The sequence below is a fragment of the Aphelocoma coerulescens genome, chromosome 7 (assembly GCF_041296385.1).
Source record: "Aphelocoma coerulescens isolate FSJ_1873_10779 chromosome 7, UR_Acoe_1.0, whole genome shotgun sequence".
Taxonomy (NCBI): Eukaryota; Metazoa; Chordata; class Aves; order Passeriformes; family Corvidae; genus Aphelocoma; species Aphelocoma coerulescens.
This window is the reverse complement of record NC_091021.1, coordinates 33,691,894-33,743,348: the sequence shown is the minus strand read 5'-3', so window position 1 is coordinate 33,743,348 and position 51,455 is coordinate 33,691,894. Positions and strand designations below refer to the sequence as shown.

Here is a 51,455-nt window from a genome sequence, read left to right as displayed (position 1 = left end):
GTGCTCTCCCCCAGTGCCTGTCAATTCCAGGCATATTGGACACCACTCCATGCAAAATAAAGGGATGGAGGAGAATGCCTTGACAATATCTGTTGTGGAACACCATATGGCTGCCTTGGACTCTGGTTCATACTGGGGTTCCAGAAACTTTGCTAAATAGATTTTAATTATTTACTGTTTCTTCTTTGGGTAATAGTAGATTTTTTTTTTGAGAGAGAGAAATTATCTAGGATGGATTATTTCTTTTAAAACAAGCCTCACAACCAACTTGTGCACATTTTTGCTAGTATGGTCTCAGAAAATATGCAATTTCCTCATCACAAGTGTTTTAAAAATTACCAAGTTAGTTCTACAAGTCCATTATTTTCTTTACCATTTTGCAGTTAAGCGTCTGTTCACGGTATGGCAAGCGCACCATAACATGAACTAACACTTCTTCAGGAGGCTGCTGGTACTGGTACTTCTGAAAGGGTTTCAAAACTGAAAAAGAGCCCTTAGCTGCTTTAATTACAGCAAAATTCCCAGTTTAGGCAGAGATGAATGACTTTGCAGGTGGCAGAGCAATTCTAAGCAATTTTTCATAGACATTGAAACTGTTCCTGCTGGCAGGTGCTGTGTGCCAGCAGCTGCCATTCGGGAATGGCTGTCAGCCATGGCACCGCTTGGCAAATGTTGTCTTCAACCATCCTACAACGGTGCCAGTGAGGAGCCAAGTGTCCAGACTGTGGCCTGATCCTCACCTAGCTTAACTTACACCCTTACCACCTGCGCCAGTTCTTCAGAGGCCGGAGATGCTGCATGGCGTGGGTCTCCTCAGCGAGCAGCTGTTTACGTGCCTCCTGCACACAGTGTGGGAATTGCCTCCCTCGGGAATTCCGCAGCAGTGCCCTTGCCACACCAGAATAGTTTTAACTCCAGCTACCATAGCTGATTTCTTCCTGGGGAAAGCAGTGCCTTGTGGAATCTGCACTGCAGCTACTGTGCTGAAGATGCCCACAGCTGACATCTCCACGCCTATTATGCTGGTGTCCCCAGTATAAGAAGGGCATGTAACTGTTGGAGCAAGTCTAGAGGAGGGCCACGAAGTTGATGAAAGGAGTAGTGCACCTCACCTGCAAAGACAGGCTGAGAAAGTTGGGGCTGTTCAGCCTGGAGAAGAAAAGGTTGTGTGAAGACCTCATAGCAACCTTTCAGTATCTGAGGGGGCTACAGAGAAGGTGGAGATGAACTCCTTGTCAAGAACTGTAGTGACAGGACAAGGAATGGAGACAAGCTGAAAAAGGGGAGATTTAAATGAGATATTAGGAAGATATTTATTGTGAGTGTGGTGAGACACTGGAACAGGTTGCTCAGGGAGATTGTGGATTCCCCGTCCCTGACAGCGTTCAAGACCAGGTTGGGTGTAAGTCCCTGAGCAATATGGTCTAGTGGGGGGTGTCCCTCACATGGCAGGTGGGTTGAGACTAGATGATCTTTAGGGTCCCTTACAATCCCTTAGCATTCTATGCCTCTGTTTCTCAGTGGGAGACATTGTGCTGCTCTGGCACAGCTCTAAGCCCTCAGCAGCACTGAGCAGCCCGCTGAGCAGCCCGCTGAGCAGCCCACCAGCCGCTCCCGTTCGCTGTCGCTGAGCGCGCAGTTCAGGGCAGGGCGCTGGTACCCACCCTCAGCCCCTCCCGCCCCTCGCCTTTGGCGCGAAAACGGCCGCGGGGGGCGGGGCTCTGCGGCACGGCTGCCGCCGATTGGCCAGCGCGGTGGGCGCGCGGCCCACGTGGTGCGCGGCGTGGCGCGAACCGCTGCTGGGCCGGGCCGGGACGGCGGCAGCGACCGGGATGGATTTGGCTGTGACGGCGGCGGGGGGCGCGGGCGCAGCGTCGCAGCACCAGCAGATCCGCGATGAAGTGGCCGAGAAGTGCCAGAAGTTGTTCCTGGACTTCCTAGAGGAGTGAGTGCCGGGGGCCGAGCCTGGCGGCGGGCGGGCAGGGCCGGCAGCGGGTGGTGGGCCGGCAGCGCCTCACGGAGGGGCCGCCATTTGGTGAGATCCTGTCAGGGCCTGGAGCTCTCTCCCCTTGGCGTTCGGTCAGAAAAGCTCTGCTGTGGTCTGAGGCTCTGCCGGGAGGAACCTGTAGGAAGGCAGCACGGTTTTCTCTTGGTAGGTAAAACCCTTCTTGGAGAGTTTCCGCGGGAACGTTGCCCAGAGAAGTTGGGATGTCCCATCCCTAGCAGTGTCCAAGGCCAGGTTGGATGAGGCTTTGGGCAACCTGGCCTAGTGGAAGGTGTCCCTGCCCATGGCAGGAGGTTGAAACGAGATGATCTTAAAATGCCTTCTAAACCAAACCATTCTATGATTATTGCTTTTTTAGGTGCGTTTGGTCCCTTTTAACAATGTTGTGTCACAGCTGTGTTGAAAACCTTTTCCACAGCTTGGGTGTTACACATTAATACATCTGGCTCACTGCTTTTTGCTTCCTGAGGGGCCCATCCGCATCAAATAAGGAAACCATTAGCATCACCCGGAGGAAACAAAACCTTGTTTGCTGGTGCAGAGCCATTGTTAAACCTTAAATAAAATTTTGTCTGGCACTGGGACAACTCTCCTGCTGTATGAAATGTAAACCTGGTGTGTCTGTGCTGGGGTGTGGATAGAGCAGATGTAGCAAGGGGGTAGAAGAAGAAATATTGTTGTAAAAGAGCTTTGCAAGGGGCTGTGGGATGCCTGAATGTGAGTGATCTTTTTCTCTGTCTTCTCTCCTGAATTCAGAAGTATTTAGTTGCTGCCTGGTGACTGTGAAACGTTTTCCTGAATCACTTCTAGGTTCCAGAACAGCGATGGGGAGGTCAAGTACTTGCGAGATGCTGAAGAACTGATCCGGCCAGAGCGGAACACACTGATCGTCAGCTTTGCAGATTTGGAGCAGTTCAATCAGCAACTCTCTACCACTATTCAGGAGGAGTTTTACAGGTAAAATGTAGAGTGGGGTTTTTTCAGGTAAAGCTGAGCTCTGCTGGAGTCTCAGGCTTATAATGTCTTGCTTGTTATGTAAAAAATGAGAGGCATATCTTCTTTCTGCATCCTGAAAACACTTATATGTAAGATTATTTTTTTTTAACTGGCTAAAACCATTTCTCAGTGGATTCCTCTCTGGAAACCATGAGTTAACCAGCTAATTGCATTTATTGTCATAAAGAAGTAAGTGGTCAGTATGAGAATACAGAATAAACTCTAAAATTTCATGCTCTGAAAATGCTTTCTTGAGTTGGTCACATTTTGAAGATACATTTCTTAATATAAGTATAAAGGTGTCATAAAATGAGAGTTTTAAAAGTCTATTATCAAACAATAGTGCAAATAACATTATTGTGTAGTGATCTTACCTTTAGCATATTTAGAGTGGCTTTTTTTGGGTTATGAGACATAGCATTAAAAGCCAGAACCTGGAAATCTGATAGAAGCCTTTGATGTAATCTAAAGCAGAGAAGGCATTTTGATAGCTTCTGTAAAATTTGAACTTTTTTCCTGGATTTCAGGGTTTATCCATACCTCTGTCGAGCAACAAAGACTTTTGCCAGAGACCATGGAAATGTTCCTGCAAACAAGGACTTTTATGTTGCATTCCAGGACCTGCCTACCAGACACAAGTAAGACGATTATTAATTCCAGAAACTTGTTCTGTTTTACTACTGGGCAAAAACATGTTAAAGCACGCTGAAAATGTTTTGGTTGTGTAGTGTGAAATGTGCAGCTGGCCAGTACACTGTGACCAAGTTTCCTGATCTTGTGCAGGATATTTTTTGAAATGCTTTTTCATTTGTGCATCACACTCAGATACTTAGATTCATCATATTTCACAAACAAATGTAACTTCTCTAGTTTAAAAACAACAAAAAAAGTAGTATGTGTTGCTTTTGAAGTACCAGTGATGTAACTTTTGCATTGGTTTGACCTTTAGTAATAATCTAAAAGTTTATGTAAAATCATACAATGATAATATATTGCAGTAAGTTTGTTTCTTTTGTTTGTTACAGCAGTTCCTTAGTCAAAGACAGAATGAAAATATATTGTATCTTAGTACCCTGGGCCTAGAATTTTTAATGCAGTAATTTAATCCTTGTGAATTTCTGTTTTAAACAGAATTCGAGAACTGACTTCAGCAAAAATTGGCTCCCTGCTGCGCATCAGTGGGCAGGTGGTTCGTACCCACCCTGTCCATCCAGAGCTGGTCAGTGGAACCTTCCTGTGCCTCGACTGCCAGACAGTGATCAAAGATGTGGAACAGCAATTCAAATACACCCAGCCAAACATCTGCAGGAACCCAGTCTGTGCCAACAGAAGGAGATTCCTGCTGGACACAAACAAATCAATATTTGTTGATTTCCAAAAGGTACAAGGGTGATGACCATCAATGATGTTCCTATGGTGGTTGGAAGGTGTTGTTTGTACTGCTACACATTGAAGACAGTTATTTTTTGTTCTGTCAACATCAAGAAAAGACCTCAAGAAAAGGCAGAATTTCTGCAAAAGGTTTCTTCCTGTCTCTGGAAGACTTATGTTTAAGAATGGGAAATTATTAATAGTATCAAACCAGTTTTGTTGTGCGACATTAATTGTCTTAAGTAATCCACTGACGCCCCACATATTCAAGCCAGAGTTAGTCTCATGTTGCCAGTACATCATGTGTAGTTGTTTTATACAAGAACAAAAAGAGGTGTCTATTGGTATCTGCAACATTTTACTCTTCCGGGTTGACTTACTCTCCCAAATCCTCAGCACTTTACATCCCACAATTGTCTTTTATGTGAGCCATAATAACTGAAATTCGCTTTTCAGAATTGTCATTGTGGCCCTCGTACATTCTCTTTAAGTTGCACCAAGACTCCTTAGATGCTGATTAGGGAAGGGATTTTTTGGTTGTTTGTCATATTGTAAGAGGGATTGGCATAGATGGCAGCAATCAGATGCTATTTAACACATCTTTTGAAGTAGTTTCAGCTCTGGTGACATTTGCTCAGTGTTGAACCTTCTCTCCCTGCCAGGTGCGCATTCAGGAGACGCAGGGTGAGCTGCCGCGCGGCAGCATTCCGCGGAGCGTGGAGGTGATCCTGCGTGCAGAGGCCGTGGAATCTGCTCAGGCAGGTGACAAATGTGACTTCACCGGCTCACTGATTGTCGTGCCTGATGTGTCCCAGCTCTCTACACCAGGTTTGTTGCTACACACGACCTTGATGAGATGTCCTTCCCGCTCGTGCTGGGAGCTGCTGTCCTGACTCCTGTTTCACTGGCAGGGTTGCGCGCAGAAACCAGCTCCCGGCTGACAGGGACAGAGGGCTATGAAACCGAAGGTATCCGGGGACTGCGCGCCCTCGGAGTCCGGGAGCTCTCCTATAAGCTCGTCTTTCTGGCTTGTTACGTTGCACCAACAAATCCACGGGTGAGTCTGGAGAGAAAGATTTAAAGGTGTTGGTGATTTCTGTTCTGTGTGGTTCTCCCTCCAGTTAGGGAGCAGGAGTGGGTAAAGCTTTGAATGTCTGTGTGTGCAACCTTCCTGTGTGTGTTTGACTGTCTTTGTATTTTCATTGAATTTACATAGCAAGATTCTTTTCTTGTCTTTGTCGCTCATAGCATTTTCCACAGATGTGATTATTCGCCAATGTTACAATTTGTTCTAAACAGCTAACTGGCCCTTGTATTTCCATTCAGCTTACATTCATTTCTGCAGCATTTCCTTTCCTCCCAGGAAATCCCATTGCTGTGTTTTGTCACAGGCAAAACAGGGATCCTTTTTGTTCCCTCTAGTTTATCAAGTGACATTGTGGGATGTTACTGCAACACAATGAGTAATACTGACTGTGTCTGGGTTTTGGCATGGTGTGGCACTGTAGTCTATCATTCTGCTAACAGCTTCACTATCACATAGGATAAAAAGAGTATCTGTTATCTTCTGGGAGTAGAAATTTCTGGCCCCTATTTCAGAGCCGCAAAAGACCTTGGAAGTTCCAGTCAATGTAAGAATGCTTACAAAGACAATTTTAGTCAAAGGCAGTCATATTGGTTTTACTGTTTTTAATCTCTGTACAAGCCACTCACTCACTCACTTGGGATTTTCTCACTAACTGAAGTTACACCACTGGTTTTGCCTGCTAGGAAATTTGCTATTGTTTTTTAAAGGTATAAGGTGATGAGCTTACTTAGCCTAAGGGCAGCTTTTTAGAATGTGTTCCTCCCATCCAGCTTACAGAGCAAGTTTTTGTAACCTGTCTGCAGTGCTCACATTCGTTAGTGACCCTGTTATTACTTTTATTACTATTTTACTTCCTTTGTTTAGTTTGGTGGAAAAGAGCTCCGAGATGAAGAACAGACTGCAGAAAGCATTAAAAACCAAATGTCTGTGAAAGAGTGGGAAAAGGTTTTTGAAATGAGCCAAGATAAGAACCTTTACCATAATCTGTGCACCAGCCTCTTCCCCACTATCCATGGTAAGAATCCGTTTGTGGCCTCAGAGAGGGAAGATTTCACTTGTGAAAATATTAATTCCTTTTGCCGTCTCTGTAGTGTCATTTTGGGAAAGGTTGAAAGCCCTGTGCCAACTACTATAAACTCTCCTCAGCACTGGTTGTGCTAAAAAAAGAGAATGTTTCCTGTTTGTGGTGTTTAATCATTCAGGCCTCCAAGCCCAGTCAAAAGGGTTGGGTTTGATGTCGGGTGTTCTGCTACTGAACTCTACAGGTTTTGGTGGATGTTTAGCAAATAGGTGAATTCTGAGCAGATGTGCCCAAGTCCTCAAAAATTCTAGTAGGGTGAAGTTTTTTTAATAGGAAAAATGTAGTTTTCTTTGGATGTTTAGTTTAATGTCTTTTCTGGGGCAGGTAACGATGAAGTAAAACGTGGGGTCCTGCTGATGCTCTTTGGAGGAGTTCCCAAGACCACTTCAGAAGGCACTTCTTTGCGTGGGGACATCAATGTTTGTGTTGTTGGTGATCCAAGTACAGCCAAGAGTCAGTTTCTAAAGTAAGATTAAAACCCAGTATTTAAATATTGTCCAATGTGACTAGAGCTATAAATGTGCACTCTGCCTTTTTCCGTATTAAACAGAGGAAAAGGAAGTAAAATATTTGAGAATAATTCCCAGAGCTTGTGTGGATATGGTTGAAGTATTTGAACAGGGCTGAAGCAAACTCAACATAGGAATTTCCAAATACTTTCAAAATACATTGATATTAAAAATACAAATTAATTGCTCATTTTAAAATATCAGAGATAGATAAAATACTGTGGTTTTTATTACTCCTTTCCACAGGCATGTGGATGAGTTCAGTCCCCGTGCTGTGTACACCAGTGGCAAAGCCTCCAGTGCCGCGGGTCTGACGGCGGCTGTGGTGAAAGATGAGGAGTCCCACGAATTTGTCATTGAAGCTGGAGCGCTGATGCTGGCAGATAACGTGAGTCTGGGAAGGGGAGAGGTTCCTGCATCACAAGTATGGGTTGGATTAATGACAGAGAGTCCTAAATTGTCTTAATGATCTTTACTTGTTCCAAATTGAATCTGGGTCACTTATTTTTGTTCTTCTGCTGCAGGGGGTTTGTTGCATTGATGAATTTGACAAGATGGATGTGCGGGATCAAGTAGCCATTCATGAGGCGATGGAACAGCAGACAATATCCATTACTAAAGCTGGAGTGAAGGTAGCTTGCACTACACCTCTGTGTAGTCTGTAGCATCACCTGACTGTTTGTTACATGTACTGATGTAGCCTCACCTGGCAGATTTTCATGTCACCTTTGCAGCTGCCTCACTGTGGCAGGACAGAAATCACTTGTTGCAAAGTTTTTGTGGCACATACCCAAAAAATGCCAGAAATGTTACTGAGAGTTAAAAAGAGATAGTAGTGGACAGGAAACAGAAAATGGGAAAAACCTAACCTTGAAGCAACCCCAAAAAAGGTTACAGAATTGTGTGTGTTTGTAGAAGTGTGTACGCTGCTAAAAACAGGATATTGTGAAAAGCAGTTTTAAGGGCTTGTTTCAGTATTGTTGGCAAGAGTGTGACAATGTTAAAATATTGATCATCAGATTGTGTCTTGGAGCAGAGACCTGGTTAGAAAGGGCTTGTTAGTGGAATTTGGGTGCTTTTGAGGAGCAATTGTTGTAATACCTCCATTGAAGTCTATCTAAAAGATGTTATGCTGACCTATTTGGATTGCAATGAGTTGGTTTAGGAAGTGGTCACAGTTATAATTTTTTTTTTATTTCTTTTTTTTCCTTTGTCAGGCTACTCTGAATGCCAGGACCTCCATTTTGGCTGCAGCAAACCCAGTTGGTGGCCGCTATGACAGATCCAAGTCACTGAAACAGAATATCAACCTGTCAGCTCCCATCATGTCCCGCTTTGATCTCTTCTTCATCCTTGTAGATGAATGTAATGAGGTAACTTTAAGGAATTATAGAATAGTTTGTGTCAGAAAAGATGCCTGGAGGTCTCTAGTCTAACCTCATGCTCAGACAGATTTGCAACAGTTTGCCAAGACTTGGCCTGGTGAGTTTTGCATTTCTCCAAGGACGAAGATTCTGCAGTCTCTCCAGGCCCCTGCAATGCTTGACAACTCTCATATGTTCAAATAATAATAACTTCTATATCTAATCAGAATTTCTCATGGTCCAGTTCATGTAGGGTTGCCTCTTATCCGAGAACTGTTTGGCTCCATCACATCTATGCTGGCCAATGAAGCAGTTGCTTTCCTTTCAAGCTGAACAGACCTGGCCCTTCCAGCCTTTCATACATCATGTTCTCCTGCCCTCTGACCATCTTGGTGGCCCTCTGCAATTATAAGTGAAGCAAATCTCATGAGAGTGTCTTGCTTCTGCTTTTTTGCACTGTCTGTGCAGCTAAAAGCTGGCAGTACAAATTTGAACATGCTCTGTTGAATACAAGGACACTGCCTTTTCATCCTGCAGTGGTTTGACCTGCAAACTTAACACCATTAATCATTTTTACAAATGGCTGGTCACTAAGGCTGAGACTGCTGCCACCTGTCTATGTGGCATTTGCCTTGGGAACGCATGAGATCCAGAGATTATTGTTGGTTCAGCCACTGTTCTGCTCAGAGTGATTATCTAATTGAGAAGGGGCTGGTGAGAGAGGAGAGCAGGCTGAAAAGGAAGAAAGCAGTTCCCACGCTACAAAGTGCTGCTTTCTGCCCGTTCTGTGTCTAACTTGTAACCCAGGAGAGTTCCAAGAGGTCATAAATCCTAAAACTGCCTTTTATCCCTGCTCTGCTGTGTTTCCTTGTATTAAAAACCCCCAGGGCATTCTCCTGGGCCTTCTGGAAAGACTAGCTCTGCCATGAGGATCACAAGTGAGCAAGGGGAATGGGAAGGAAGAATAGAACTGTTGTTTTGCTCTTTGGCTGGTGCTGTGCAAGTGATCTGACAGAGCCCCAATATCCCAGGTGATAGATTACGCCATCGCCAGGCGCATCGTGGATCTGCATTCCAGAGTGGAGGAGTCTGTCGATCGCGTCTATTCCTTGGATGATATCCGAAGGTATCTGCTGTTTGCACGACAGTTTAAACCAAAGGTAACTTTAAGTACACTGTGGAACAGTTGTTCTGTCTGAGGAGGTCCAAAGGAACAGTCACTCTGCCGTAGGCTTTTCTCCAGCAGGTGTCAAAACACTTGGGGTAGTGTTCTCTCAAGGAAGGAGCCATAAACTCATGTTACTACCTAGAAACAGGGCGTATTTTGGAGCCTGGTGCTCTTAAACTCCAGAAACACAGAAGCTGAGACTGTTGTAATCAGTGGCAGTTCTTAACCTTTGTCTAGAACAGCTGAGGGGCCATTTCATAGCTTTGTCATACCTCATGGGCGTGAGTTATTTGACATGGCTGCTGCAGTTTTTTGTATTTTTTAGACTTACTACTTCATCAGTTTTTGTGTCTTTTTTTTGAAAGGCTATTGTGCCTCAATATTTCATTGCTTTTTGGTAAAATACAGAACATGGGAAACTGGTCTTACTACAGATTTTGTTGGGGTCTATCCAAGTAGCAGCTTGGATGGGCTGTGTGTTGGATTTTTCTGAAGTCTATAAACAGAGCAATCTAGTAGGGACAGACATGGATTATGCCTGGAAACAAGCCAGTGGAACAGAAAAATAGAAATTGTTTAAAAATCTGCCGTAAAATAATTAATGCAGCTATGTACTTATTGTAATATCATTATCATTGGTAAGTGTGATCATTATTACAACATAATTTCAACATAATGTGATTGTCATTATACTTATGTAGAGTACGTGTTACTCCACATAAGCATAGAATATTTCAGATAAAAGCAGTAACCAGTACAGAAAAGGCTGGGACCTGCCAATCTAATGCAAGAAGAGAAAACTTTAATACTCTGACCACTGAAACTACTGTCACACTTTTTGCTGCCACACAGATATCCAAGGAGTCTGAGGACTTCATAGTGGAGCAGTACAAGCGGCTGCGGCAGCGCGATGGCTCTGGAGTGACCAAGTCATCCTGGAGGATCACAGTGAGGCAGCTGGAGAGCATGATCCGCCTGTCTGAGGCCATGGCCAGGATGCACTGCTGTGATGAGGTATCAGGGGCTTGATGGAAGTTTGTGTAAATGTTTATGGAAATGTGTGGGAGTTCTGCATTTGCTATTTGACTGTGGTATTGGACATAGTCTTAGGGGTGAGGAGGAGAGCTTGGGTCATGGCTGTACTCTGAATTTGTATGCCAGAAGCACTGTTTTTAAGAGATGACTTGTAAAACTGAGGTCATCTGGTCCAAACTGAGAACTTGCATAATTTTATATCACAGTTGTGTCAGCACTCTCAGCTTCCTACCTATCAAATCATGATAGTCACCTACTACTGTTAGCCAGGGCTGTCAGCAGTCTCTTTCCTGATCTTTCATAGTTTGTAATCTCTTGGCTCTCTTCCATTTGCAGTCTAAAAAGCCAAAGTTCATCAAAGTATCTGGACCACCCCAGGAGTATCTGTGTGTATGAGCTCCTACTCATATGAGCCACTGCTGAAAAGCACATTGTGTTCTGGCTGTTGACTGTAGTGTGATTACTGCCTGTCTAGTTCCTGCTTTAAAACCCAGCAGGCCTTTTGAAATGTTGATTAGAGGCTATGTGACATGTTCAGGGATGGAACCTTGCTCACTGGCTGTGTAAGGACACTCTTTGGGTTCTTTTAAATTAAATTTAGCTTATAAAGAAACAGATAGCTTTTAGCTTATGGCTCAGCTACAGATGATTTTTCCAGTTTTTGCTTTTCAGTTCTGGAGGAGAGTATCATTAATTACATCTCTCTCTCTTTCATATTGTCTCTGTTCAGACCCAGTTTCTTGCTCCACTGATCTTTCTCCCAAATGTTCTTGACTTAGTAAAAATTTTATCGACTCCACATGATTGCTAAACCCTGAAAGATTAATCAGCCTGCTTTTCCCTCCATAACCTTGCATGACCTTGGAATGCTTGTAGTGGGATATAATTTAACTTGCCCAGTCTTTACTGGTTAAGATTCATCAGGTGAGATGTGTAGAAAAGCCCTTTATAAGGGTTAGAGATGAGTTTCTGGAGCTGATGGAAAACTAGAAGAGCCCCTGTGCCTATTTAACTGTGCCTAAGTATTTTCAAATCTTCCTCAGGTTCACCCAAAACATGTGAAGGAAGCTTTCAGGCTTTTAAATAAGTCCATCATTAGAGTTGAGACTCCTGACATCAATTTAGACCAAGATGATGAACAGCAAATGGAGGATCAAGAGAACCAAGATGGAGTCAATGGTAAACTATTTATTTTTTCAAAGGGGAAAGTCCCTCCAGCCTTTACAGCTTACCTTGTTTGAGTTTGTGCTTCTCTTCTGTTTCTCACCTGTCTCATCTAATGAGCTCTAGAAATCTTGGCTCCTGTTCTTAACTCTCTTGCTTCTTCAGCCTCCTTCACCAGCTCACCTGGTTGGTCAATGCAAGGCTTTTCAGTGGCTCAGAGTATTAAATAGCTAAAAGATGTTGCAGCTTTAAACCTGGGCATGTGTCCAAACAGGTGAGGCAGAAGCTCCAGCTGGGGTCAATGGTCTTGTGAATGGGATCAATGGCCATTCTGAGGATGTGAACAAGGATGCTGCACCCAAAGCTTCTCTCAAGCTGGGCTTCTCTGAGTACCGACGAATTTCTAATCTCCTGGTGCTGCACCTCAGGAAAGCAGAGGAAGGTAAGAATTTGTTTATTAAAAAGAAGGTAGACCCCAAGTTCAGGGAGCAATTGTTACTGCATCTCTTGCTGTTGTACATGGGATTTTCACTTCTGTGAGACAGCAGACTTGTGAGGTCAGGTGTGGACCTGTGCTCATGTGACAATACTACATCTGGTGGTGCAAGTATGACTTCTTGGAGTTTCTAGTTCTGTTATCTAAATCATTTATCAAAACCCATTAAGCTAGGGAGCAAGTCAACAGAGCAGAGCCAGAAGAGGATTTGTAGCACACAATAGTGTAACCAAGCTACAAGAGTCTGCAGCAGTGAAAACTGGAGCAGGAGCTTTAATGCATGCCAGCAACCACATCCTGTCTTAAGCAAATGGCTGGATTAGTTCTTCACAAGCTAAAATACTTAGTTGCAATGAGGCTACTCCTGCAATGAAAGGCAGCAGTTGTCTCTTAGCAGATACTAAAGCTACAAAGCCTTTGGAAGGGTGTGGGGATGACAGTGTCTGTTCAAATGCTGACTACATGTAGAAGGATGACTCCTCTGGCTTTGTGTGACAGTGATTTTTCTTTAGCCCTTAGAGGAAGGTATGTGAGTCCTTGCCACTGGTTTTCTTGAAGCTGAAAGCTGATGGGATTTGCAAGCCACTTGGGTGCATAGAACTGAAAGCTTCCATTCTCAATCTAATTATCTCCAATTAAACCATGACCCAACACCCTCCTGTGAAAAATATGGTGCTTTAAGGAAAAAAAACCCTAAAGTCTGATGTTTCCTAAATATTTTAAAAAGCATGTTTCTCTCTTCAGCATTGTAAATGTTAATGTATAAATCCTTTTCTTGTTTGGTTTAAGTGCTATTTTACTGCTGCTGAGTTTATGCAAATTATTTTCTCTGCAGAAGAGGACGATGCAGCACTAAAGAGGAGTGATCTTATTAATTGGTATCTAAAGGAAATTGAATCTGAAATTGAATCTGAAGAAGAACTAATAAATAAAAAGAAGATCATAGAGAGGGTCATTCACCGACTTACACATTATGTATGTATGGAGATGTGTGGATAGTGAAAAAGGGTTTTAACTTACATAGGGCAATGTTTCATTTTTAATGGAATATATTCCTGTTTGGAGAAATCGGTTTTGTTCTTCCATGATATTGACTGATGCAGTATAAATGCCTTCTTTGTGTTACTGTAATTACAGAAAAAACACTGAAATAAATTAGAGATGTGTATAAGTAAAAGGTCAAAGTTCTATACTATGTCACTGTAGAAGTGTGATATTTTTCTGTATTTCTATAATGTTAGTTATACATTAGGATACAGAAATACAATTAACACTTGTATTCAATGGTTAGCCTTGAGTCAGAGGGGTATGAGGGCGTTTTGGAGGAAAAACTATGACAAAATAAACTACTTTACACTTTTAAAGACACAAACCCGCTGGATTGGAAAGCACGAGGCTGGAAAGTTCCCAGAAAGGATACAACATAGAAGAGATTTCCTCTGAATGCTGTTGTTAAGAATCTGTTAGAGGGAGTTCAAAATTGAAAGGGTTAAGTTATTAATAAGAGGTCCTACCAATATAAAAATGCCTTTCAAAGAGTAGAAACAAACCTCTCTGCCCTTGTTTTAACACAAATCTTTGTCTGTTGCAGGACCACATTCTGATTGAACTGTCCCAGTCAGGACTGAGAGGATCCAGTGAAGAGGAGACTTTTGATGATGATCCATACCTGGTTGTCAACCCAAACTATCTGCTGGAAGACTGAGGGCTGAGAATGGGATTGTAGAACTGACTGGTTACAAGTTGGAAAATGGATTCTTTTCTTGCAGGGGTTGCTGTATGGCTAATTCCTTAACTTCCTATGAACATTCCAGAGAGTGATCAGTAATGTGTGATTTCTCATTTACACTGAATATACCTGGAAAACTTTTGAAGACATGACACACAGATATTAGTTTCACTGTTAACTCTGAATTTCAGTGCCATCATCTGGATGCAGAGGAGAATCATCCAATAGCTTTTTTCACCATCAGGCTATGTAGATGTTTCTGTTTGAAATAAGATTAATTTTAATTGTTCTTCTGTTGCATTTAATAGACATTTTATGCTATAGCTTTTTACTTTTTTTCTTCTTAACATAAAAGCTCACTAAACATAAATAAAAGCTCATTAATATTTGGAGATGTTTGGGGGTGGATTTGTTGTTACTCACATGTGAGATTGCTGTTTTCTATGCCTGTAATTTGAGGCTGAAAAAAATAGTGATCTAAATGTTTAATGTCTTAAGGAAAATCAAATTTCCTGGATGACAGATGCTCTTTTTCAAGAAGTTTTTTTAACTTTCAGTAATAGACAATGAGAAACTGATTGCTTCTCTTTCTTTTTTAGATGGGCTAAAGATGTGCAGGCTCCTGTTGCATATGTAAAGTAGAAAATTGCAAATAGCCAAGCCCAAAGCAAAGCTTTAAGTCAGCAGGGCAGAAACCCCAACCTTGATGAAGGTCTTGACTTGTAAGTGAATTGAAAACTGCCACTATTTTGGAGGGATTTTTAAGACTGTATTTGTAAACCTGTTTGTAGATTTTTCTATATGAGAACTTGGCTTAGATTTCTGTTCTCGATTTTTTACTGTCAACTCTGGGATTATTAAATAATCTGTTAAGAATTGAAAATACCTGAATATTTGTCTTGTTGACTTGACACCAGTGCCTAAGAAACATTTGTAATAGCATGAAAGATAGCAAAGTTACGTATTTTAATTAGAAATAGTGTGAAATAACTGTTTCTGACGGAGGCTCAGAAATGGAGCTGGTTTGTAAGACAGTATTCTTTTTCCTGTTAGTCTCTCCCAGCTTTGGAGAGGTGCACCTTGGTCTTATTAAGCATATCATTAAAGATAACACTTGTACTTAAGGAGCGGAGGGAATCATAAATATTTGCCATCAGCACTACCCCGTCACTGGGCACTAACTCCAACTGCAGCTCCTTCTTCACTCATTTCTTTCCTAAACCACATTTTGGCAAATACTGCATTTCATTATTTCATTTTAAAAAGCCACCCAGCTGCAACAACATTTTCATGTTATTCTATATTGTTCCTTTTCTTTCAAAATTAGGATAGGAAGATATTTGGCCTTCATTATGTGTTTCCCCCTCCCCTCCTCTGAATCTTTGTTTGAAAATAAATACACTTCATGTCGGAGAAAGTATTTTTTTCTGCTTCTTTCCCCAGTTCTGTAGGCTGGGAGGGGTTTTCTCTGAGTTAATGCAGCTGTACTGAAAAGTAAGCACCAGGTGGTGCTCTAAGATTGCTGTTCAGACTTGCTATTGAGACATCAGAGTGAAGGGAACTTGTTCGGAGCAGTCAGCACAATGTTACGGCGAGCTGTTTAGGGCTTCCTGAAAAAAAATCATCTGGGAATCAAACAGCATCAAAGTACACAAATTACAATCTCTATAAGGTTTGAGTAACAGCAAATGTTGAGAGATGTCTACTGCTGTAGCTTAAAGATCAATATTGCTTGACAGCAAGAACTTGCTCAGATGATTCTAGGTACACTTTAGACAAAATTGTGGTTATTAAAGGAAATGAACTCTGAGATGGACCCACCATTTCACTGTAGGTATGTAGGATTTTGTGTTTAGTTGATTTAAAAATGTTCTCAGCTCCTCAGTTTTGCTGTATTGAAATGTAGAAGAGCTGAGTTACCTCTGCCCTGCAGCAGTTCAGATGCGTCAGCTGAATGTGTCCACCCAGCCAGGAGAGCAGTGTTTTTTCAGGGCTGAAGGAGGGAGTGCTTTGGAAAGCAAAGAAATGAGACTCAGATTCCTGGATGTTATTAGATAGGAGGAAGCACACTGTTGCTGCTGCCTGAATTCACGTAAAGGTCCCTTTTCCAGCTGGGTGAGGTACCACATCTCAGATTTCCTTTATCCACCCAAGAATTAGAGGGCACACGTGTCTCCTGCTGCCCTCCATGCCCTAAGCCATGGACCCAGCCCCAGCCATGCAGATAACTCTGCTATGGTTGTTTTTTGCACCCAGAGCTGTGCTGGGATTCTTCTAAAGCTGAAAAAGGCCAAAAGGAGAAGGAAAGTTTATCTCCTTATTTCATCTTCCTCTAAATGGAAGACAATTTTAGCAAATGTCAACTGATATTTAAACCTAAAGGGAAATGTGAGCATCTCAGAAAATGTTTTCACATTACCTTTCTCTAACTGAGTGAGAGTGTTTTTTGTGTTCATCCATCTGCCTGTTTATCTACTGACTGAAAGTCCTGGTCTGTTATTCCCATGTCAGCTAGTTCAGAGAACCTTATCTGTGGAGCAGATAATTTCAGTTAAATATTATTTCTGCTAGAGTATAAGTAGTGTGGAATAACTGTTTCTGAAGCCAGGTTCAGAAATGGACCTGATTTGTAAGACAGTCATCTTTTTCTTGGTGTCTCTCAGCCTTGGGACAGATGGAGAATTTGCTCGGAATTCTATCACCATTGCTGGGCCTCTACCCAGTGAGCTGGCAGAGAGATTGGGTCTGCAGGACCAGGTCCTGCCCAAGGACCAGCAGGGCCCTGGCATGGCTGGAGCACAGGGTTACCTGTGCCAGCCAGACCTTGTGGCTTCCGAGCTGCCCCGGTACTTCTCCCAGCTCCGTGAGCTCGGGGTGACGCACTACAAAGTCCTCCTGCCGTGGGCTCGCCTTCTTCCCGAGGGGAACGCCATGAAGGCGGCTGGAGCCCAGGTGTGGTGCTACCGGCAGCTGCTGGAGGCCCTGGCTGCTGCGGGCCTCAGAGCCGTGCTGGTTCTGCACCAGGGGCGACTCCCCGGCGCCGTGGCGGCGCAGGCCAGCGGGAGGAGTGGCAGGGCTTTTAACGAGCTTTTTGTGGAGTATGCAGAGTTCAGCTTCCATGCCTTTGGGGACCTGGTGGATGTGTGGCTCTCCTTCAGTGATCTGCCAGAGGTCCTTCAAAGCCTGCCCTACGATGACCCCCAGGAGCAAGTCCAGGCTGTGGCTGCTGCTCATGAAGGATTTTACACTGCTCTCCATGAGATGATCTCACCAGCAGGTAAGGAGAGCAGGGAGAGGGGTTTTTCAATATGACTCATAAATATTTCATGATGGAATTAAATGGCAACTGCTACATGCAGTCTCTGTGTAGATATTTTTGTGTACCTTTTTCTGACCTGCAGAGGAGGGACTAAAACCTTTCTGAAATGTACCTGAGAGTGTGAAAAAACAAGGCACAAGAAGTCTCCTATGCGATAATAACTGTGAGGAAGTCTGCAATGTCCTTTTGTTTGACTTTCCTTGTTGCAGACACTGGGGTTTACAGTAATTAAATCCCAAATCTACCGGTGTTACACAGAGCAACAGAATTTCACCTCTTCCCTGATGGGTACCTGGGATTTTCCAAGCAGCTGTCACCTTGGGTCTGCCTTCTTTGGCCTTGGAATTTTTCTGTTCCAGACAGACAACCCGTAGAGCTGGCTGAGTCACCATTTCTTTTCCCAAATTTTTAATTCTTGCATTTGTCAGGAATACTTTGTTGTACAGTTCACACTATCTGGTGAGAGCCCTTGGAAGTTGCCCATCTTCCCTCCTGCATCTCCTGTCCCTCCAAGTTCCTGCCACCCCAGCATCTCAGAAGCATTCAGTATAGAATGGAATAAAAAAATTTTAAAACTGTAGAACCATCACAAAGGCATGAAAATTAATAAAGATATTACTTATGCAGGGAGAGGAATGGCATTTTATTGACAAAGGCTCCTTGAATGGTGCCTTTGAATTTCTACCTTCTTCAGTTCTCCATTGAAATCACAATTGGTATTCTGAAATCAACTACCTGGAGCACTGTCTGATGTTCCACAGCTTCAACAATTTAAAACTGGTTTTAAAATAAATTCAGTAAACTGAAATTTTATTTGTCCTTAATATGTTACTAGCAGACTGCCTCTTTCTCTCTCAAGGTGGAAAGCTGTCCATTGCTTTGGAAATAAGCACTGTCCAAGACATGACTCCATCAGAATTGCTTTCAGTTTCTCTTCAGGTGACACCTTGAGGAAATATTTCCAAAATTATATAAATTTGCCTTGATTTAGCTTTGTTTTTATGTATGGGATCAAATGACTTGTTGCAAGTTAAATAAGATTTTAGCAGGTTGATCAGTTGAACAATTTGGTAAGCTTTAATTATTGGATTAGTCTGATTATGTGAAACTTGCTGATTTAAAAATTGTTTCAGCATCCTTTCTTGGCTGGTAGGCGCTGATTAAGCTACATGGAGACAAATTTGTTCTCATAATTGACAATTTTAGCAATATACTTGCTAAATGACAAGGTGTCTCCAAAAAGTGTACCTGTTAGCTTCTTTGCAGGTGTACTTAATGCACCACCAGATATATCAATACTTTATCTTAATTAGCTGCTATTTAAAATATCTGCTGATTTTGTTAAATCCCAGTCTGAGCTGTGCTAAAAGTGATGCAGTTGCACAGAGATGGCACAACACGAGGAGAATATAATCTCTACAAAGGCAATGACATTCTTTCTTAAAGATCCAGTTCCCTGTTCATATCTGTCCTCACCCAGAGGATGTTGATGTAGGATACAGTGCACAGATGACAGTGTGGGGTTTTTTGCTTAATCCTTCAAACCTTAGAACCAGGTCAAGCAACGTTGTAGGTGTGACATTGCAAGGATTTAAGCAAGGTGTGGTTTGTAGAGAGAGCAACGAAGTTGTTTTAGATGAGCTGATGAAACTAGAAGAGAACCTTGGACTGAAAAACAAACTGAAATTTTATCAGTTTTCTTCTAGCTTCATCAGCTGGTTTAATAAGAGAACACAGTCTGTTCCTTTAAGGTTGTTGACTTCTAGTGGGATAACCCTTGTAATATGGAATGATTAAAGATTTCTGAAGTGGACTTTCAACCAAGGGTTATTGATAAGGCCTACCCGAACCACATAGTTAAAAAGGTTTCTCTGATTAATCATAAACATAATCTTACTAATTAAGAAATTAACTGTAAATAATTAATATTAAATTCATAAAATAGAATTTAATTTAGTTTAACTTTTTCTTTGTTTAGTAAGAGATACGCAAAACACATCTTCCCCTACAGTATCCAGTTTGGGCTCATTATATTGTCCAGGGCTCCCATGCAGCTGTATGGCTTCTTAGTCCAGAAATATGTCTTTATCAGACCTTACACAGTTTTATGTATTTTTAATGTAATACTTCAAGAAAACCCCCATTTTCCTCCAGCATGATTCTTTTCTTTTTCTTGTTTCCAGGATTCAGTAGACTTTGTGTCTCTTAGCCTTCAGTACCATTGTGGAAATGAAACAGATTTCTACAAGAAATTGAGTGAATTCCAGGTAATGTTATGCACAGCATTAGAATTATAGCAGCAAGCAACAGAACATAAATAGGAGCAGAATTTCATGTGCTGTGATGCATGTCTAAACAGTTCTGACTTTCTGTGAGCTACACTAGGAAGCAGCTGCAAAGTGCTCATTTCTCTGTTGTTACTCTGACTTAAAAACAGTTGATGGAAAGTGCTGGAAAGGATCATCTTGGTCAATACTTATTATTGATGCATTAACAACTGGAATGGCAGAATTCTTTTGTCCAGGACTGAAAAACCTCCTCTCTCACATGCTAAGTGTTTGATAAGCTGTTAGGCCAATCCCTGCACACTGAAAGATATTATTAAACTCTAGCATGGGCTCTACAACGGTGCTACCAAACTTCACATTCCTCATCAGCAGAGGCAGTGCTAGAAATGTTGCTGAGGGTGAGTTTATTAACAGATTAGATCTCATGGCAGCACCAACGTCAGTGATGCTGTAGGCTGGTACCTGTTATTACATAAATTAACCTCTGATAGTTTTTTGCATTCTTAAAATCCATAAGCACAGAGTCTTCCACCATCTGGGTAGCAGGATAAGGAGCTGCCCATGTAAAATGCAAAAAATGCCAAGAATGTGGTTTTACTAGATGGCTGATGCTTCTCTTCATACTGCTCCCTGATTTCTGGTTTTGCAGAGTGTCTGGAAGGACAAAGACATCTTGATTTTTAGTCTAAAGGTCCTTGATTGTGCTTCCGTGGAAGAGAATCCTTTCATACCAGCAGCTGCCATTGTCACAGGTGAGTGATGTTTCAAGAAGGAGGAGAGTTTTTTATTTAAAATCTGCATGATAACTTATGGCAGAAATTCAAAATCATCCAATCTAGGCTGCTGCTATTAGATAAAATAACTTCATGTTTTTTTATAGCCTTATTGGAAAATTAAGGGTGGATGGTGAATGTTGAGGGAGCGGAAGCAGGAAATCTTCCCCAAATCTTTTCGTCATTTTCATCAGCCTCAAGTTGCAGTGGGAGAGGTTTAGGCTGGATATTAGGAAAAATTTCTTCACTGAAAGGGTTGTCAAGCACTGTTACAGGCTGCCCAGGAAAGTGGGGGAGTCACCATCCCCTGTAGGAACTTAAAACACATGCAGATGTGTCACTTGGGGACATGGTTTAGTGTTGGATTGGCATGGTTGGCAATTCTGGAGTCACCATCCCCGTGGGGTTTTAAAAGAAACATAGATGTGGCACTTAGGGACATGGTTTAGTGTTGTTTGGCAGTGCTGGGTTATCAGTTGGACTTGGTGATCTTAGAGGTATTTTCCAACCTAAGTGATTCTATGATACTATGATCATTTTTTAATATGCATTTGTAAGTTTAATTAAAAACTCAATACATTTGACCTGAGAAAAATAGCTATTAGTTATGAAGTGCACCTTGTTTCTCAAGGTGTAATTGCACAAATAGGGTCATGCAGTCCATGGCATCTAAGTTATGACTACACCCCTCACTTACCATTTGTTTGTTTTCAGCTATTAATAAAGAAGAAGCACGTATGGTTGGGTGTGATGTTAATGATTTCTTGGACTACTTACCTGACGTTTTGAGGTACTACAATCAAATACTGTAATACTATATAACACTACAAAAATGTACAGTAATAAACAACGTCCTCTTGAAACCTATGTGCAGGGAGAGACAAGACATTTTAGTGGTAAAGTCTGCTGTTAGTTGCTGAAGGGGCTGCAAAGGGCTGTCTTTCTGCTGAGCCAGTCTCTTCCAATTACTTGCAATTCTCTATCCTGCTACTAATCCTATAATGTAATCCTCTCTACTCTCTCATCCTTGGTTACCCAAATTGCACCTCCAAGCCAATAATTACAAGTACATATTTCAAGCCTTCTGCTTTTTTTGAGAGCAAAGTGGTTATAAATAAACAAATCCAATAGAGGCTTTCCTAGGGGAGAAGCCAACTGAGCTTATGGAAACGTGGGAGATCTCATTGTACAGGGAGATGCTAAGGATTACAGTAGCAGGATTGACTGGTTTTAGCTTATCCTGTGGAAACTCACGAAGCAGTTGTAGCAAGGGAAATTGCTGCTCACTGCAAGGATTTTGTTGGCACCTCGGACCTAACTAATGAATTATGAGACTATGTGCAAAGAGCTGTTCTGCGGTTACCCCACTGCCCTCCACCTTCGTGTCCCAGCTGGGAGACAGCAGGGTTGGATTGATCAGATGTCAAAGGAGCTGTAGGTGGCTAATGTGACCTGAATGGGAAACAAATGATTCCTTTATACTCCATGTTTGCAAGTTCTATGGCACATGCATCTACCTTGGAGATTTTAACTTCTATTTATTCTATTTCCAGCGAAACAAATAGTTTGCAGGAAAACCTAGATGCTGTTCTTGCCCCTCGGTCCTCCTATCAAACAGTCTGGGAAATGTTTGCTCAACAGTCTGAATCGGAGAGGGATTCTTTCCTGCAAGATGTTTTCCCAAGTGGTTTCCTCTGGGGCATATCCACAGGTGCCTTTAACATCGAAGGAGCTTGGGCAGAGGATGGGAAAGGAGAAAGCATCTGGGATCAGTTTGGGCATGGGGGCCATGTCCACATGAACCAAACAGCAGATGTGGCATGTGACAGCTACTATAAAACCAGCTATGACATTTACCTGCTTAGGGGTCTTCACCCCCAGCTGTACAAATTTTCTCTATCCTGGTCTAGAATTTTCCCTGCTGGCACCAACGAGACCATCAATTCCAAGGGTGTTGATTATTACAACCGATTAATTGACCAGTTGTTAGAGTCTAACATTGAGCCCATGGTGACTCTGTTCCACTGGGACCTGCCCCAAGCTCTGCAGGCTCTTGGTGGCTGGCAGAATGAAAGTATCATAGATGCTTTTGTGAGCTACGCAGACTTCTGCTTTTCCACGTTCGGGGATCGGGTCAAGCTCTGGATTACATTCCATGAGCCCTGGGTTATCAGCTACGCTGGCTATGGCACTGGAGAGCATCCTCCAGGAATCACTGACCCAGGAGCAGCATCTTACAAGGTAGGGGCACAGGAATAATTGGGATCCTGCAGCTACTCTTGGTGGGCTGTTTTCCTCTGATGGTTCTGTGCTTTAACTATGTTCAAGCCTAAAGTGGCCTCTGAGACAACAATGTGGTTGTTGGATCTATGATACTTGTTAAAAATGGGTTAGTTAATAGAGGCTAGGTGTTATTACTTTATTTTTCTCTTCCGAAAGCTGGTGTTGATGGATAGTTAGATTCTTTTGCCTATTCCAAAACCTACTACACTCCTTGTCTATCATTATTTGTTTTGTCAAGGTGTTTTCTTTTGGATGGAGAGGACATTTTCACACGGCAATAAACCCAATGCTTAAGAGTTACTGTGCAATGCAGTCTGACACATTTTCCTCTGCTTTCTGCTCCCAGGTTGCTCACACAATTCTCAAGGCTCATGCCAAGGTCTGGCACCTGTATAATAGCAAATACCGTTCTCAGCAACTGGGAAAGGTGGGGCTGGTGCTGAACTCGGACTGGGCTGAACCCAAGACTCCAACCAGCTCCGAGGATGTGAGGGCATCTGAGAGGTACCTGCAGTTCATGCTTGGCTGGTTTGCTCACCCCATATTTGTTAATGGTGATTACCCAGATATGCTGAAGGCTCAGATCCAGGAAGTGAACCAGCAGTGCTCCACAGCAGTCGCACAGCTGCCTGTGTTTACGGAGGAGGAGAAGTCCTGGGTGAAAGGGACTGCAGATTTCTTTGGCCTTTCCCATTACACTTCCCGCCTGGTCAGTGCCGGGGCTACTGGGATGTGCACACCAGGCTACGAGAGCATTGGGAACTTCTCCTTGCATGTAGATCCTTCCTGGCCACAGGCTGCCTCTTCCTGGATCCATGTGGTCCCTTGGGGATTAAGAAGGCTGCTGAAGTTTGTATCCCAGGAATACACAGGGTCAAAGATCCCAATATACATAGCAGGGAGTGGTGTGCCGACAGGAGACACCGGGGATCTTCTCAACGACACTCTGCGGGTGGATTATTTCCGCCAGTACATCGATGAGGCCCTGAAGGGTATGGAGAAATCAAATTATTTTATTTTTTTTTAATCATGGCAAGTAGTTATTCTAGCCCTTCCATGGTGGTTAACTTTAAAACATCACCACTCGCACAGTGATGTGATGTCAGCTGCCTGTTGTGTAGGTAATGAGTGTGACTTTATATACTTAAGCCTCTCTGGTGTCCAGATACGGAACTCTCCATTCTCTGTAGATGTTGAAATGCATTTTTCATATATATGGATTAATGTAGCCTGGACCCTAAGGTCAGTCCCTCTGTGAGAACAGTTTTTTTATATACTCCTGCTCCCCTGGAGATGATTGGCCTGCAGGCTCTTGCATGAAGACATCTCATAAATTGGGGCTGAACTGCCTCTACCGATTAATCGGATCTAACTGGCAGCAAGCACTTCATACTGGAAATATCTCCATAAAATTTCTACCTCAATCATTTTGAGAATGTTTAAGTTATGCTTGTAGAATGTTCAAGTTATGCTTGTATCTTTGCAAGATGTGTATTGTTTGACATAAAAATGGTGTTAGTCGCAAGTTCTGGACAAGCATAGAGAGCTGAGATTTCAAATAGAGATTTGACTGATGCTCTCTAGATAGACTAAACAATACTGTCAGGAAAACATTAAATATCATGCATTAAATATGTTGGTGATCAGTGTGTACTGAAGATCAGCATTTGATCTTCTTGACGTAGATCTCAACATACTGCTAGAAGTGTTGAAAGAGCTACAGAAAACACAATTTAGCATTGCTGTTATGCCTCAGCAGAAGTAAAGAGGATGGACTGCACATGGGAGTGAACTTTTTTTGAATGAGAGAGATTTCGTGCTTTTTTTGTAAGCAATGTGAGGAGGGATGCTGGACTTGCCTCTGCTGGTATTGGGTACACTGTTCTGCTAAAAGAAGCTCTCCTGTGCTCAGGGAATATAGACAAGCTCTAAATACCTGCAATGTTTCACTTTAATTACAGTGTTAAATCTAAAAGTGCACCATACATCTAAATTGATAAAATCTTCTTGAAAACAGGAACACAGGGGAAGGGATACCAGTGGCACAAGTGTCCTGTACTCAGAGTAATACTTCTTTTCTCACACATTTCTATCACTAAGCATATCACCAGTTCCTATTACCGTGCTGACTGGTTTTTCTGCCAAATACTCTTAATTGTTTGGGAGGTTTTTCTAGCCTTTAAAACCATTTGTAAGTGCTTGGCTTGTAACATATATCCTTGGCTGTGGTGCTTCTGTTGTGCTGAGCTGTGTTCAGGAAATGTTCAGGTGGGTAATTACAGTGTCTCCTTGTTTCTGTGGCAGCGGTGAAACTGGACGCTGTTGATGTTCGGTCCTACATTGCTCGATCCCTGCTTGACGGCTTTGAGGGCCCAGTGGGATACAGCCTAAAATTTGGGCTGCATCATGTGAACTTTGAAGATAGCAACAGACCAAGGACTCCCAAGGCATCTGCTTACTTCTATTCCAGTGTTATTGAAAATAATGGTTTTCCATCCAAAGCCTTGGGCAGATCTTCAGCACCAGTGGTGTTTGACCGACCTGTGCCATCAAAGCTGCCTAATTTACCAGCATCAGAAGTTCCCTCCAAAGCAAAGGTTGTCTGGCAGAAGTTTTCATCCCAGACTGCTCATGAAAGAGACATGTACTTTTATGGGACATTCCCAGAGGATTTTACATGGGGTGTGTCTTCCTCTGCCTACCAGATAGAGGGAGGTTGGGATGCCGATGGCAAAGGACCCAGCATTTGGGATAACTTCACCCATGTCCCAGGGAATATAAACAATAATGATACTGGAGATATAGCTTGTGATAGCTACAACAAGGTGGAGGAAGATATTTACCTGCTGAGAGCCTTAGGGGTAAAGAATTACCGTTTTTCCCTGTCCTGGCCTCGAATTTTCCCCACTGGAAGGAACAACTCAATCAACAGCCACGGAGTTGACTACTACAACCGTCTCATTGATGGACTTCTTGCAAACAACATCACTCCAATTGTCACTCTCTACCACTGGGACCTGCCACAAGCTCTTCAGGACATTGGTGGCTGGGAGAGTGATGAGCTGATTGACCTGTTTGACAGCTTTGCTGACTTCTGTTTCCGGACCTTTGGGGACAGGGTGAAGTTCTGGATTACGTTCAATGAACCCAACATCATTGCCTGGCTGGGCTATGGCCTCGGGACATTCCCACCCGGTGTCAAGGACCCTGGCAGTGCTCCCTACAGGGTTGCCCACATCTTACTGAAAGCTCATGCCAGGGCCTACCACACCTACGATGACAAATACAGAGCAAGTCAGGCAGGGGTCATTGCCCTGTGCCCCTTCATTAGCTGGGCTGAGCCGAAGACACCAAGCGACCCCAGGGACATTGAAGCTGCTGACAGGTACCTGCAGTTTTTGGTGGGTTGGTTCACACACCCGATTTTCAAAAACGGTGACTACCCCGAGGTCATGAAGTGGAAAGTTGGGAACAGGAGTGAGCTCCAGAACCTGCCGTCGTCACGCCTGCCGGTTTTCACCGAGGAGGAGCGTGAATACATCCGTGGCACAGCAGATGTCTTCTGCTTCAACACATACTCCTCCAAAATTGTAACCCATTCAACAACACGTCTGAAGCCCTTCTCTTATGAGTATGACCAGGAGCTTTCAAAAACAGTTGACAGCTCCTGGCCTTCCTCAGCTCTTAGTGACCATCGGGCTGTGGCCTGGGGTCTGAGGAGGCTACTGAACTGGATCAAAGAGGAATATGGAAACCCCCCAATATATATCATTGAGAATGGAGTGGGGATAAAGACCAAATCGGATGTTGATGACAATGCCAGGATATTTTACTACAAAACATACATTAATGAAGCTTTAAAAGGTACCAGAATTTTCTTTTGTTCTGTTGGTGTTGTGTGTCTCCTCTCTAGATTTCTGGTTACTTTAGTTCTTTGAAGAGTACTTCTTAAAAGTGATTGGTATCAGTTTTTAAATAGTCTGAACACAATATAAACATAGTGCTTGTTTTTATTATCTCCTTTGCATGGTTGTGCTTTGTTTCCTCCAACAAGAAGATACTCATAATGATCTTAGTTGACCAGTGTTACCTGTATGTAACTAGGAGCCTGTATGTGCTTGCGTGTGAATTCTGTAGGATTCATTTAAAGTGTGATTATGCCACTGATGCTCCTCCATTTATTTTCTGGTCTTTCAGCTTACAAGGTAGATGGTGTTAATCTGAAAGGATACAACGTTTGGTCTCTGATGGATAACTTTGAATGGGTGGATGGTTATGATCCAAAATTTGGATTGCACCAGATTGATTTTGACAACCCCAACAGGCCAAGAACGCCAAAACGCTCTGCTGTGTACTATGCAGAAATCATCCGCAATAACGGCATCCCACTGCCCAAGGAAGAGGAATTTTTGTATGGAGAGTTTCCAGACAACTTCTGGTGGAGCGTAGCAACTGCAGCTTACCAGGTCAGGAAACTGATATGGGCTTCTGAAGTATCTGTGGAGCGTTAATTCATTGTGTGGCACCACAAAGAATAACAGGCTGAATTCTTTGCTAGGCCAAGACCTAAATTTGGGTTTGCTAACAATTTCTCCCCCATTTTCAATTACAGATTGAGGGAGGATGGAGAGCAGATGGGAAAGGACTTAGCATTTGGGACAAATATTCCCACACTCCCTTGAGAATTGGCAATGATGCAACTGGAGATGTAGCTTGTGACAGCTACCACAAGATTGAGGAGGATGTGGAAATGCTGAAAAGCCTCAAGGTGTCTCACTATCGTTTTTCAATCTCCTGGTCCCGTGTCCTCCCAGATGGGACCACCAGATACATCAATGAAATGGGACTGAACTACTATGAAAGGCTGATCGATGCCCTTCTGGCAGCCAACATTATGCCTCAGGTAACTAAACCCAGTAACTTTCAGGTAACTAAAAAATAGTAAACCTCAAATCTGATGCTCAGAGCAACGTGTGTTTCCGTCCATACCCTTCTTCACACAGAAATTGTTTCTCATGGTTTTTCATTTCATTTTGTGAAGAAACATGGGTTATTGAATAAGCAAAGGAACTTGGAATGTAGGAGTATGTTGAAATTACTCCCCAGAAAGACCACAGTAACCTTATTGTTGGCTGTTTCCAATTGCCTTCTCATCCCTCATGTGCTTGGAAATATATTCCACAGGCACCTATGCAGGGTTCTTTCCAGACACTGAGGTGAGACTGACTAACATAGTTCCCAGGATCTTCCTTCTTGCCTTTCTTAGAGATGGATGTAACTTTGTTCTTTTCCTGGGAGTCAGGAAGCTCCACTGGTCGGTGTTTGTCACATACAATGGATGGTGACCTCACCCCTGCATCAATCAGCTCTTTTAGCACTGTTGAGTGGCTATGAGCTGTTCTCATACCTCTGTACCAGCCCAGACAGGTGTTCTAGTGGATTATATTGCACCTGAGAATCAGTGCAGGTGCAGCAGTCCTTGACTGACGAGTTCTGGCTGTCACAAGGTGGGTTTTGGTAAAAGCTTCCATCTTCATTAGGCAGTCCCTAAAGAAACTGGCAAAAAGGAGTTTTACTGAGTGCATGAGTGATGGCTACAACATCAAACTACGTTAGGAACAGGTAACTGTAGATCAAAGCACAGTTTATTTGTGTTCATGAATGAGTCTGAGTTACTGCAAGAATGACTGGTTGAGTCCCTTGTCCTGCTGTCTTTCCACACAGGTAACTCTTTATCACTGGGACCTCCCACAGGCGCTGCAGGACGTCGGTGGGTGGGAGAATGATACTATAGTTCAGAGGTTTAAGGAATATGCTGAGGTCCTTTTCCAGAGGCTGGGGGATAAAGTGAAATTTTGGATAACCTTCAATGAACCCTACAACACTGCATATCTTGGCTATGGTGTTGGCACAGCTGCTCCAGGTAAGACTGCTGGGCATAACCTTACATCCTTCACAGCACTGTCAGCACAATTGTTTTATGCTGCAGCAGAGAAGTTGCTTGGGGCTTGCAAAGGTAGAACAAGGAAGATGGTGTGGTGTGGACAGATTGGGTTGCTGTGATCCTTTCTCTCTGCCTGTCACCTCCAAGACCCATCCTCCTTCTTCCACTCTTCTACTCCACCCCTCCTCTGCAGCCTCTGGATTTCACTTGTTGCCCAGAGCAGACCTCATTTCCAAACCACCTCTGGGGACTGTGGAGAAGAGTTAGGGCTGGAGGAGGACACAGCTCAGCAGCAGGGTAGAACCAAGAGAAGAGGGGATGTGAGCTAACCTGAACACACAGCTTTCTGCTCTCCATAGTGGCAGCAGCAGCCTGTTGCCAGGACTGGCAGCCCATGTCCCACTCCTGAGGGAGGAGGGGGCAATGCAGGGTCCTCTTTGCACAGCCTTCCCATGGCAGCTGCTCCTTCAGCTGCCTGTGCCAAGCACTGATCCCAGCCCAGGGCTGGGCTCGGGGCACCAGGTGTTGCATGTTCATTCCTTTACCAGGGGCAGTTCTGGGTGCCCCGAGGTTGTGTTAACCTGGGAGGCAGCCATGAGAGGGCTGGGAAGTGCTGTCCACTGCCTGTGCTGTCCCTGTCCCTGCAGGCATCTCCGTTCGGCCAGGGCGCGCTCCCTATGTGGTGGGACACAACCTGATCAAGGCACATGCAGAGGTCTGGCACCTCTACAACGAGACCTACAGGGCCAAGCAGGGAGGGCTCATCTCCATCACCATCAACTCTGACTGGGCAGAACCACGCAACCCACACAACCAGGAGGACGTGGAAGCTGCCAGACGATTCTTGCAGGTACAGAGACCCCTGGTCATAGCTCTCCCTGCTGCTCCTGGTCACACCCCCTCTCCAGGTGCTGGATGTGCCCAGAGCTTAGGTCAGCATCTCATTGAAATAAAAGGATGAGGCAGAGGCATCACTCCATGAAAATGTATGTAGCCTCTTTTGAGGGCTGATCAAGAATGCAACAGAAATGAGACAAAATATGGTTGCCGTGACAAAAGCTTATTAAATTTACTCCTGTTATATTGGCATCCATCCTTGGGTATCTCCGTGTGCCTGTTCATTATAAATTCAGATATCACCTATAAAGCAGCACATGACAGGCTAAATCCCATGTTTTGATATATGATTTATCCTCCCTTATTTCCTGGTTTAGTTTTTTCTAGGGTGGTTTGCTCATCCCATTTTCAAAAATGGTGATTATAATGAAGTGATGAAAAGAAGGATTCAGGAACGAAGTCTAGCTCAGGGCCTGAGCAAGTCCCGGTAAGAACCCAGGCACACACCTGCTTTTGTTTCACTAGCTGTGCTGAAACCTGCTTTTCTTATAGAAATGATACAATTCAATGATTCTATTCCAATGTTACTGTACAAAAGCTTATTATATCCTCACAGAAAAATTCTAGTGTACATTTTCATAGAACCACAGAATGGTTTGTGTTGGAACCTTAAAAATCACTTTGTTCCAATCTAGGCAGGGGGGCTTTGCCTATTTCCTGTCTTTACCTCTTTTGCAAACTAAATTTACTAAGATAACGTATCTTTGGGGTAATAAATTGTCAGCTGAGTGACACAGTAACTGCCCTGCATTAGACACAGTACTTTGCCTGATGCCTGTGGTAAATTTGTTTAACTTTTCTTAAAACTATGTAGTAAACTCATTGGTCCCTCTCAATTACATTCTAATTTTCCATTCCCAGTTCCCACTTTCTCTCCTTGTGCTTGTGGTGCTGGTACCAGGGATCCCAGCAGTACCCATGGAGTGTGTGCAAAGTGTATTCTCTGTTTTCTCTTGCAGACTTCCAGAATTTACTGAGAGTGAAAAACAAAGAATTAAAGGCACATATGACTACTTTGGTCTAAATCATTATACCACAGTTTTAACATACAACCTAAACTATCCTAAGGGTGTTATGTCATATGACTCTGATAGGTAAGAGATGAATGTAAATTATTGGTCAAGTAAAGTCTGCACACCTGGAGCCTGGGTCAACTGACAAGTATAAAATTTATAGCAAATAAAGCTCTGAGATAGGTGTTTTAAGCTGTTATAACCAATACCAGGAAAAATATATCCAAACAGTACCTGTGGTGCTTTTATTTTCACAAAAGTCCAGCAATAGCCCTTTTTTTACAGACATGAGATGATAAACAATATTTATCATATTTCCTGCCCACAGTCTGCAGTTTGAACTGTGTTATCCTGGTTTATGGATATTGATCCATTTGCTGTTTAACAGATTTAGGTCCCCTACTGCATTGGATAAATTAAGTTCAAACCCTAAATAGCTAAATCACTTCATGGTTAAGTATGCCTAAGGCAAGATTTTAAATTTATATACTAGTTTCTTTCCCCAGCTTCAAAAGGTAAACAATAGGAGTTTACTAGTGGTTCTAATGACAATTCAGGTAATGGTGGGACCACACAGAGGTGAAATTGTCTGCTTTCTAACATGTTTCCACACAGAATAGCTGAAATTGTTTTAACTTCCCCTTTGCTGCTACATCCCAGCCCCTTAAAGTTTAGCCCTTTAGGACAGTGGGTTCAGTCTTTCATTCCTGCACATAGGTGTAAAGGGCAATTTTGTGTGCTCAAGCACTGCATTATGTCTTGAAAAGTAGAAATGGCGTTGTAGCATACAAAGGTTTGGAACCAACATCACATCCTCAGCCACAGCTGATTTACACAGCATATGACTGTAAAGCAAAGCATGAGAAGTGGTTTTCAGGCTTGTGAGCACCAGCAGCACCTCAGCCCTGGGCACGGAGGTGCCTGGCACATGGGACTGGCCCTGAGCAGTGTCCTTCTCCACAGGGGCATAGCCACAGTGACTGACCGCAGCTGGCTGAACTCTGGTTCCAGCTGGCTGAAGGTGACACCCTTTGGATTCAGGAAGATCCTCAGGTGGATAAAGGAAGAGTACAACAACCCTCCCATTTATGTGACTGAAAATGGGGTCTCGGAAAGGGGAGCCTTTCAATTCAATGACACTTGGAGAATGCATTACTATCGGACCTACATTAATGAGGCACTGAAAGGTAAGAGTGATTATTGACATCTGGTCATCCAAAGCTCTAGAGAGCAGCAGTGGCTTTGCCACAAGACTGATGTGTGTAAAGCAAGTTTTGAAGAGCTGAAAGGCCACTGCCATCACACTTGCAAGTTACACGGTCACATGGGCTTAATGAATCCACTACCAAGAGCCTTTGGGTTTACCAAAAACTGCCCCATGGATAGTCACAACTGTGCCAGGAAACATGATCTAAAGGAAGAACAAACCCTGGGTTTAGTGGGGCAACCTGCAGGTTCTTTGATTTGCTGCACCTGGTGAGACAAGGACCTGATAAACTCCTATTTTGGCTTCTAGTCTGACTACTGCTGTGTCTAAAAACTGCATCTTTGTTAAAAAACCGTAAAAACCCAACCCCCAAACTGGTTTCAGTTACAGCAGTGGTCAAACAACTTCAGGAAAGGGCTTTTTCAGTTTGCTTTTCTGACATACTGGGAACTGCCAGCCAGGTGTTCAGGAAGTGCTCATTTACTGCCTTGTAGCAGCAAGGCCCCACAAACACTAGTTTAAGCAATGGTTGCATTTTGATGGCTTTTCGTCTCTGTTCCTAAACCTTTGTTTCTTGAACACAAACTTTGATTTTTGGAGCAGAGAAAAGCAGCGCCCAGTCCTGGGCACTGAATGAACTACCCTGGCTGCTTGTTGGCTGTAACTTGGCAGCTGAGCTACCTCAAAGCAGCTGAGCCAAGTCAACACAGGAAAGACATGGGAATAGGGAGAACAAAACCAATGAGGCCAAAGTGGCAATAACCTCACTGAGTGCTAAGTGTGAATGTGCTGGAGCACCTTCCTGCCCTGGCTGGCTGAGGGGTGACCACCAACCTCTTCTCTCTGCTCTGCCTGCAGCTGTTGCCCTCGATGGCGTCGACTTACGGGGCTACACTGCATGGACACTGATGGATAACTTCGAGTGGGCAGTGGGGTATCAGGAAAAGTTTGGGCTCTACCACGTGAATTTCTCAGACCCTGCCTTGCCACGGCACCCCAAGGCCTCGGCCAAGTATTACTCACAGATCATAAACTGCAATGGGTTTCCAGACCCAGCAACGGGCCCACATCCCTGTCTGGAACAGGAGCCAGAAGGTAAGTGATGCAGCAGAAATGATGCTTTTGTGTTTGCATCTCATCCTAAAAGAGTTCCATAATCTAAGGTCTTCAGAGACACCACCATTTCCTGCAATATTATTTTAAGGACTCCAATCAATGTCACCTCCCTAAGCAAAACCAGACTAACAACAAAATCTTGTGCAAGAGCACCTTAACACACCTGTCTCCAAAATGTAGCAAAAGTTATTCCATTAGACTTTTCTCTAACAGAACTGCCCAAGATGCTTTCCAAACCACACACATTCAGTGCTGCCACAAGATTGTTCAGAAAAAGTTTTGAATACTTTATACAAATCCTTGTTTTGGGTAAGGCTTTGGAAATACCGATTCTTTTGTGATTTGTGTCTTCTCAACTGGAGCAGTACAATGAACAACCACCAGTGTTAGTGTGGGGGTTTGGGAATGAGAATACTCACCTGTACTAGCAGGAATTGCACTATCAGCCTCAGCTGTGCATTTACTCTGAGCTGAAACTGGTTCAACCCCTGATTCCCCAGAATTACGCCCCCTGCCAGAATACTGGACAGCACTGTTGAAAGCCTTGTGGAGGCAGGAAGCAGCAGTGCCCACACCTGCATGAAACAGATCCCCCAGGCTCTGTCCTAACACTTTCTCATTGTTTTCCCATTCAGTGACACCAACAGAGCCCACTCCAGGAGCAGCTGACAGTGTGCGCTTTTTGGGATTGGAATTGACATCCCAGAGTGCAGAAATAGCACTCTATGGGCTTTTTGCTCTTTCTGCAGTTGGAGCCTTGGGCTTGGCTCTTTTTGCATACAAATATAGAAAATCATCCAAAAGATCCCATAAACAATCACACATGGAACTTAGTAATAAAATGTAACATTTCCACCTGATAAAATGTTTGTTTGGTTTGTTTTTTCTTAAAAAAAAGGTCTGTACCACCAGGAAAACCAGTGCTTGCAGTATTGCAGCTGTCTTGCCTCAGAGATGGCTCCCCAGCATTGTGTTGTTTGCTTTCCAATTTAAAAAGGGGGAGGAAAATTATTTTTCTATGTTAACTGTCTTATGTCCATGGGCATTATTGATTTGATTTCTTAAAGACCAAGGTAAAATTGCTTGTTGCTATCTGCATATAAGGATTCTCAACTTCAGCTGGCATCTGTCCTTGCTTCATCATCATCAATCAACAGTTCTGAAAGGAACCTGTGGAAGTTCTCTGCTTCTTAGACTTTACAGATTGGATTTTCACCCCTCTTTTCCTTTACTTCATGTACAACAAAATCATTTTAACTGGAACAAAATGTTTGTCTGCTGTATTTTAAATTTCAGTGCATGGCCCTGCTTGCTTCCTTGTGACACCAGAACGTCAGAGGAACTTCACAAGACACTTATGTTTTCTGGAAAATAGTTTATTGAGTGCTTAGGGAATTAAAAACTACAAGGTTTTGCTTGCAGTTGCAGAAGCAAGAAGAAAGTTAAACATAAATTAGTTACCTGATTTGCTACTTATAGTGCTTCTGAAACCCTCATTTTAAACAGTCATTTTCTACCATGACCTTTATATTAATATATCTGGCCCTTAAATTCATATAGCAGAATATTTATAGATTAAAAAGTGCCTTTCTATGGCAGAGGGCAATATTTACGAAAGCTGATGGAGATTTTCAGTCTTTTTACTAGGTTTCACCTACACCCACTTGATTTTTCTGACATAGGTGATTTTATTCCATAATTCACCACAGGAATGAGAATTAAGTAATTCTGTCACTGTAAAGTAAGCCCCACTTGGCCAGAAGCTTTAGTTGACTTAGATCAAATAAGAGAAGAAAAAAAAAAAAGCAGCCAGATAGTAACTGCAGTTACCCAAAACTACATTTGTTGTGTAGAATTTCCATTCCAAGTATTGTTTTCATCTTCTCCATCATCTTGAGTCCTCAGTCTGTATATTTTGCCTTCTTTTTTGAAGTCTTCCCCCCGCTTTTCCACAACTCGTTTCCTCACTGCTTGCCTAGGGCACAAAGAACAGTGAGGTTTGACAGTTTCCTCAGTAATAATTACACAAGAGAAGCAGCAAATGCAATAAACACAAATCATGCATCCTTCCTTCTCTTATCCTCAATAATAGTTTTCTTCAGCCTTTTGTTTCCTTGGAAAGCAATACCCGGGTGAAAATTTGTCACTTAGAAGTCAGAGTTGGCAGACTCTCATTTTCCCTGTCATTGAAGCAATATGTGGCTGCTTCACCAGAAACAGCTCTCCTGGTACATGGGAGATCTCATTCTTTAGGCAACACAAAACCTGTCAAAACCAGACCTCATCTGCTTGTGTTTCTTGTTCAACCATACTGACACAGTTTAGTATCTCATTTTCAACATTTTTATCTTCCAAACAGGATCAGCTGAAGTGAAGCTCACCTTTGTAGTTACAGCTAAATTCCCTATTCATAAATGACTGCAAGACAATGCTTTCTCTACTGTGTAATTACAAGTTCAGTTCCCCACCACAAGATTAGAGCAATTGCAGCAAGTAGCTTGAGAAATAGCTGCATTAAACAGTTTGCCTTACCTGCTTTGCTCCACGCTGCCTGACGTTGAGGGAGCTGAGTGGTCTTGCTGGTGAGCTGATCTCCCAGAGGGCTGTGAGGGGGGTGGGCTCGTAAACAGAAAGTTGCTAATGAATCTCCAAACTGCTAAAAGGGGGTAAAGGATTGTGCCCAAGAACTTCCACAGATCACTGCCTGAAGCCTGAACAACAGAAGTAGCAGGTCTTCCTGCCTGTCATGAACACACAAAGCAAACTTGTTAGGCATTAAAGTTGTGCTCTTGTAGACAGAGTATTTCACACAATTTTGAAGTAGCTCAGCAGACAAAAAAGAACAACTTTGGTTACACATTAGACAAGTATCACCATTTACCTACTTCAGAAAAACTTCTCCAAATCAGTCTTGACAAAAACTAAAGTAATTTTGCCATCTGTTTAGACAAAATTCCCAAATTCAACCCAAATACTATAATGGCTGACTAACAGCAAATATCCAGCTACTATACTGCTGTTTGCAAGACAAAGAAAAATCAAACAAACCAAAATCCAACACCTACCGGCAGCAATACTACTGAAGCACTGGGTGCTAACTCCAGTTCCAGTAACTTCTTTGCATAATCTTCTTTGGTAAACTCCCTCCTGGGAAACATTGTTGCCAGTGAAAAATTGCCGTAAGTGTTACCAACCGTCTGTCAAACACGTAAAGAAAACATTTTATTTATATTATAACTGTTCATTTTCAAACTACTGCAGATTTGCCAGCTGAATATACCTTAACAAGAGTTCTATATCAAACTATCAATCATCCTCAGAGTAGGATATGAAAAATCCCTCATTTCTCTCTATCTCTTACTAATGACACACTGCAGCAACACAAAGGCAGTTGGTGGCACTGGAGAAGGCTGCTACAAAACTCCCTTCAAACAACAAGGAAAGGAGTTGATGACAACTGCCACAATCAACAACTACTTGATGCTCACCAAGTCATATCTGCACATAGCTGAGAAACAAAATGCCCATTTACCTGTGCAGCAAACTGCCTGGCTTCTTCTAGCCGTGCTTCAGATGGGAACTGGTTAGTGAAGGAAGATCCATCGGGGAGGCGGAACTGGATCCTGGCTATTGCACTGCAGGACAGGTACTGGGGTCAGTCAGGACATGAACACTTACAGACAAAGGCTCTGGGCCTTTAGCTTGGTCGTACTGAAATGTGGGAGAGAGGGACAGTCATCCTGCTCAGGGCAGTGCAGATGGGTTGTAAGATTGAATTCGCAGTGGATAACCACCTGCTAGTCTCTCACAATGCATCTCTTCCATAACTCCATATAAGGACTCCATAGGTTTGGACAATTCTTGAACCAGCAGTGCTGGGCAAAGCAGGAGACAGCTCTGACATGGGCAGCTGATGGCCCCAGCCCAGCCTTGCTGAATCCAAGCCATCCACACGCACAGCCCTGCAGCAGCGGCATCAGCACCGGTCCCCACTAGTGTTGACACTGTTCTGCCCAGGCATTATCTTTCACATTCTCACCTTATCTAGTCCCCCCCAAGCTCCATTATACTGGTATTTAAATCAAAGTTCAGACACAAAAAGCTCTTATCTAACTAAAATAACACAGGAGAAAAGGTGGTTAATGTTTCATGATCAGGCATGTCAAAAGGATAAAAGCTATCAAAGAACATAGTGTTCATGTAAATAGCTACTTTTAATGTCACTATTTAAACAGCTCAACACAGCAACACGTTGTCAAGAGATTAGGAGATATATTAACTCTCTTTAAAAAGTTTCTTTACCTCTCTCCCTCAAAATACACACTTGTGTCTCTACTGCAACTCACCTTCTCTCCCTTTGAGCTGCCTCTTTTCTGGCCTCTATTTCAGCCTGTTTAGCCTGAAGAGCTGCAGCTTTTGCAGCTTCTGCTTCTTCCTTCGATTTTGCAAAGCGAGCTGCCCTCTCAGCACGATCCTGTGGAAGGATCAAAGGGAAATCTTAATTGTTAACATATCCTGTTGCTTAACAGTCATTAAAACAGACAGCAATGATCCATACTCATGAACCAACTGCACAGATATAAGCAGACCATATGGAGAAAAAGACAGTAGAACTGCAAAGAATTATTCACTGCCAAACTGCACAGTCTCGTGTCATTAGCCAAGATGGCTCTTCTCATTGAGTCACTTCCCACAACTAGTTGCTAATAGATGATCTTCCCATGCAAGCTTAACACTCCAGGGAAGATAAAGGCAAAAATCTTCTGACAAGTTACATGACTGCAATTCTAAGAGTTCTACACCAAAACTTAATAATGAGGAAGAATTTCAGTTGTTATCAACCATTTACATCCATATACAGGCATGCATATATACAAACTTAGAAAATAATCCTCCTCACCATTTTGAGAGCAGTGCTCTTGTGTACGTTCTACAATTAAATACTCCCTGTGCTTCTCCTTTAGTACCATGCCTAAATTGCAATTATTTTTATGTCTATATGATAATTCTCAACTAGGCTCAAGCAATATGACAGAAATGTTTGTTCAGATAGAAAAGAATTGTGAAGATGAAAGCAGAAGTTTCATCTTATACATAGAAAATGCTACATAAACCCCAAACTAAAATTGTTACTATACAAGGCCGCAGGATTCCAAATGGAAAAGTGAACAATCTTTCAAAGCTTCGTCAAATGAGAAAATTTATCATTTTTGTACACTGTGAGAGAGAGAAGCAGCAAGCTCTCTTCCAAAGTGCAAAATTTACCATTGCAATCTGTTGCCTTATGCGCTCTCTAGCAGCCTTCTCTTCTGCCTTTTCTCTGTTCCTTTCCTCCAACATACGTTTGGTCAATTCTTCTTCCTGTCGTCTTTTGTACTCCAACATTTCTTTACCAGTTTTCCTTCTTTCGATTTCTTTCTTAATTTCTTTCTGAATAGAGAGAGATAAAAATTGGACCACAAAATTGTCTTGGGCAAGAGAGAAGACTGAAGTATATTTGTTTAAGAAGGAATTAAACATTTATTCAAATAAGGGCATAAAGAAAAAACCTGCAAGGGGTTTTACATTTTTGTGTTACCTGTTCTTCTTCTTTCCTTTTCTCTTCTCGTCTTTCTTCAAGCTTTTTTGTTAACCTAAATTTAAGAATGTAGTGAGAAGTGTTATAATTGCAGTATTTTCAAATGTTAATTAAGCATTTGCAAACCCAGAAGAGAACACAAGAAAATGAGCTGTAGCACACTGCTAATACCTTGTGTACCAGCAGTGATTCATTCACATGTGGGTGCACTATCCATGCAAAGGGCAGTGGTGACTTCACCACCTCCTTTCCCATTCAACAGAGTTGTTCTAATGTGTTCCTTTTGTCCTTTTTCCACCCAGTAAATGAAGAATCCTACATATTCTTACTGTTGAACCAACTTATGAAGACATACAATAATGTATGATCTCTGGTAACAGCAACACTAAATCTCAATCTCTTAGCTATTTAAGCCATCTGGTTTCTTCTGCACATAACTGCCTAAAATGGAACACAAGTAATATATAGCCCTGACATAGATGCACATGCATCTGTTTCAGCTATCCAGAAAAATGCCTCAGAATAAGGACTGACTTAAAAGAACAGAACTTAAATTTGTAAATACAGATTGACAATAAAATCACAACATATTTGAAGTCTGGGGAAAGGGCAGGCATGACCTAACACGAAAAGTCAGATAATCAGAAAAATGTTTGTATGGCAGCTGTTTTCTTAAAAAGAAAGTGGTAATTACCACAGAGCTTGGTCTCTCTTTCCCCCTTGCAAAAAATGCTGCAGATAAATTATGCCATGTTTGTATGTAAGATGAATGTATTTTTAAAAAAGGAACAATGATAATTATATTAAAATATTGACTGTATTGTCTTATCAGTGGTAAGTAAAAATTATCCCTCTTGTCCCATAACTTCAGAAGAAAACTGAAATAAAGCATGAAAAGGCTTTAAAATATATTTTAGCAGTATAAATATTCCTATTTGCTATATATGTGTTACAGTTTTAGACAGGATATTTCAAATAGTATCAGTCTTACTAAAAACAAGTTTATAAACAATATCCTGTATTTAAAGACAATGAATGGAAGGAATTAATCATGTTTCGAACCTGGTGTTTCTGATCATCATACTTCAAAAAACTAAACTCAACTCATTACTGTTCACAGATCAAAGCACGGGTCTCAGAATAGGCTTCCTTTGACGTTTCCAATATCCCCAAACTACAGCCATCAAATCAATCAGAAGAAGAAGAAATAAGATGATCTCTAGACAAAATCTAGGTTGGCATTGTATTACACCAATTTCCAGTGCTTTCCGTTTAATGTTTCAATTCATTCAAGAACTTGCAGCAAACATATAATCTCTACTGAAGTTATATCAAAGGTGAACATATACAGTTTTCCAAATTACCTATTTCTTTCAAAGTACATGAAAAATGAGATTAATTAAAAACCTCATTTGGTATCAGCCCTAGAATTGTCACAGACATCTAATAAAAAATAAGACCACATAAATCTTTGCCAGATGACAACAGATTAAGCACCAAAATCCTGTAATTATACATGTTTCTTAAAAAAACCCAAAACCAACCCAAAACCCAACAAAATTGCCTCCTGAGAAACAAATACAACACATTAAGAAGTCTGCAAAACAAGACTTGCCTTTCTACTTTGAGTGTAAGATCATTCACAGGCTGAGCATCATTCACTTGCTCATCTGCAGAATTAGTTGCTTCCTGGCTTGCTTGACCTGAATTTGCTTCATCTTCAAGGGATTTACAAGAAAGGAATGCATAAGAAGAAAAGAAAAGGTGTATTTCTTGTCATAAGAATTATTAGGCTCATTGTTAGCCGAAATTTACAGCAACTGGGATATATCAAGGAGATATGAGGTTCTTCTACTTAGATTCCCCCCTTCAACTATTTGGTTTCAGGTTACTAACCCAAAATAACTTTTTAATTGAATCCTTTTTCAGGAAAGCATACACAATTTTTATTGAGTTATAAACCATAGATTCCTCACTTATGAAAACTAAGCAGAATGACAAGTTATCTTTGCCTCTAGACTTGAACAAAGCATTCTCAAATATCCAAGTTTTTCCTCAATGAGTCTGCTCAATATATTGCCTTTTATGTACCATCATGTAACAACTTAAGAAAAACCATTTCCAAAGCAAATGAGGTGGCATTTGTGTCAAAACACTAACCATTACCAGCAGAAGATGTTATTGTCTCAGGCGTAACAGACTCAGGAGAGTCACAAACCCCTGCTGCTCTGGGTTCTGCACTTTCTGGAGCACCATCAGACTGAGGGGAGGGACAGGGAGCAGATGACTGACTGCCGTTTTCCAAAGGCCGCCCTTTCCCTGTGTGCATCTAAGAAATTGGGAAAAGAAAAAATGGAGCCTATGAAAGTTCCAATTTTTTCCACAGGTTCAAACATCAAGACTGAATTATTATTGAGGAATCAGTCCTATTGAAAATATAAAACTAGAATTACCACATGTTGTTGAGTACGGTGCAATCATGCATTTCATTTTTCTAATTTTAGTCTTCCACTTGAAATCAAAGTGATAAAGCTATCTACACTTTTTTTATATTCTATAGCATAATTTTATAAATCTACATTACAGAACAATGTTCCAAAACCACATATGAGCTGAAGAGTAAACCCCTTAAAGGTGAGTTGTCACATTTTGTCATTTCAGTTTAGAGTTCTTGACACATTTCTTCAATGCTGTGGGTTTACACAGACAACCTAAACCAAACAAAAATGAATGCAGCACTTGTGCACAGTGCTTCCAACCTGTGTACCGAATTCAAGGTAGCAGGTTTTATTGGTGGAAGGACAGAACCCGTAACTCACACTTCCCAAAGGCACAAGCTAAGGGCCAGGGCCATCACTGTCCTGAGCACACCCAAGTCCATCTGGAAGATCCAGTGTGTCAGCAAGCATTACCTGTTTGACTTTATGGATTCTGGTAACCAGCTCTTCCACAGAAATGCTGCCAGCAATAACTTCCAAAGGGATTCCATTGTCTCCTATAAAAAAACTGGATGGGACGCACACTACGGGATCTGCACAGCGACAGTTAAGGGCAATGAATGACAGAGGTTGACAGAGTAACTGTACAGGCCAAAGCAGACATCCTTCCTACAGGAGCTTCTAGCCCAATACTCTTATCTCCAACTGGTCACCAGTAGTCAGGGCCAAGAGAGGAAGAAAAAAAAAAAAAAGATGCTGGCAAATCTTACATGCAACTGGATAGTATTTCTTCTTTTTTCTGTACTGGTTTCAGTCAAAATATTTTTCCTCAACTCTTCTGGCAACTGATTATGCTTTGATTTGAGAATGATTTTGTTTTAGTGTCAGACATCTTAAATAGACAGTAATGAAATCTCCACAGCATGAAGGAAATCCAACTTAAGGTACAGAATTCCCAGCATCACAAAGAATTAATGACCTGTAAGCAGTGACCTACTTAAGGAAGGCAGGGGTTTGCCTGACTTCACACCTGTGTATGTGACAGAACCCAGGCCACTGCTTGTTCCTCTTCCTCTGCACCTGTGAGCCCCAGCTCATAATTTAAAGCATTTTTTGTTTGTTTTCTAATGCTGATTAGTAGGACCAACAGGTTATTTTGATTACATAAAGATTGAGATAATTTTCTATTTAGAGAATTACATAGGATTAACATAAAAAAACCTAGTTTGTTCACTTTCTCTAATAACTGACAGCAAGTTGAATACACAGATGGTATCTATTAACTACACAGTTCATTGCATGGTTTTGTGCCAAAATAAGTATTTTCAGTAACACTGCTTGTAAGTATTTGTCTTAAGAACAGTATTAACTTGTAAAGAGCAATTATCTGTAATCATAATGTAGCATGTAAACGGATCTCAAAGGATACAAATTTGAGAAAACTGCAGGCATGCTTCACTGTTTAAAAGAAAAGATTCATTTAGGAGGAGCAATCATTTTGCAACAACTTCAGATTAAGTCTTTCATCATAAAAATAACTGTCCTACAAAACTATTTAAATACTTGAGAGAACACTAAAAGCAAATTTGCATTGCATCTTATCATTAACATTCTGCATAAGTGTTGACATGGTGACAATCCTTGGTTATCACAGTTGACTACATAAGAATTAGGAAAGCAGTGCTAAGAGGCAATTCAGGAAAAAGAAATCTAGTCTATTGAGCACAAATAATGTAGTAAAACTAATAAAAAGTCTATAGAGCATTTCAAAATAATACCATTTGGGGAAATGTCAATACACTCTGTGCACATGGACTGGAACACAAACATAACAAAAATAGCTGAGTAATTTACCCAGGAACTTAAATGCTTCTCCATTCTATGTGTTACAATGGAGGCAAACACAATTTCTCTGGGGCTTTACAGATTTTTATCTTTCTAAATTCATGAAAGGTTTAAAATTCATTATGTAACTTGGCAAATCAAGAACTGCCTCTAGCAGTTGCATTTTTATTCCAGCATTTTTAATAGCATGTTTGTGTCTCTTCCTGTTGAGAAAGGGCAACTTCAAGGATTCTATTACTAGTACTGGAATACAGTCTGAAATACACAGTGAGTAGGGGCAGAACACAACAATAATTTTTGACATTTTCTCAGGCTCTGGTGACTTCAGGAGTACTGAATTCACTTCTATTCTGGAACCCTGTGTTGAGACTATCTCCTAATCAGGGTGAGGACTTCAAAAGCCTCTTACTCTCATCATCATCAATGAAAGATTGTATAAGGGATAGAATTAGAATAGGCTCAAACCTTTTGGTGTCGATTTTAATAGCAACAAAACCATCTGATGCAGCTTCAGTCACCTTCTCATCTTCCCACCTTGCAGCCATCTCAGTAGATTGTTCATCTTCTCCTGCAAGACACAGCACACATGAGTTAAACCCACCATGAATTGCTGTTTCTGTCCTGATTTTAGCATTGCTTCAATCGCTTGGAATCACTTTTGTAAGACACTCTGGGGATTATTTTCAAGTCAATTTATAATGAGGTTTTTTTTGTCATCTGGAGACAATTCACTCCAGCTTGTTCACCTTGATAACATGTCAAAACTATCCACTGCTTGCCCCTCGTTATAAATTTAATTACGTATTAGTACATCAGCTGCTAGTAGGTAAAACTATGTTCTCCACTCCCTGTAAACACATAATTCAGCAGGTAAGGTCTCATAGCTTGACAGTGTTAAAAAGATGCCCAAACCAAGAAACATTTATTTGCAGATTATTTGTAACTTAGTTTTGTATTCCAGTTCCTGACATGAACAGTAACAGGAGGGGAGGAAAAAGAGTGAGGAGCACAGAGGAAGAAGAATAACAAGACCAGAGGAACTACTTGGGTAAGAGAAGCTGAGAAGGTGTTCAGGGGCCACAGATTCAGAGGTGTTATTTTAATCAGATGAAACATATTAATCATACATTTATCTTCCAAAGCACCAGTTTAGTGAGGGTGTGGGTTAATAAATAGATTCTGATGAGTATTAACCATCTTTCAACAAGTACACTGGCCTGCAACCATTTCTTTATCTTCAATCTGTATTACTTCCTAGCAGCTTGGAATGGACTGCAGTTTTGATGAAGAATCTGAGTCACAAGTATAGAAGTATAGTAGTCCATTATTCAGTGACAACAACAAACCACTTGTTTGTTTCATCCCAGTTGCCATTCCATGCAATATTTTTGACTTGTTAAAGATCAGGAATTATATGTGGAATCTCCCAGTGAAGTGCTACTGTCTGGTCACAGGGCCCCTCACAGCGGTGTGTATCAAAAATACGATTTGAAAAAGTGGTTTTCAACCATATGTCTCATTTTTTCCCTGGAATTACTGGAGCAAGTAAGAAAGTATCTACCTCTATTATTATTATTCTGCGTAAGCAAGCAAATATTTATGCTATTTTATGTGGGAACCTTTCCTCTTGCTTTAAGTGCAGTGCCTCCAAGTGTGGTCAATGGATGCAGCTGTTGTGCCCAGAGCAGCTCGGCCTCCTCTCCTGTTTCCAAACGCTCACAGGCAGCTGCTTCACCACACACTTTTTCAAAAGGACATGTGCTCATCCGATTAGGCTACTAAAAATATCTAAATTATTGCCTAACACTAACTTTTCCACACAAACAACTGCAGGAGAAAAAAGAACGCTGAAAGACACAAACAGGTCAGAGATTGCTCACAGTACACTCTGAGAGATGACTGAATGAAAATGCTGATAGCTCACATTTTATAAAGCTCTGTGCCATGATGCACTGATTAATATTGTGACTACCCACTGAACAGTTGCTTATTCTCATACATTTTTTGTTTTGATAACCCTTTCTCATTTAGAGGCTACGGTTCATTTATTACAGTTTTGTAGTAGTAATTATATCCTGAAATCAAAACTGCCAGGTCACAAGAAAAACATCAGAAAAGTCAAGAGGTCAAGCACAACAGACCTTGACGTAATTCATAATTCTGCTAAACACTGAGCCAGCACAACAGCCTCAAAATTCTAGTTCCCAAAACTCTCGGATTTCTTGTTTCTCAAACAAAAATATCACTTTATTTCACTTAGTGGAATGATCTGTAAACAATTCACAGTCACACTTCCTCATCTCTTAAAGCTGATCAGGTAAATTTATATAGGGAAAATATCAGTAATTTCTCAAGTGATTCATACACTGGACAAGACTCTTTTTCCACAATAATTTCTTTCCTGTACAAGGAACTTAAAACCATCACAAGTTGTCAGAAGACTTTAATTCCCTTATTCCTCAGCACGCAGTCATCAGGGAAGTGTTTTCCTTTCAGAAGGAGACAGATAAGACCAACTGACTTTTCCATGTCCAACATTTCATAACTAATCAGTAAGAGTAGGACTGCCATTCTGGAAATGCCAGGAAGCCAGGACATTAAACCATTCACCTCCTCCTCCTCCTTTGCGTCATTTCCCTTATTTAACTTGAAAAGTGCCTTGATACATCTTGGCTACAAAAAACTGACAAACAGCTTATGAGTGCAAATCACCATTTTGTAAAAAAATTATTAAGGTAATAAAGTCATGAACAAAGGGAGGAGGGTTGCTACAAACGTTATTAAAAAGAAACAAACATTTTTGCTTAAAGCTTTTTATTGTCACATATACACCCCTTCATTTTTTCACTCTGCAAAGCACTTTTTATGAGTGGCCTGATCATGACTTTTTATGAGTTTTCATGATCAGAACATGTCTAACTTTCTTACACAACTCAGTCAGAACAGAGGAGGTTTCATATCAAATGAACTATTAACTTTAGTTTAGTGCCTCAAAAACAAAAGGCTTTTTTTAACTCTGTAGGCTACAAAATCATCTACAGAACAGCTACCAACAAGATACCAGAGAATCATAACATATGCTGGGTTGGAAGGGACCCACCAGGATCATCAAGTCCAACTCCTGGCCCTGCACATGACACCCCAAAAATCCCACCCTGTGCCTGAGAGTGTTTTCCAAATTCTCCCTGAACTCCTCCCTGAGGAGCCTGTTCCACTGCCCAACACCCTCTGGGGAAAGAACCTTTTCCCGATATCCAGCCTACACCTCCCCTGACACAACTTCACACCACTCCCTGGGGCACCTGCATTGCCAGTCCTGTTTCACTATCGGGAATAGTCTCCCTGTGCAGAAACACAGGGAAATTGCTGCTGGCAATTAATTGATACCACAAAGTAACTCGTCTGTTCCCCACACACAGCTCCTTCGCCTGGTGCATTCAGAGGCCTCTAACATCTCACCTTAATATTTCAAACCAGTTTCCTAAGGCCGACACGCTTCGCCTCACGCTCTCTGAAGAGAACAGAGCAATCCCTTTTATTGTAACTTCCCATGAGTTCAAGGGGATCTTTGATACACTTACACCCTCCCGTCACCAGAATGTGCCATGAAGGTTTTAAATACTAAGCTCAAAAATGCTGGGATTATACCTGCAAGCAAAAATGCTTAAGGAGAAACCTGCTTGAACAACGTGCACTTACAGTCACAAATGCCACCTCATTTTTAAGATAAATAACCACATTTTTCCTTGCTTGACTAAAAAATATTTCTGGAAGCAGAAAGAATAATCCACTTCTTCATTTTCTAGTGAAAATGTCAGTGAAGTGCAGAGGAGAGGGAAAGAAGGACAGGCAGATGGTGGCAGAAACCAAACACAGATGGACATATCAGAATTTCCTAATTTTTGTCAACTGTACCTAATAGCTATCCTCCACAATGGTCACCCCAAAATGATAGTTAACTTATATTTTCAATTTCTCTCACTAATTTTTTTTCCTTTAGTCATTTTTTGTCCCCTAGATGTTATTAGATGGAGTGTACAGAACCAAACACTGCTGAAAGCCTGTTCTCCAGCTGCTTTCAAATGCCTGTCTCCAATGGGAAGTGTGGAGTGTAAAGGCTCAAAGTTACCATCATGGTGCAGTTTGAAACATATTTCTGCCCGAACAACAAACCCAGTCTCTGCTAACACAAAACCAGACTATTCTTTCAGCACTCCCCATCCTTCAAACACGGCTGCTTCCACACACAGCAAGAAAGTTCTTGGGCTTCCCAACTCCCTTTCTCAGCACATGTAATAGAACTGTTTCATGAGCAGCTCTGCCACAGGTCAGCTGCCCTGATCCCACGATGGACCAGATGTTGGCAGAACTCTCCAACTCTTCCACTTCAGAGATGTGGCTGGCTGAAGTCACACTCTCCCTTTTCCAGGGCTCGCAAGAACAAACAAAACAAATCCTCACAGCACACCACAATGACAAAACTAGGTTACATCTCTGCAACCATAAATATACCTCCCCTGTATATCTACATATTCCAATATCCACAAGGTCAACATCAGCATCTAACAGGCCCCATTTTGTGCACAATTTTTGTTTCATAAAAAATACTGGACATAAGTTACAACATGCATTTCTCAGCCCCTGATATATGTATCAAGTTGAAACTACGCAGAGGCCCACCAAAATCCCTCTGTCACTGCCCTCCTCAGCTGGGCAGGGGAGAGTATGTAATGGAAGGCTCGTGGGAAGAGATAAGGAGAGCTCACTCACCTGCTACCATCGCAGGCAAAACAGATCTGACTTGGGGAAAAATTTATTTAACTTATTACTAATCAAAAGTCAGAGCAGGATCATGAGAAATTAAAAAAAAAAAATCTTCTCCCCACCCTTCCTGCAGTCAGTTCCTCACACCTTGTCTCTGTTGCTCCTTCCTACTAAGGGGTTGAACTCCTCACACTCCTCCAGCGTGGGGTCCCTCCCAAATTCTGCAACGTGACTCTTTCCCACGGGCTGTGGTTCTTCATGAACCGCTCCACCCCATCCCTTAATCCAACACCAACACAGCTCAGTCTGTGGTCTGACAAGACCTTGATTTCTATCAGTATGTTTACTATCCAGCAGAAAATGCTGTTCTCCAAGTACATAGAGAGTTGTGTCAACAAAGGAATTTAACTGCACTTTTCTGTTCACATCCCCTTTGGGAGTGAACTTCTTGAAGCCACGCGAGTCCCACAGTTCAACAGTTCTTAAGAGAACAACACTAAGCCACACGTTTAACATTGCGGTTGTTTCATGAGACATCCGAAAAACTTCAAGCCACGAGAACTTAAAAACAGTAAAAGCTTAAGAAACAACACACACTGAGATACAGAAAAGCCCAAAAATAAGTTAAAGAGCCTGTCTAATCACAGATTATCACAGTTTCAGTCATGTTGTTTCGAAAAGACTCGATGTGATACCATCGAGTCCAACCTATGGCCAAACACCACCTTGTCAACCAGACCATGGCACAGAGTGCCACGTCCAGGCTTTCCTGGAACACCCCCAGGAACCTCACCGCCTCCCTGGGCAGCCCGTTCCAATGTCTAATCACCCGTTCTGGGAAGAAATTCCTCCCAATGTCCAACCTAAGCCTCTGGCGCAGCTTAACACTATGTCCTCCTTCCCATCTCTTTTTCAGACAGAAAGGCAGCGTACACGAGACGATGTGAATTCCTACATGTTCCAATTACATTGTTATGAAACATTTACTGTCGGTACGAGGAAAGGAAACAAAACACACCAAACAGCCCCGAGAGCTGCACCGGCGACAACCCAGTACCGAAGGGCAGAACGAAGGGGAAAGCGACACATCGGACGGGCGATTCCGCTCCACTACGGGCGGGCGGGGGCCGGACACCGATACCGCGGGCTGGGGCTGACACAGCACAAATCCCGCTCGGCGGGAGGGGCAGCAGGCGGGACACAGTTGGGAAGGCGCTGCTGGGGCCTGCCCGCGGGAGCAGCAGTACCGTACCTGCCACGAACACGACGAAGACGGAGCTGCGCTCCTTGGCGGCGGCGATGGCGGCGGGGACGGAGCCGCCGAACCACATCGTGGGACCGCCGGCACCCGCCGCCCTCAGCGACAGCGGCACTGCGCCTGCGCCGCCGCCGCGCCAACCGCCCCCCGCGCGCCTGCGCGCGCGGCCCGGCACCACCCCCTTGATTGGCGGCCGCGCGCGGCACGCGCCCCTCCTGCCCCCCCCGCCCGATCGTGCGGGTCCCGCCCCCCCCCAGCCCGGCGCCATCTTGGTGCCTCAGCGAGTGCTCCGCGTCCTTCCGCAGCTGGCCATCGTCCCCTGAGCTGTCCCGCTGGGAAACGGGCTCGGGGCGTCCGGAGAGGCGGTGGGAGCTGCGACTGCTTAGCCTAGAGAAGAGAAGGCTGAGAGGGGATCTCGTTAATACAAGTCCTGTGAGGAGCGGCTGAGGGGGCGGCTCAGCCTGGAGAAAAGCAGGCTCGGGGAACCTTATCCCTCTCTCCAACAACCTGGCAGGAGGGTGTAGCCAGGTGTGGGTCGGGCTCTTCCCCCACGGAACCAGCGACAGAACGATAGGACACAGTCTTAAGCTGTGCCAGGGCAGCTTTAGGTTGAACATCAGGAAGAATCTCTTCACAGAAGGGATGGCTGGACATTGGAACAGCCTGCCCAGGGAGGTGGTGGAGTCACCGTCCCTTGAGGTGTTTAAGGAAAGACTGGAGGTGGCACCCAGTGCCATGGTCTGGTTGACAAGTTTGAGTCGATGATCTCGGAGGTCTTTTCTAACCCAGCTGACTCTGTGATTCCGTATTGCAGAACAAATACCTCATTTAGAATATAAGTATCTCATAGGCAGGTGCCAAGAGGATGGTGCCTGACTCTTTTCAGGGGTGCCCAGCAACAGGATGAGAAATAATGGCCATAAACTAAAGCACGAGGAGTTTCACCTCAACATGAGGAATAACTTCTTTACATCGAGGGTGCCAGAAACACTGGAACAGGCTGCCCAGGGAGGGTGTGGAGATTAAATTCCAAATCCGCCTGGACAGGTTCCTGTATCACTTGCTCCAGATGACCATGCCTTGGCAGGGGGCTTGGACTGGGTGATCTCCAGAGATCCCTTCCAACCCAAAAGATTCCATGATTCTGTGAGGCAGCTGCCAGAGAAAGAGGCACCTCCTGCACTCGGGGCTGTGGGGACAGATGGCCACAGCCACCCCTGCCCCAGCGCCCACCCTGGGGGAGGCAAGGCTGTGACTGGGGGGAAAAGTGATGGAGGAAATCACAGAAATCCATGTTAAATAGTACAAAACTAGAGTGTGGTGTGCAGAGATCCTCAGTGAGAGGCAGGAGGTGAAGCCAGGACATCCTCTGTGCTCGCAGGCTTTGTGAGGGACTGGCACAGCACAGCCAGCAAGGCAGAAGGAGTCTTTTAGACATTTCTCAGCAAGGAGGACAGGACAGTTTATGTCAAGTGCTCTGATGATAACATTTTGGACAGAACACTGCACTTGAGCTTTTCTAAAACACCATTAGGACTGTGACTGTGTGTACTGGGTAACTTGCTGAGGCAGGTACCCAAACACTGAAAGGCTGAAAACCACACAGTCTCTCAGTCTGGAAAGCTTTCACTGTTGAACCTTGTATAACTGGATAATAACAACTAAAATACCCTACAAACTTACAATGAAAAGGAAGCAAATCAGTGTTGACGACAGTATACAAAATCTGTTTTACCTCTCCCAAGATGCAGCATGTGGAAATCGTGTTGCAGTAATGCTCACTGGGTAAGCTTTGCATGTGTGTTGTGCCTCTGCAAGTTTCTTAAAGAAATACCATCAGAACATGATTCTGAGATGTTGGGGTTTTGTGGTTTTTTTTGTATATTTTTGTATTTTGTTTCTTCATGATACAAGACAGATTTAAGGGCAATGCTAAAGGTTGGATAGTATCAAACTATAAATTTGTTTTTGGAGATGATCAGACATCTCTGTTAGACAACTGCATGTGTAGAGGAGGAGGTTAGGTTTTAAGGTGTATCGTAAACTCCCTGATAAATTTGAATGTGTTGCACTAATTCTCTTGGTATTTCCAGCAACTGTAGTTTGCATTTACTGCATTGGATTTGGAATCCTAAATTGGAAGCTGAGCTTCATGAGAAGGCTGAGTGAAATGTTGAACACTATGTTTTGAAAACTGTTTTGCAAATTCAATTTTCAAACTCTCCGACACCACTTGAAACAAGGAAGAAAAAGAAGGGCTTACTATTGACTGGATATGTAATTTTTGTGAAGGTGTATAATCTTTTACATCCTCAGGAACTATTTATATTACAATCCCAAATGTGGAATTATCCCGCTGTAGGGTCACTGAGTTGCTGCTTTTGGATGTGCCTTTGCTGTTAATCTGAGAGCCTTTAGCACAGGTGTGTCTGGAGACAGCAAAGGTCTGCAGTTTGTGGGCCTAGGAAAAAGGAGGGTAACTAGTAAGTTGAAAGTTTTATTGAGAAATAAAAAAAAATAATTTGACAGCTGGAGCACCACCTGGGATTCAGTTCTTTGAAGGGGGTTGTCTTGTGTGTTTTCAGTTGTTGGCATGGGAAACAAAGTAATTCACATTCTAAGAGAATAATTTTTTCTCCCCAAAACCAGGACACATCCATCTGGATTAAAATGGAAAGTGTCTTTATTAGGGAGTTCCTATTTTAAATTGCACTGTTGCTTCACCCT

At 42.6% G+C, this 51,455-nt stretch overlaps 3 protein-coding genes across 3 annotated transcripts; 2 read left to right on the top strand and 1 right to left on the bottom strand.

The window, feature by feature from the left end:
- Positions 1-1,792: 1,792 nt before the first annotated feature.
- On the top strand, positions 1,793-14,888 carry MCM6 (minichromosome maintenance complex component 6). Its single transcript, XM_069021256.1, has 17 exons — positions 1,793-1,945; positions 2,816-2,962; positions 3,529-3,639; positions 4,133-4,382; positions 5,035-5,200; positions 5,284-5,429; positions 6,324-6,474; positions 6,865-7,006; positions 7,296-7,437; positions 7,574-7,681; positions 8,267-8,422; positions 9,445-9,573; positions 10,434-10,595; positions 11,660-11,795; positions 12,055-12,222; positions 13,112-13,251; positions 13,868-14,888. The coding sequence occupies exons 1-17, from the start codon at positions 1,833-1,835 to the stop codon at positions 13,979-13,981; spliced, it is 2,481 nt and encodes an 826-aa protein (XP_068877357.1). The 5' UTR covers positions 1,793-1,832; the 3' UTR covers positions 13,982-14,888.
- Positions 14,889-16,621: 1,733 nt separating this feature from the next.
- On the top strand, positions 16,622-33,692 carry LCT (lactase). The gene is made up of 17 exons (XM_069021254.1): positions 16,622-17,282; positions 18,184-18,263; positions 19,508-19,591; positions 20,262-20,364; positions 21,100-21,175; positions 21,939-22,626; positions 23,015-23,660; positions 24,973-26,532; positions 26,866-27,134; positions 27,281-27,571; positions 28,393-28,591; positions 29,260-29,462; positions 29,827-29,936; positions 30,469-30,603; positions 31,486-31,709; positions 32,588-32,824; positions 33,481-33,692. The coding sequence occupies exons 1-17, from the start codon at positions 16,622-16,624 to the stop codon at positions 33,690-33,692; spliced, it is 5,778 nt and encodes a 1,925-aa protein (XP_068877355.1).
- Positions 33,693-34,206: 514 nt separating this feature from the next.
- UBXN4 (UBX domain protein 4) lies at positions 34,207-48,867 on the bottom strand. The gene is made up of 13 exons (XM_069021255.1): positions 48,723-48,867; positions 43,172-43,274; positions 42,291-42,319; positions 41,336-41,454; positions 40,584-40,752; positions 40,039-40,141; positions 38,424-38,478; positions 38,111-38,275; positions 37,192-37,319; positions 36,378-36,480; positions 35,911-36,042; positions 35,378-35,586; positions 34,207-34,820 (listed from the first exon to the last, which is right to left on the bottom strand). The coding sequence occupies exons 1-13, from the start codon at positions 48,799-48,801 to the stop codon at positions 34,682-34,684; spliced, it is 1,533 nt and encodes a 510-aa protein (XP_068877356.1). The 5' UTR covers positions 48,802-48,867; the 3' UTR covers positions 34,207-34,681.
- Between the last annotated feature and the right edge of the window lie 2,588 nt (positions 48,868-51,455).

Bases quoted from the DNA above. Each gene is read 5' to 3' on its own strand.
- MCM6 (XM_069021256.1), top strand. From the start codon at position 1,833: ATGGATTTGGCTGTGACGGCGGCGGGGGGCGCGGGCGCAGCGTCGCAG. The intron at 5,430-6,323 runs GTGAGTCTGGAG...TCCTTTGTTTAG, and splicing joins TTGCACCAACAAATCCACGG to TTTGGTGGAAAAGAGCTCCG. The intron at 7,007-7,295 runs GTAAGATTAAAA...TCCTTTCCACAG, and splicing joins GCCAAGAGTCAGTTTCTAAA to GCATGTGGATGAGTTCAGTC.
- LCT (XM_069021254.1), top strand. From the start codon at position 16,622: ATGGACCTGATTTGTAAGACAGTCATCTTTTTCTTGGTGTCTCTCAGC. The intron at 18,264-19,507 runs GTGACACCTTGA...TCTTGTTTCCAG, and splicing joins TGCTTTCAGTTTCTCTTCAG to GATTCAGTAGACTTTGTGTC. The intron at 22,627-23,014 runs GTAGGGGCACAG...TTCTGCTCCCAG, and splicing joins CAGGAGCAGCATCTTACAAG to GTTGCTCACACAATTCTCAA.
- UBXN4 (XM_069021255.1), bottom strand. From the start codon at position 48,801: ATGTGGTTCGGCGGCTCCGTCCCCGCCGCCATCGCCGCCGCCAAGGAG. The intron at 38,479-40,038 runs GCAAGTCTTGTT...TCTTAAATTTAG, and splicing joins CTTACACTCAAAGTAGAAAG to GTTAACAAAAAAGCTTGAAG. The intron at 35,587-35,910 runs GTAGGTGTTGGA...TGTTCATGACAG, and splicing joins CTTCAGTAGTATTGCTGCCG to GCAGGAAGACCTGCTACTTC.